This window comes from Triticum dicoccoides, chromosome 7B (genome assembly GCF_002162155.2).
Source record: "Triticum dicoccoides isolate Atlit2015 ecotype Zavitan chromosome 7B, WEW_v2.0, whole genome shotgun sequence".
Classification (NCBI taxonomy): Eukaryota; Viridiplantae; Streptophyta; class Magnoliopsida; order Poales; family Poaceae; genus Triticum; species Triticum dicoccoides.
In genome coordinates, this window is record NC_041393.1 from 137,257,638 (window position 1) to 137,329,726 (window position 72,089).

At 45.6% G+C, this 72,089-nt stretch overlaps 1 protein-coding gene across 4 annotated transcripts; it reads left to right on the forward strand.

Moving 5' to 3' along the window:
- Positions 1-12,916: 12,916 nt before the first annotated feature.
- LOC119337411 lies at positions 12,917-37,610 on the forward strand. 4 transcript variants are annotated; one of them, XM_037609538.1, is made up of 36 exons: positions 12,917-13,183; positions 16,767-16,880; positions 16,959-17,020; positions 19,409-19,614; positions 19,688-20,410; positions 20,499-20,701; positions 21,116-21,315; positions 21,396-21,460; positions 21,540-22,369; positions 22,511-22,608; positions 22,717-22,902; positions 23,396-23,576; positions 23,726-23,890; positions 23,969-24,012; positions 24,249-24,305; positions 24,447-24,543; positions 24,651-24,823; positions 24,900-25,113; positions 25,281-25,406; positions 25,490-25,579; positions 28,252-28,368; positions 28,467-28,547; positions 28,634-28,741; positions 28,890-29,059; positions 29,196-29,274; positions 29,357-29,431; positions 30,810-30,907; positions 30,991-31,098; positions 31,206-31,263; positions 31,347-31,568; positions 31,653-33,849; positions 33,942-35,105; positions 35,235-35,297; positions 35,370-35,435; positions 35,518-36,297; positions 36,400-37,610. In XM_037609538.1, the coding sequence occupies exons 2-36, from the start codon at positions 16,776-16,778 to the stop codon at positions 37,362-37,364; spliced, it is 10,176 nt and encodes a 3,391-aa protein (XP_037465435.1). In that variant the 5' UTR covers positions 12,917-13,183; positions 16,767-16,775; the 3' UTR covers positions 37,365-37,610. The 4 variants fall into 4 exon arrangements, with proteins under 4 accessions (XP_037465435.1, XP_037465436.1, XP_037465433.1 ...); XM_037609539.1 differs by having other exon boundaries at positions 19,697-20,410; positions 35,232-35,297; XM_037609536.1 differs by having other exon boundaries at positions 12,918-13,183; positions 35,232-35,297.
- The last annotated feature ends 34,479 nt before the right edge of the window (positions 37,611-72,089 follow it).

Sequence of the window (72,089 nt, forward strand, 5' to 3'; positions counted from 1 at the left end):
CCATCTTGGATCATAGCACCGAGACACCAAACATATAGCATACTTGGGATAGAGATCATTGCATTTTTGCCTAGTAGGTTGTGCACAAGTTTACGTATCCGCCTATTGTGCAATCGTGCTAGCGTCTCTCTAGTATTGTGCAACAAGAGCATTTTTGTGGTTTCCACATTTTGGCTCACTTTTGGTTTGCACAATCCCACTTATCTATTTGCGTGTGTGTTTCCCTGTACAACAAATTGCTTGGTCTACTTGTTGCATTTGCGAATTTGTGAATCTTTTCCAACATTATTGAAGCTCACTTACAATTGCATCAAATTTTGTGCCACCATCCTAACCAAGCTCCACTATAAGCTTTTACTTGTGTAGGTGTGAGAACCGACAAGAATTGGTACCAAAAGTGCTATTTCATTGTCCGCATTTGAGTGAACTTGATTCATCTTCAACATCGGTCAAGGTACATTTGGTATAAGTTCTTCTCCGTCTACCACTTACATTTTGCTTGGAATGATGGACATGCCAAGTTCTTCTACCAATCCACCACTCATCGAGGACAGCGACGACATGTCATCATTCGTCACCAAGAGCCACCTCTTTGGTGCTCAAAGGGCGTTGCACCAAGAGCAACAAGCAATGAGCGACCGCATCGACAACCTTGCCACCGACTTGCAACTCTCCGAACAACGTACAAGAGACTACTTCGACACAAAGTTCGACGCTCACAAACAAGAGAATGATGCAAGAATGGATGAGATCCGCGCTTTGATGAGGAACCTCCATCCTTCCACTTCTTCATCTTCAAGACGGAGCCCCTCAAGTCGACACACCGACGACACCTTCTCCGACTCAAGTACACCGTCATCAAACACTCTTCGACGAGCCGCACTTCTAGATCGCCATGCAGCTCGCAATCTGCTACATGACAAGAATTCACAAGAGCAAGTCGACGAGCATCTACCTCATCCTCCACCACACCAAGTTGCTTTTGCACAAGCTCAAGAACAACAACGTCTACGTCGCCAAGAGGAAGAACGAGCGCGTCTACACCAAGAGGAACAAGACGTCGAGGCTCAACGTCTTCAACAACAACAACGTGAAGCGCAAGCTCTTGAGGCGCAACGTGCCCTTCAAGAATCGAGCCGAGCCATTGCCAACCACAATCGCGAGCGGCGCAATCAAGAGGAAGCCCTTCGAGAAGAAATCCAAGAGAGGAACTACCAACTGCGAGTGCAACGTCAAGTTCCTCAAGCTCCTCCACAAGCTTGTCAAGCCCCACTTCAACCTCAAGTTCAACAAGAGCAAGTGGATCATGGACTTCCTCCGTGCCAAGAGCAACATGAGGATGACTATCCTCCACGTCAAGGACGTCATCATCACCATCGCCAACAACACAAGGAAGAGCAACGCTATGGCAAGCTCAAGTTCACAATGCCCAAGTTCAATGGAAGCAATGATCCCGAAGAGTACCTCTCATGGGCATTGAAGGTCGACAAAATCTTTCGTTTGCACAACTATGAGGAAGAGAAGAAGATCGCTATGGCATCACTTGAGTTCCAAGACTATGTGCTCATATGGTGGGAACAAGTCCTTGAATGCTGTCAAGCAAGAGGTAAACCTCCAATCACCACTTGGGCTCAAATGAAGGATGTCATGCGAGCACGCTTTGTGCCAACCTACTACAACCGCGATCTCTTCAAGAAGCTACAACTCCTCAAGCAAGGAATAAAGAGTGTTGAAGAATACTACAAGGAAATGGAGATAGCCATGATCCGAGCCAATGTCACGGAAGATGATGAGCAAACAATGGCACGTTTCTTGAATGGACTCAATCATCCCATCAAGAAGATTGCCGACTTCCAACCATACTCCAACCTCATTGAGCTCGTGCATCAAGCTACCAAGGCCGAACGTCAAGTGCAAGATGACTTCAAGTACGCCAAGTACTCATCCAAGACCTACGGTTTCTCCAACAACCAAGCTTCAACGACTCCTCCAACATCTACTTCAACAAAACCATCTACAATCAATGACGACAAGTCAAGTTACAAGAAAACTTCGGCAAGTTCAAGTCGTCTTCCTCCTACTACAAGCAACTTCAAGCCACGTGCTTCATCATCTACTCCGACCGATGAGACCGTCAAAACAAGATCCTTCAAGTGTTTCACTTGCGCCAGCCGAGGCCACAAGTCCTATCAATGCATGAACAAGCGCACCATGATCCTCAACGACGATGGTACATATGACTCCATGAGTGAAGAGGAGATGGAAGCTCTTGAGCAAGTGTCCATGCACCGGCGCGTGAATGAGGATGAAGATGATCAAGTCTTTTGTGATGAAGATTCAAGCCCCGCTCTCGTTGTCTCCAAAGTCTTGACTCTTCAACATCAACAAGAAGAAGACCAAAGATGCCACATATTTCACACAAAGGCAGGCATCAATGGAAGATCCGTCAAGGTCATCATCGATGGAGGTAGTTGTCACAACTTGGCAAGTGAAGAACTATGCTCCAAGCTTCAATTGGTCAAGAGGAAACACCCGCACCCCTACAAGGTCCACTGGCTAAGTGACTCCGGCACTATACGAGTTGAGCATACGGTCCAAGTATCATTCAAAATTGGTGCATATGAGGACACTTTGGAGTGTGATGTGGTCCCAATGTCCGTTTGCCACCTCCTTCTTGGTCGACCATGGCAATTCAACCGCGGTGTCATCCACAATGGGCGTACCAATCACTATAGCTTCAAAATGAAAGGGAAGGAATATGTGCTACGACCTATGTCTCCTAGTCAAGTGATAGCCGACAAGCAAGCCACCCATCATGGAGAGAAAAGTGAGAAAGTGATACACCCAAAAGTGAGCGAGAGCCACAAGCCAAACTTGAGCGACTCTTCGCCTAGAGAGAAAAACCTAGTCCTATTTGCCACAAAAAGTGAGATGAGAGAAGTGTGTGAGAACCCATCGAGTGTTATGCACTTTGTCCTTGTGTGCAAGGATGGAGAGCCACAAACTAACACCTCTCATGAGCTACCTTTAGTGTTTCAATCTCTTTTGCAGGAATTCCAAGATATTTTCCCCGATGAGCTACCTCCGGGTCTACCTCCTCTTCAAGGCATTGAGCATCGAATCGACCTCATCCCCGGAGCGCCTCTCCCAAACAAAGCTCCATACCGTGTCAACCCTGAAGAAACTAAGGAAATACAACGGCAAGTACAACAACTCATCGACAACGGTCATGTACGTGAAAGCTTAAGCCCTTGTGTCATTCCCGTTATACTTGTGCCTAAGCCCGATGGAAGTTTTCGCTTGTGTTTCGATTGTAGACCTATAAATGCTATTACCGTTCGCTATAGGCATCCCATCCCTCGCTTCGATGATATGCTTGATGAGCTTAGCGGAGCCAACTTTTTCTCAAAAATTAATCTTAAAAGTGGCTATTATCAAATCCGCATACAAGAGGGTGATGAATGGAAAACTGCTTTCAAAAGAAAATTTGGCTTATATGAGTGGTTAGTTATGCCTATGGGTTTATCGGAAGCTCCCGGTACTTTCGTGCGTCTTATGCATCATGTGCTTCGACCTTACAATGGAATCTTTGTTGTGGTTTACTTTGATGATATTCTTGTGTTTAGCAAAACCATGAAAGAACATATTAATCATGTTAGGGCTGTTTTGCAAACACTTCTCAAGGAACGTCTTTATGCAAACTTGAAAAAATGCACATTTGGTGTTGACAAAGTGGTTTTCTTGGGTTTTGTTGTCTCTTCCAAGGGTGTCCATGTTGATGAAACTAAGATTGAGGCAATTAAAACTTGGCCCCAACCCACCAATTTGCAACAAGTGCGTAGTTTTCTTGGTCTTGTAGGTTTTTACCATCGCTTTGTGAAAAACTTTAGCACCATTTCCGCTCCTTTGCATGCCTTGAGTAAGAAGAATGCTCTTTTGTTTGGGGATCTTTGCAATCCACCGCTTTTGATGAGCTCAAGTCTTTGCTTACTCATGCACCGATTCTTGCTTTGCCCAACTTTGACAAAACTTTTGAGGTTCATTGTGATGCAAGTGGTACCGGAATTAGCGGAGTTTTGATGCAAGAAAAACGAGCCATTGCTTATTTTAGTGAAAAACTCTCCGGTGCTCAACTTAACTATCCCATCTATGACAAAGAATTATATGCTTTAGTGCATGTGCTACATGTTTGGGAACATTACCTTAGACCTCATGAGTTTGTCATCCATACCGATCATGAAACGCTTAAGTACTTAAAAGGTCAAACTAAGTTGAACAAGCGTCATGCCAAATGGAGTGAATTTATTGAATCTTTCCCCTATGTGATAAAGTACATTAAGGGTAAGGAAAATGTAGTTGCGGATGCACTTTCATGCATATGCACACTTGTCACTCAACTTGAGTTGAATGTTATTGGTTTTGAGCATATAAAAGACTTGTATGAGCATGATCCTTCTTTTGCTACTCCTTATGCTAAATGTTTGACACACACGTCTTGGAACGATACTACATAAAGGATGATTATCTTATGAGAGCTAACAAACTTTGCATTCCCGAGTCTTCTCTTCGTTTGCTCCTTTTGCAAGAGGCTCATGGAGGCGGACTCATGGGACACTTCGGACGCGACAAGACATTCAACACGCTCTCCAAGAACTACTTTTGGCCCAAGATGTTCCGTGACATCTCACGCTTCACCAACTGTTGCTCTACATGTCGCAAAGCTAAGTCTAAAGCTCAATCCCATGGTCTTTACATGCCCCTTCCTATACCTTATCAACCTTGGGAAGACATTAGCATGGATTTTGTACTTGGTTTGCCTAGAACTCAAAACGGCAAGGATTCCGTCTTTGTTGTTGTGGACCGATTTTCTAAGATGGCACATTTCATTCCTTGCAACAAGATAGACGATGCTTCACATATTGCCAATCTCTTTTGTAGGGAAATCTTGCGACTTCATGGAGTGCCAAAGACGATTGTCTCGGACCGCGACGTCAAGTTCTTGAGTTACTTTTGGAAGACGCTATGCACCAAGCTAGGGATCAAGCTCTTGTTCTCTTCGGCATACCATCCTCAAACCGACGGCCAAACGGAGGTGACGAACCATACACTCTCCACTCTACTTCGCGTGTTGATCAAGAAGAACATCAAGGAGTGGGAGGCGTGTCTACCCATCGCCGAGTACGCCTACAACCGTGCAAGACATTCGACAACTGGCAAGTCCCCCTTCGAGGTCGTCTACGGCTTCAACCCGTTGTCCCCATTGGACATTCTACCTCTTCCTCTACAAGAGCGCACCAACCTCGACGCAAGTGCCCGTGCAAGCTACATCAAGAAGATGCATGAAGATACAAGGCACACCATCGAGCGCCAAGTACAACGACTCGCGACAAAGCTCAACGTCAACAAGCATCCCATGATATTCAACATTGGAGACCTTGTGTGGCTACACCTTCGCAAGGACCGCTTCCCCAACGAACGCAAGTCCAAGCTTCTCCCTTGAGCCGACGGACCCTTCAAGGTGCTAGCACGCTACAACAACAATGCTTACAAGATCGATCTCCCACGCGACAAGTACAACGTGAGCGACATCTTCAACGTCTCCGATCTCTCCCTGTACCATGGTGATGAGGATTTCGGTCCGAGGTCGGATCTTTCACAAGGGGGGGGGGGGAGATGATGCGGAGCATCCTTCGGTCATCCCCATGGACCTTCCGTCGTCTCACCAAGCACCAAGAGGACCCATGACTAGAGCACGAGCTCGAGCTCTCGAGACCGAGGTGACTTCTCTCCTTAGTGATATATCATGTGATCCTCTCGAGACATGGCTACTACCTCAATTCGGAATGTTGTGCATGATTAGGTACCAAGAGGACCCTCCCGAGGATGCACATGAAGATGGACAAGACCCCAAGTCCAAGGAAGAAAAGAACCAATGGAAGAAGGCAAAAGCAGCCTCCAGGCACTGGACATCCGGCCGGGACCCCGGACATCCGGCCCCTGGAGATCTACACGGCCAGCCCTCTGCAGAAGAAACTACAGCGACCGGACATCCAGCGTCCTGCCCGAACATCCGCCCCCTCACTAGAAATCCGGCCTCCCGCCCGGATATCCGGACCAGGCGTCCCGAATGCACAGAACTTGGTCCTGATGGCCCGGACATCCGGCCTCTCCACCGGACATCCGGCCCTTCCGGAAGCACCGGACATCCGGCCCCTCCGAGCGGACATCCGGGGCCTCACGAGACACCGGACATCCGGCCCGTCGCGTGGACATCCGGCGCCACCCTGCCTGCATGCAGCTCCTTTGGGCCGTGACCCATGTATCCCTTCGCCCCTTTGACTATATATACCCCTCCTCCCATACGTTTTAGGGTTAGCGTTGATTTAGCTCATTTGTGAGATAGAGCCTCGCTCATCCATCGAATCTCCTCCTCGTGAGAGACCGCGGCCTCTTCGGAGAAGATCCACGTGGATTCAATACCCCTCTAAGGGAAGATCCCCTCGTGGATTCAAGACCTCCTCACGGAGAAGAACGATTCCCTTTGTATCCTCCCTTTGTTGATTTTGGATCATGTGCTACCTTATGTGTTCGGTGATCTAGCACTCGTGTGATTGATTACTTGTCGATTGAGTGTTTCTCTCGTTCCTCCCCGTGATTTCCTTTATGTTCTTCCGCGCGTTCTTCGTGTTTCCCCGTAGGATCCACTCCAAATGTGAAAGATCGTCACCATAGGGTTCCACCCTACATCACACAATGCTCCCCAAGAAGCCACTAGGGCCACCGTATTCTCCTCACACCCTCACACAATGCAAGATGTCATGATTCCACTATTGGTGCCCTTGAAGGCGGCGACCGAACCTTTACAAACAAGGTTGGGGCTATCTCCACAACTTAATTGGAGGCTCCCAAAGACACCACGAAGCTTCAACACAATGGAATATGGCTCCGAGGTGACCTCAACCGTCTAGGGTGCTCAAACACCCAAGAGTAACAAGATCCGCAAGGGATTAGTGGGGGGAATCAAATTTCTCTTGGTGGAAGTGTAGATCGGGGCCTTCTCAACCAATCCCTAGAAAATCAACAAGTTTGATTGGCTAGGGAGAGAGATCGGGCGAAAATGGAGGTTTGAGCAACAATGGAGCTTGGAGAAGGAAGAGGTGGTCTTTTTGGGGAAGAAGACCTCCTTTATATAGTGGGGGAAAAGATCCAACCGTTATCCCCTTTCTCAGCCCACATGGTGCGGTACTACCACACAAGGCTGCGGTGCTACCGCAGAGTGTTGTGGTACTACTGCTGCATGGTGCGGTACTATCGCTTGAGCGGTAGTAACCAGGTGAGGGCCTATTGCATAGGGCAACGAGTGGTAGAACCGCCGGAGCGGTACTACCGCGCGCCCCTACGAGGCTCAATTGGCGCTTGGAAAAGCACAGAAGTAATAAATTATGTCCGTAACTACTTCCGCTGAGGTTGGAGCTGTGCAAAAATCTGGCACAGTACTATCGCTCACAGGGAGCGGTACTACCGCAAAGGGGCGGAAGTAAAAAATTACATCCACGCCTACTACTGTATGCGTCAGCGTCAGGACTGTAGGCAGCAGCACTACCGCTCTCCTGAGCAGTACTACCGCACGCCCCTGCGGTACTACTGCTCCCTTGAGCAGTACTACTGCATGTCACAGAGGCTTTAGCATTTGTCAGCCTTCATATCACAGAGACATGGATAAATGGACGGTGCTCCATCGATGTGAAGGAAAGGTGGTGCAAAGGAACAGATGTGTACGTGTTGATTCCACCCTAACCTTTTCGAAGCGGACCCCCTCTTAATAGTACGACTTTTCTACGACTCAAATCCACCAAAAAGAAACGTAGAGAACAGCCGTCTTCGATAGGCTCCGAGGGGCACCGAATCGTCTTGTGCCTAGACATGAGATATCTAAAATGCTCGATGCACACAATTAGTCCACAAATGCACTGTCATCAATCACCAAAACCATTTAGGGAGAAATATGCCCTTACAGTTACTCTTGGAGCTTGGACTCCTAGGCGGTTAGAGATTCCTCCGGAAGCTTCCTTGCTTGTGTTGTGCTCCGGGGAAGTCTGTAAAGGGGTGGGGGTCGCCTTCAAGACCACCCCCGAGTGATTCGAGGCTCATCCGTAGGGGGTGAATCGAAAGAGATTACGATGAGCCTTCGGTGGCGTTCTGAAAGCTTTGGCTCTGGCACCGCTCTAAACGGAGATTAGCTCTTCCCCAAGGAAGAGTGAACTTCTGGATAAAATCCGCGTCCTCGCCTCACTCGTGGTTAATCCTTTCCCGCACTTTACTTTGCTTTGTATGTTTGTTGGCTTGCTAATTAGTTTGTTGCCTAGCATATTTAGCTTTAAGCTTGCTTGTCATATAGGTTGTGTTCACCTAGCTGCATATTTAGTGAACCCTATTTATCCGCTAAACCTTAAAATTGACAAGAAAGATTAAAATTTGTAGTCTTTTATTCAACCCACTCTAGTGGACCGTATTGATCCTTTCAAAAACCATTTTAACTAAACTATTAATTCTGGTTTTCACCATGGTAACAACCAAGGCATCAATAGCCAAATAAATAATAGAGGTGATAAGGAATCACCTTGCCTCAGGCCCTTGTGGGTTTTAAAATATGTGCTAATTTTATCCTTTACTCTAACCCACACATTACCACCCTCATAATAAGCATGATCTAGTCACACCATTTATCAGGAAATCCCTTCACTTCGAGCATCTGGATTACAAAAGGCCACTTACTTTTGGCATATGCTTTTCAAAATCAACTTTAAACAACAAAACACTCTTTTTCTTAAAATGAATATAGTTCAAAGCTTCATGTAAAATCACTACACCTTTCATCCTGCCCTTAACAAATGTAGTTTGGGAAGAGAAAATAACAGTGAAACAATTCTACTCAATTTATTCATCAACACCGTAGTAATAATTTTAAAGCTCACATTCAGGAGACAAATAGGCCTGAATTTCAGAATTTTCTTAGCATCATTGGTTTTACGAACAAGAGTAATTATACCATAGTTTAAGCTATCAATGTCTAACCTACCACAATTGAAATCATCTAGAAGGCCTTTCAAGTCCCATTTAACAAGATCCTGAAATTCCTGATAACAATCAATAGGGAATCCATTAGGACCAGGGCTTTTATTTTTCTCCATCACGAATTTCTTGCATAGAAAAAGGTTCTATTAATTTGCCAGCCACCTCTCTAGTAATCTGAGGCAAAACTTGGTTTTGGAGAGCAATATCAGAGCAATTAGGTTACCTATTTTTATTTAAAAAATTCAGTTGAACTTCACCCTCTATCACCCCTTCTTCCTATTCCAAGGAAGACATCATATTTTTTTCTTCTCCCCCATTTTACTTTAGCATGATAGTATCTAGTATTGTTGTCTCCATCCACAATTTCTTTATCCTTATATCTCTGCAGCCACTTCAATTATTCCTATTTTTCTAGCCAACTGATCTCTGAGCTCTTTCTGCTCTTGTCTATCATATGCAAAAACATCATATTCTCAATATTTTTATCAATAGCATCTAGCTTACCTAAACCCCCCAACTTAGTCTTGTAAACCAAACATCAACATTTCTATTCCACCCTCTAACTTTCTTCCTTAGATTTCTCAGTCTTTCCCTCCATCTTTCGAAATTGGATCCATAATAATTTTCATTCCAAATTTTAAAGACAAAATCTCTAAAACCCTCTATAAGCATCCATGATTTCTCGGACTGAAAATAGGAGGGGCATGGCAGCGATCTCCATAATCTAAAACCAAAGGAGTATGATCAGAAACCTCCCTAGCAAAGGCTTGCAACATAGACAAAGGACAATGTTCCTCCCATATAGGGCAGAAGAATACTCTATCTAGTGTTTCAAAGGTAGCATCCTCCAAATTATTTCCCCACGTGAATTTCTCCCATTTAAAGGCTTCCCTCTCAACCCGGCGTGTTAAAATGATGTATTAAACACAAAACTCTAGTGATCAACATCATTGGATTTGTTTTTTCACAACTCTTTCCAATTATGTTAAAATCCCCACCTATTAAACATGGTAGAGGATTATCATGATATATTCTAGCCAACTCATGTAGGAAGTTAACTTTTCCTTCCAAGTGCGCATCACCATAAACAGTAATGAGATCCGAATTAAATTTGGCAATCTTATCAAAAAGTAATATCCTAATAAAGTACTCCCCTCCTCCACTTGGATAATATCAAACACAATTTTATTAATACCCACTAAAATCCCACTGGACCTCCACCTAGGATGATTTCAACGCCACTACTTTTTCTACCACTCAAAGAGTGTAGTTCATTGTTTAAAAAATATTTTGTGGTTTCCAAAAGACCAATAAAATCCAATCTATGATCAATTATCATTTCCCTAACATATCTCTTTTGGGAATCTTGTCCCAAACCTCTAACAATTCAATCCAAAAGACCTCTCGTGTTACAACTTGGATGGACCTCACGCATGAGTCCGGTAGAAGGTTTCAAGGAGTCGCATCACAAGCCTGCGACCATCCACCTCCTCCCATGAGGCCTTCCTAACACAAGACTCCGTGCTCTATCGAGACAACTAAACCTATTATTAAAATATTGTTGTATTTGGTTTTGTCCATGTATCTACGCATCCAAGCTAACTCTACTTAAAACCGCATTACAAATAATACCTCTAGTTGGCAATTGTTTTCATAACAACAAGCCTACAATTACACCTTGTTTTATTTCGTTGAGATGGTCCTAGATTTATGGAAATAGAATTTGATCATGAAGTGTTCGTGTCCACGTCAAAAGTATATGTGTAATCTTGAATTGGAATCGTGATTCCACTCTGATTTGAGCATTTGTTTTTCGAGAACAAGACTCTGACCCAATTCTTCTTTTGTCCGATGCTCCTAGAATCTTGAGAATTGGGAGAAAGAACTCGGCCTCCGGCATTTGTTTAGGGAGAACACACCACGACCCTGGCCTAGACGAAGGTGAAAGCCCAGCCCACCGGGTACCCACGGCCCTCGGCCCTCGGCCCTCACCCATTTCCACTAGCTAAGAGCATCTTCAGCCGCGCCCCCGATAGGCACCCAGGCGTTTTTTGAGCGCCGACGCCCAAAAATCGGCCCAGTCGTGCCCCAGGAACATGTTTTTCGCCGGTTTGGGCCGAAATTGGCACCGGTGGACCCAGGCCGAACCCGGCGCGCTGGGGGGCGCCGGGGCAATAGAATTTGGCGCGAAAGAAAGGCGGGCCCGCCGAGTCAGCGACCCACGCGCCTCATCGTCCTCATCGCCTCAGTTTCCTGCGGGGAATCAATGCAAGGCTACCCGCCGGTCATCCTTTCATTGATTCCTCACGGGCGGCGCAGGTGCGGCGTTGCACCACCTCCCGCCACGTGTATACACGACGCCTACCCCCCGACCGCTATATAAGCAACGCCCCCCCTCGCCTGAGGCCGCACCCCACCACCCACAGCCGCCGAGCTCTCTCCCCATGCGCCGCCGCCGCCGCCAACGTTCCTCCCCTTTCTTCTTTCCAAGCCGCGACGATGGGCGAGAGGTTCCCCGACGATGGGGGGGGGGGCGGCCAATGGCTTCGGCCGCCGCTCACTGCATGAGTGGGAGGCGTACCTACTGTTCGAGGCCAACGCGCTGGCGCCTCCGGACATGCGTGCGTCGGGGCGATGGAAGCTCAGCGTCGGTGGCGTACCCATCCCCCCGCTGACCGATGTCAACGTGCGCCCCGACTACTTCGCCGACGACGCTGACGGAGGAGTAGCGGGCCCTCCCACAATACACCGCCGACAACCACGAGGCCTGGGCGACGTACTTCCAGCACCGGCAGGCGCAGCGGTTGGCCTCACCAATGGGGCGCCGGTGGTGCGGGGGTCGAAGAACAGTGAGGGTCGCCGCCTATGGTGGGGCGCCCCAGGCCGCACTCTCCACGCCGTCCTCGCGCACCTCGAGGGCGGCAACAACCCGCCATTGACGTACCCCGCCCGCCCCAGTCCCCCGCAGGAGCGGCGACCAATGGATGCCACACCGGGCCGACTCCTCTTCTTCCTCCCCCCGCTCATCCTCCCGCTCCTCTGGCTCATCCGCGTTGCTCGGCGTCAAGGCCGAGCCCGCGGAGACCACCGAGACGTCGCTCGGCCGGCGCACCCACAATGCCGGCATCGTCATCAACGAGGGCGGGCGCGCCTCCTTCTCAGCTCCTCCCCGCTTCGTCAAGCCGAAGACGGAGCTGGGCCTCGCCGTCGTCAAGACGGAGCCAGGGCTCGCCGACTTGAAGGCGGAGCCAGGGCTAGACGATGAGGCGGCCTTGAAGTGGGCGCGTGAAGACTGGGCGCAGACGAAGCTGGAGCGCCAGCGCCGCACCTTTGAACAGTATGCCGCTCGGCGCCATGGCCGCGACGAGGGAGGCGTCGTCGTCCTCAACGACGACAGCGGCGACGACGCGCCGCGTCCGCCGGTCCGCTAGGGCGACCCGGGCAGGGGTCCAACAGTGGCGTCCGCGTGAAGGAGGAGAAGGACGACTACGACGGCAGCGACCTCGCCTCTCTTAGCGCGTTTTTCGGCCTGTAGTCGCGGCCCTGTTTTGTTTTTTAAGTATTTACCTACGTAAAAAACTATTTTGATTCACCGAGATAATCTAATGTTTCACCGAATATTTGTCTCGTTCGCCGAATTTAACAAAAAAAAGTTCAATTTTTTTTAAAACAGCCGCTTGAGGCCGAACCTCAGGGCATCGGCTGGAAACCGGATCGTCCCAGACCGATTTTAGCGCCGGTTCGCCCACAGACAGCGATTTTTCGAGCCGCTTGGGGGGGCGAACGGCTGGAGATTTTCTAAATACTGGTAAACCCCCCTCCCCTCTCCCCCAACCCACCACACACACAAGACAGCGGCCAGAGAAGAGGAACTGAAAAGAAAAAACGGGGAAGAAAAAGGAGGCAAGCAGTGCACAGGTCTAGTGGAAAATGGCGGAGGCGGCGTGCTCGACCTCGGGCACGTAGCTCACGCGCAGCTCATCGTTCCCCGTCGCGTTCTCCAGAGACCCCGCGCCGCCGCCGGCGACCACCAGCTCCCCCGTGCGGCGGCTCCGCGTCTCCACCCGTCTCGTTCTCCCGCTAGGGTTTCCCCCGATCCCCAATCACTGTAAGCCGCGGAGACTTGTCTCGCTAGTTTCCTTCTGGTTCAAGCTCACGGGAGCGTGCGTGTGGTCCCCGAGTGGGTGGATTTGGGGGTCGCGGTCTCGGATCTTGAGCGATCAGTGTAGCTCTGTTCTCAGCTAGGGTTAGTTCGTAGAAGCATAAGTTGGGAACTGGGATTCGTGGAGCCTTATGTGATTTGGGTCAGCGAGCTGCTTCTGTAGCGAGAACTTATAAGCTCTGAGCGCGCCATGTGGAGTAATTGGCCTATTCTGTGCAATAATCTCATCTTTAAACATTTCGTCTTTTTCCCGGTTCCGATAGGGATTTTTTGGGTGTGACTTGGGTTTATTCCTTGTGTGCATTGCCTAGTTATGACCTGATTGGTTAGCTTTTGGTTGCACTTAATTGGTCTGTGAATTGTGTTATAGGTTGGGATGTCTTGTTAGTGAAGCTTGATCAGTATCACGCATCTGATTGCTTTTCTCAAAGAGTGGCACTATTTTTGTAGACCAAATGAGTGGCGCTATTTCGTTGTTATTCACAGAATTTGTAGCATGTGGAGTGGTCCCACGCTATCATGAAGCAAGAAATACCATTTTTTAACTTTAGCTCAGCATATAGTGATATCTCTGCTACTTTCTTCAGAGCAGCTTGAATGCATGCCATTGTGATGCCTGCTATTAATTTACATAGCATTACATGTATAGCAACTTTTTTGGAAGTTCTGTTATTGGTAGCTATGTAACTATAGAGTATGCCTGTTTGCAATTTACTAAACCTGCTGCTCTGCATTAACAGTTTGCGTCTACAAAGATTAGCTCTGAAATTCATGCTGCTGTATCTGTACTCTCTTTCGAATTGGATCCATAATATTTTTCATTCCAAATTTTAAAGACAAAATCTCTAAAACCCTCTATAAGCATCCATTATTTCTCAGACTAAAAATAGGAGGGGCATGGCAGCGATCCCCATAATCTGAAAACAAAGGAGTATGATCAGAAACCTCCCTAGCAAAGGCTTGCAACATAGACAAAGGACAATGTTCCTCCCATTTAGGGCAGAAGAATACTCTATCTAGTTTTCCAAAGGTAGCATCCTCCAAATTATTTACCCACATGAAATTTCTCCCAATTTAAGGCTTCTCTCTCAACTCGTCGTGTTAAAAATGATGTATTAAACACAAAACTCTAGTGATCAGTATCATTGGATTTGTTTTTTTCACAGCTCTTTCCAATTATGTTAAAATCCCCACCTACTAAACATGGTAGAGGATTATCATGATATATTCTAGCCAACTCATCTAGGAAGTTAGCTTTTCCTTCCAAGTGCGCATTACCATAAACAGTAATGAGATCCGAATTAAATTTGGCAATCTTATCAAAAAGTAATATTCTAATAAAGTACTCTCCCCTCTCCACTTGGATAATATCGAACACATTTTTACTAATACCCACTAAAATCCCACTGGACCTCCACCTAGGATGATTTCAATGCCACTATTTTTTTTCTACCACTCAAAGAGTGTAGTTCATTGTTAGAAAAAAATGTTTTGTGGTTTCCAAAAGACCAAAAAATCCAATCTATGATCAATTATCATTTCCCTAACATATCTCTTTTGGAGATCTTGTCCCAAACCTCTAACAATTCAATCCAAAAGACATCTCACGTTACAACTTGGATGGACCTCAGGCATGAGTCCGGGAGAAGGTTTCGAGGAGTCGCATCACAAGCCTGCGACCATCCACCCCATCCCACCAAGCCTTCCTAACGCAAGACTCCGTGCTTTGTCAAGACGACGAAACCTATTATTAAAATATTGTTGTATTTGTTTTTGTCCATGTACGTATGCACCCAAGCTAACTATACTTAAAACCGAGTTATGAAGAATACCTCTAGTTGGAAGTTGTTTTCATAACAACAAGCCTACAATTACACCTTGTTATATTTCGTTGAGATGGTCCTAGATTTATGAAAAGGAATTTGATCCTGAATTTTTCGTTTCCACGTCAAAAGTGTATGTGTCACCTTGAATTGGAATCGTGATTCCACACCGATTCCAACATTTGCTTTTCGAGAACAAGACTCCGACCCATTTTTTCTTTCGTTCGATTCTCCTAGAATCTTGAGAATCGGGAAAAGAACTTGGCCTCCGATTGTTTAGGGATAACACACCATGGCCCTGGCCCTGGCCCCAACGAAGCTGAAAGCTCAGCCCACTGGGTACCCACGGCCCTCGGCCCTCACCCATTTCCACTAGCTAAATACTGGTAAACCCCCCTCCCTTCTCCCCCACCCCACCACACACACAAGACAGCGGCCAGAGAAGAGGAACTGAAAAGAAAATAAAGGGGAAGAAAAAGGAGGCAAGCAGTGCACAGATCTAGTGGAAAATGGCGGAGGCGGCGTGCTCGACCTCGGGCATGTAGCTCACGTGCAGCTCATCGTTCCCCGTCGCGCTCTCCAGAGACCCCGCGCCGCCGCCGGTGACCACCAGCTTCCCCGTGCGGCGGCTCCGCGTCTCCACCCGTCTCGTTCTCCAGCTAGGGTTTCCCCCGATCCCCAATCACTGTAAGCTGCGAAGACTTGTCTCGCTAGTTTCCTTCTGGTTCAAGCTCACAGGAGCATGCGCGTGGTCCCCGAGTGGGTGGATTTTGGGGTTGGGGTCTCGGATCTTGCGCGATCAGTGTAGCTCTGTTCCCAGCTAGGGTTAATTCATAGAAGCATAAGTTGGGAACTGGAATTCGTGGAGCCTTATGTGATTTGGGTCAGCGAGCTGCTTCTGTAGCGAGAACTTATAAGCTCTGAGCGCGCCATGTGGAGTAATTGGCCTATTCTGTGCAATAATCTCATCTTTAAACATTTCTTCTTTTTCCCGGTTCCGATGGGGATTTTTTGGGTGTGACTTGGGTTTATTCCTTGTGCATTGCCTAGTCATGACCTGATTGGTTAGCTTTTGGTTGCACTTAATTGGTCTGTGAATTGTGTTATAGGGTGGGATGTCTTGTTAGTGAAGCTTGATTAGTATCACACATCTGATTGCTTTTCTCAAAGAGTGGCACTATTTTTTTAGACCAAATGAGTGGCGCTATTTCGTTGTTATTCACATAATTTGTAGGATGTGGAGCGGTCCCATGCTATCATGAAGCAAGAAATACCATTTTTTTAACTTTAGCTCAGCATATAGTGATATCTCTGCTACTTTCTCCAGAGCAGCTTGAATGCATGCCATTGTGATCCCTGCTATTAATTTACATAGCATACATGTGGTGAACATGCAAATTCTATAGCAACTTTTTTGGAAGTTCTGTTATTGGTAGCTATGTAACTGTAGAGTATGCCTGTTTGCAATTTACTAAACCTGCTGCTCTGCATTAACAGTTTGCGTCTACAAAAATTAGCTCTGAAATTCATGCTGCTGTATCTGTACTCAATGTACTGTATTTGATTATCGAAATCTATAACGTTTGTTTTCCTACATTAACTACTGGCGTACTGGTTTGCCTCTTATAACTTATAATTTATAAATGTTAGTTGGATTACGGTTTATTTATCTTCTTTTTGATTGATCTTATTTTGATGGCAAGCAGAGTTTGCGAATGGCTTCATCACAGCATGTTGAAGTGGAGGCTGCGAAGCTACTTCAAAAACTCATTCTGGAATCAAAGGATGAGCCCGCTAAATTAGCAACAAAACTTTACGTGGTATGCAGCGCAACCGATATACAGGACATGAAAAGCCTTAACTCAACCATAACCTTGTTTCTTTGTTCAATGTTCTAGATATGTCAACATATGAAGTTAAGTGGAAAAGAGCAGTCTCTTCCCTATCAGGTCATATCTAGGTAAATATTTCTTTTGTTCTTGGCTATCTTTTCAGAAGTTTTTTTTGCCATCAATTTTACTTTAAATATTAGTCAAATATTCTGTTAGAAAAACACCACTCCCTCCGATCCATATTAATTGATGCTGGTTTAGTTGTATTAACTTTGTACTAAACCAGTGTCAACTAATTTGGATTGGGGGGAGTAGTTAAAGTTCTACCTTGTGTCTTACACATGCTATCTTGTTATTCTTGACTTTCAGATTTGATAATTGTTGATGTGTTGTTCTTATGTTCGAAAGTTCTGCTTATTTAATTATAATTATGCCATCATCAAACTAGATTTCACACATCAGTTAGTACTCATTGTCAATTGTGGAATAGTATACAAGGAGGGGGCCTAACCATCTAAATGCTGTTGCAGCGAGGTTGTAGCTTGGTACTCTCCCTAGGTACTAAATGTTGCTCCAACTAGTTTAGGTGAAGAAAATAGGAACAAGCAGAAAGACCAGAGGCCCCTGGACACAGGCTCAATGAGGGAGACAGGAGGATATTGAAGCTCAGTGATGGACACTTTCCTCATCTATGTAGTGAACTGTTAATACACACTTACACAGTAGTATGATATCCACAACCCCAAGATGCATGGGCAAATTGGAGTTCAACATCCTCCCTCTGAGCAGCCTTTCTCATGGAGATGGAGATTGAGGAGGGAGAGAAGTCGTTGGAGGATGGCAAGAGGGAGTGGCAGAGAAGTGCAAGTAGAAGTAAGATGGGAGTAGCGAGCTGTCATTTGGAGGCTTACCACTGATAATATTTTTCTTTTGGTTGACATGTTAGCCTGTAGTAATAGATCTCGATTCTTGAAATCCTCTATCCTTGATGGAAGTAGCGAGCTTTTAAAGACTATTTGATTGTGTTTGGCTGGGCTGTGGATTTTCTGAAAGCAGATGCAAGAGATGTGCCATGGGAAAGCTGCTGTGGACTGTGTGTTGTGAGAAAGCTGTGAAGCCATTTGGCAAACTAGCTGTCTGAAATGCGGCTGCGGGAATAAATGTCTGAAATACCCTTAAAAGCCGAGACATTGGATACATACTGTTTAATGGTAAAAACATCATTACAGGTTGACCTAGTTCGTAAATATAGCTATTCAACCAGTTACCTAGTTAATTATTTCATGGAGTTTTTGTTTTATTGCATATTAACGAAAATGTATATAGCTCTACATATCACAAAATAGATGCACTAGTGCCATACAAAATTTACATATCAACAGACACATTAATCTGGTTCCAGTGGGGCATAGGCTACTACTGCCATACAACATAAACATATCACCAAAAAATGCAATGGTCGTACATCTCCAGTGGGGCAAATCTGGAGAAAGGAACGACATGTACATGGGCGAGGGAAGCGGCAGTAGCACACCTCGAATGGGGGATGTAGCAGAGGAGGTCAGGCACCCATGGTCGGCGGCGGCCTTGCTCGTCTGAGTAACCTTGGGCACTGGTGGAGGTAGATGAGGGGGTGGGGGTGGAGCGGGGAAGAGGAGGCCAATTGACCGAGGTGGATGAAGGAATGGAAGCATCCACCGGCGGTCTTGCGGCGGCGTGCCGTTAGCGACATGGGAGCGAGCTGGTGACCAGCAGCTGGCCGGCGGTGCTAATGAACCCTAGAATCGCCAGAGGTGGGGGACGAGAAAAGGGCCTTGCTCGATGGGCTTGGTAGAGCTGTCTCTGGTGGACGTACCGGCTGGATTATTTTGGCGGCAAAGGTGAGTAATTTGATCTCAAGTGGATGTAGGTTCGGGCAGCCATGCAGCCAAAGCCAGAAAAGCACCTCTTCGGCCGCTTTCACCCGTACATGTGTTTTGCGATGGCTTTCAAGGGAACCGCGTTCGCTCGTTTTGCCGTTTGGTTGTGATTTCAGCTGTGAAGGAGAGAAATCCACAGCGAAAGCCAAACCGAACGCAGCCTTTGCCTTGGACAATTTAAGAGTGTAGAACCTTGAGCGCACCTTTTGTCTGGAATCAATCATCAGTGTTGTCAACTGAAGCTGTCGTTTTCCATAAATTTGGGGTTGTTTATGCACCAAAAGAATTAAGTATCTTTTGTTTGTTAGAGCTTATACTCCATTATGATATTGAGTGCGCTATGGTTTATACTCTATAGTAGGTGGTGCCAGATGATTTACCAGATGTACTGTTTGCAACGTGTAGTATAAGTATAGTAATACAAATAATCCAGTTTGGTTAGGTCTACTTCACCTGATTGTTTGTAATTTCAAATGAAAGGATTCTGCGTATGTCAGAAAGTTCTATTTTTGTCTACTTCCAATTTTTCTCTAGCTTGACTTCTCTCCTCTTTCTAGTTTCTAAGATGCCCGTAACATCCGCAATTTTTGTCTGCAGGGCCATGGAGACTGTTGTAAGTCAACATGGAATTGATATGGATGCATTGCGATCATCACGAGTTCCATTTGCCGGCGGTCCACAAGCAGTAGATTCTAGTGGCCTTATGTCTAAGGACAAGGAGGTCATTGGTGGTCAGTCTTCCATGGTTGGAAGTGATGCATCCCAGAGCAGCGGTCAAGCTGCATTATGGCATTTGCCACCAGGTAACCAACCAACTTGAAAAGGAAACTGCAGCCACTGTTTTGGAGATGTGATATGATTTTTTTATATTATTAGGTTCGGCAGATATGGCAAGGCCTGGGGTGTATATTCCAGGCAGGGTTCCAGCAGGACAAAATAGGGGTGATGTCACAGGATCTGATATTCATCAAGGCTCCATGTCGCAAAAGAGTGGCCGGTCCTCTGGAGTCGAAAGCCCTGCAAGTCTGCAAATGGAGGACACTAGATCTATGAATTCACATGATTCTTTGAAGTCCGATGAAAAAACAAGCAAGAAAGCTTCCTCTTCCAAGAGAAAAAGGATGGACTCAAAAGCAGCAGGGGATATGCAATCTGAAGAAAATTCAAAATCAGATGGTATCTCAAGTGGACAAAATATTAGAAAAAGGAAACAGGTTGGCAAAGCTGGTGCACAAGGTCAGCCCTCCAGGGGAGCTGAGCCTGAGCAATCACATATACTGCAAGGTGCTACTGCTCAGGTGCCACCCTTACCTGGTGGTGCATCATTTTTCAGGGCTCACCAGGAAGGTCCACCAGCTTCTGCTGGCAGGACTATTGACAATACTAAACCATCAAACCCGTTCGCAATGTCACAAGTTTCAAATTTTGCTGAAGGGCTGGCTTCTGGTAGTATCCCCACTGAGTTGCAGAAAAGTATACTGGGAGGAACAAATATGTTTAACACTGGTTTTGGCTGGAATCAAAGTTCACAAGGTTCAGCTATTAAGAATACTCAAGGTTCTGTTGCCAACTTAATGCGGCCAGGAGTTAATGTTGAAGGTACTTCCATTAAAAAATAATGACATAACAGCATATTTAAAGACTTGAATTACAAATATTTACCTTAATGAGCTTGCTTACACTGCAGGGAAAATTAATGTAGGGTCACAAGGAGCTTTTAACCCTACTCCCACATCGCAGATGGATTTCCCCAAAATCCCTCCTTACATGTCTTCTTCCTTTGGAGGTGGCTCACAGTTTCTGGACAAGGGCAAGGACTCGGCTTCTGGCAATACCGGCACTGAACTTCATTCTGCTGCTAAAGTTGGAGTTAACATGGGGATTGTGCATGTAAGGCCTGTAGTTTAATCCTTAAACGGGGTGTTAACATGCTATTTCGGCTACAGTTTGGCCCTTCTGAAAAACCTTTTAATTGAAAAGCTAATATTTTTTGCTGTGTTCGCCAATGGTAACTTGTTACGGGAATGCCTAGTAGTAATGGTATAATGCAGGGTATTCATTTGCATAAGATTGTAATCGAGCTTCGAACACAAGTGTATTATTGCATGCCAGTTTCGTGTATGTCTATTTGCGTGCCTTGATAGACTTTCTGCCAGGTTTTAGGTTGATCAACCGATAAATAAGCTGTTTCTGCCTGCAAGATTAAGAATTTTGTTGTCTGGTCATTTAATGATATGTTAATTGATTTTTGTATCTCAAGTAGAGGTGCTTTATTTGATGCATCCATGTAATACGACTTTGCAGGGCAGTCCAATTCAAGAAAGGCAAAATATTACCAGAGCACCACAGAGGGCCGAATCATCTTTGCAAGAAGCCAGATTGTCTTCGCTCCCGAATAGAAATGTTGGGCCATATCAAACGTCTCACATCTCTCCAAACACACCTTTCAAAGAACAACAGTTAAAGCAGCTCCGAGCACAGTGCTTAGTATTTCTTGCATTCAGGTACATGCTTAGAGCACTGTAGGATGATTGGTATCCGAAGTTCATCTCTGTTGTACTAATTTAGCTACTCTTTCTTGTAGAAATAATATGCAGCCCAGAAAGGTGCACCTTGAAATTGCCTTAGGTGGAGGCCCCACTGCAGAGGGTAAGAACTAAGAACAGAAAACATTGTGTGAGTTGACAGGGTTTCTGTACTCATGATGAGCTTATAATTAAATAAACAGGTGGCGGCGCAGGTCAGGGAGGTAATGAGAGCAGAGTGGCTGATGGTTCTGTAAGGGAAAACGGAAACAGTCAGGAAAACTCTGCTATTTTCGGCAGCCAAAGTGATATGTCTAGACTCCCGTCCACATCCGCAGGCAGCATTGCAGAGGCTGATTCTTCACTGAAGGACTCGGAAATTAAGAAGAAGATCAATATAGCTGAACATGAGAAGTCATCGATGGAAATAGAAAATATCCAGCAAGCTGTTATGCAGGGAACTGGTTCAAGTTCTGAAATGCGCTCCCAAGAAATAGCATCCCCTGTGCCATCTGGACCACAGCAGTCATACTTTCAGGGAGATAAAAGAAGAAATGCCCCTGAGACCTACAGGACGGATGCAGAAAATTTGAACAGGAATTTAAGTTTCGGAGGCCAGGGACCATCTTCTTTGGGTGGTAATAGACAACATCCAAATTTTGAAGCTGGTGTCTTGACCAAAGATCGATTACAGGATGAAGCATCTAAAGAATCATATCCACCTTCGAGGCTTCATCACATGCCTATCGATGGTTACAACTCCAATTTACCAGGAAAGGATCTAACTCCAGATACAGATAGAAATGAGGTTGAACATTGTACCCAGATGGGGGAGATGTCTGATCGATCAGCTGATGAAGGAGATGACGATCTATTTGAGCATGATGATTTTGCATCAACTCCTCCAAAATACACAATGACTGAAAAATGGATCATGGATTATCAAAAGAGAAAATATGGAGAAAATGAAAAGAAGGTATTAGAGCAGCAGAGCGCACATAAAAGGATGTCAGCATCCTATCAGAAGTTAAAGGTCTCTCTCTGCGAGTTCCTGTTTCATATGTGTACATATTTATGAGTTTTTGCGAGTTCCTGTTTCATATGTTCAGTTTTTCCTCACTGTAGCAGCTGTAATTGTTGGTTGCAAAATTTTAAGTTCTTGTTCATCCTACAGGAAAGTGTTAGTTCATCTGAAGATCTTACTGCAAAGACAAAGAGTGTCATTGAATTGAAAAAGCTTCAACTTCTCTCACTTCAACGTCGTGTGCGCAGGTTTGCTTGCCATTGGAGATCATCAGTCTTCAGTTTCTCTCCTTGTGCTTACCACATGTTTCTATGGCTGTAACTTCCCTATTCTAATTTCTTGCTTATATTTGGCAGTGAATTCTTGTCAGACTTTTTCAAGCCTAATACAGCTGATTTGGAGCGTGTAAAAGCAGTAAAGAAACACCGGCATGGACGCCGTGTGAAACAGCTTGAAAAAATTGAACAGAAAATGAAGGAGGAAAGGCAAAAAAGAATACGCGAGAGGCAAAAAGAGTTCTTTGCTGATATAGAGTCTCACAGGTTGGATGACTATATTTGATTCTTCATTCTGACCCCTTTAGTATGGAGATGTTATTTAAATTTTTTCTTACACAGTATTCTCAAGTATTTGTGGCATCTATGCTCTGTTTGTACAGTACTGATGATTTGGGGTCTATTTGCCAATGCAGTGACTATCAAGCTTTACTTTCATTTTGGTATTGTGTATAGGCTAATATCATCTGCATTAGAGCCACAACAAAAGCAGTTTACATTATTCTTGCAGCTAAATAAAGTCCATGGTGGAGCACAGCAAAAACAAGCTGGCCCTTAAATAATCAAACATAAGTAAGCTAAGCTGAAATAAGTAAATGGTGGTTTCTTAAGTAAATATATTGCTAAAAGAACTGGATCGGAATAGCTGATTCAACCTAGTCAGTAGTCACCTTTGTAAACGCTGTCTGTCTGTGTTTACACCCCATCAACATTTTACCCATGTCATTTGGTAATAATGCCTTGCCTTTGTAACTTGCAGAGAGAGACTGGAGGATAGTTTCAAGGCTAAAAGAGAGCGTCTAAAGGGTTTCAATCGATATATAAAAGAGTTCCACAAGAGGAAAGAGCGAATTCATCGGGAGAAGCTGGATAGGATCCAGCGGGAGAAAATTAACTTGCTTAAGAACAATGATGTCGAAGGGTATCTTAGGATGGTCCAGGTGAGTCTTATTTGCTTTGTTTCTCATCATGTTCTTCTATATTAGCTTAACCCTTCACACGTCAAAAAAAAGAAAAGCTTAACCCTTCATTTTAGTTTCTCAATATTTATTGGACGAAGTCACATCTGCTAAGTGTTGCTGCTTTGCAGGATGCAAAATCTGACCGTGTTAAGCAACTACTACGGGAGACTGAGAAATATCTACAGAAACTTGGGGCCAAATTACGAGGTGACAGCTCAATGGACGGCCGTTCTTATGTTTCTGGTAAGGGCGTCACTGCAAACGATGTTGAAGACGAGAGCTACCAGCCGCAGGTTTTATTATCTCTTTGTTTTAGTCAACGTCTAGGTGCATTTTTGTTGAATATTTACTTAATTTTGTTCTCCTTCCAGAATTATCTTGAGAGCAACGAGAAGTACTATCAGTTGGCCCACAGGTACTACATGGATTAAATAGACTTAAATGCTTCATTTAGTAAATCCTTATCAATGTCTGCCTAGCATAAATTATGTACTACCTAACTTTCTAATCCTCCATCTTCTTCATACTTTTTTTTGAACTTTACCATCTTATTCATACTTCTTTGCCACTGAACTTTCTAATTCTTTTTTTTAGATTACTGAACTTACTAATTCTGCTTTGTATTCATACATATTTGTTTATTTTTTCTAGTGTGAAGGAGATTGTAAATGACCAGCCTACTTATCTTAATGGTGGGAAATTGCGGGAGTAAGTTGTGCTGCTATTTTCCCTGCTTTTACCTTCTCATTTTAAGTGTATTTTTGACATTATTGTTACTGACTTGTCCTGCTACAATCTGTTTAACCATCCAGTACACATTTCCTTGATCTATTACTTGCTGTATTACAGGTACCAGATGAACGGTTTGCGTTGGCTGGTTTCATTGTACAATAATAATTTGAATGGAATTTTAGCTGACGAGATGGGGCTTGGTAAAACAGTTCAAGTAAGATCCAGTACAACGCCATCTCAGCATTTATTGTTCGGCTTGTATGTTATCTGATCTAAACAAGTGTCTGAATTCTGCTTACACTGCCCTTGCTACTTTGTCAGGTAATCTCTTTGTTGTGCTACCTTATGGAAACAAAAAATGACCGGGGCCCATTTCTTGTGGTTGTACCATCCTCTGTTCTTTCTGGATGGGTATCTGAACTCAACTTCTGGGCACCTAGTATAAATAAAATTGCTTATTTTGGTCCTCCAGAAGAAAGGCGCAGACTGTTCAAGTAAATTCTGAATTTATAGTTCGATACTTTATCACAGTTCATGTGAACATTTTATTAACCAAGCTAATTTTTTCAGAGAGATGATTGTTCAACAGAAGTTCAATGTCCTTTTGACAACATATGAGTACTTGATGAACAAACATGATAGGCCAAAACTAAGCAAAATACAGTGGCACTATATAATAATCGATGAAGGGCACCGTATAAAGAATGCGTCTTGTAAGCTCAATGCTGATCTGAAGCTTTATCGGAGTTCTCATCGGCTATTGCTGACAGGAACACCTCTGCAGGTTCTAAAGCTTGCACTTATACTTTCACACTTGATCCTGTATTTGTTGCTTTTCAAGGAATGTATGAACGGCTTGCTCATATATTTATTTAATGGTCTTGGGTCTCTGTATGAAGTATTCTATTATGCATATATTTCAAGTTGCTAACTTCTCGTAACTTCTTGAAGAATAATCTTGAGGAGCTGTGGGCACTTTTGAACTTTCTGTTGCCCAATATATTTAACTCATCCGAAGATTTCTCTCAGTGGTTTAACAAACCATTTGAAAGCAATGGTGATAACTCAGCTGATGAGGTAAAGCTGCCGTTTTTCATGATACAACATTGTTTTCTTGGAAGGAAACTGTGTTTGACTCCAATCATCTTCTTTCTTAAAAGGCCTTACTTTCAGAGGAGGAAAACTTGCTGATCATAAACCGTCTTCACCAAGTTCTTCGGCCCTTTGTACTCCGAAGACTTAAGCATAAGGTATTGATTTTATTCGCTATCTTTATGCTTGTGTTGAAATCACTGGCACTGTAGGAATTCACCATGCAATTTATTTGAAATTCCAAGTTCCAACAGGAGATCTATGCTATGCTTAGCTATTCAACCTCATTATCTCAAACTGAGGGAGTTCCAGCCTTCCAGAATTGCATCCACTGATCACATCGGCAGAACCCTTGCTTCTAACCGAAACCTAGTCATAGTAGGGAGACAGATAAGAAAATAATTGCTTGATGTCTTTATTGATGTGAGGGCCTAGCCTTATATAGCTGGCTACATAGATATATGGAAATAAACTAACAATCTTGGAAGCTTAACTAGTTATTTAAAAGAAATCTAATAACCAGTAACCAACTAGAGGTGAAATTTGTTACGTATTTGCTTAAGGCAGAGCAGGGGGTTAGACTTGAGGCATTGGCTGTATGCCTGACCCCACTTGTCACACATTATAAGCTCATATTATATGAGTAGTAGACATGTTCCTTAAATATGTGTGACCTATCAGGAGTTACTCACAGCATGTAATTCGGCTTTCAGTATGTCAGCTGATTCAGTAGACATTGCTTGATGTTCCTTACTTCTTTTTCCATTTGAAGTCTTTATATGTTGCATTTGTTCGGATGATTCATATTTTTGTATTGTACGAATGCTGAGCTGGGCATTGCAGTGGTGAAGAGCTAAATATTGTCCATAACTAGGTTCAACAGCACAACGCAACACAATATAGCAACGTCAAACTGGTTCTTTTTAGCTTTGTTGCTCTACATGATCTGTAATTTAAAAATTCCATGGACAAGATTTCTCTATGTGCTTGTACACATCCATCTAGCTGCCTGAATGCCAAAAAATGTTGCTTATTCTGTTTCTCAATATATGCCACTTTGGCATATCAGTACAAGCACGGTCACACTTTTCAAGTTTGACCACCAACATATTAAAAACATCTAGATTTTCACATCAGAAAAACACTCGTAGCTCTTCCACTAGAGTTGCTCTACAAATTGTAGATACTTTTATGAATGTGGATTTTCTCAACTAGTTGCCGCTGTACCCTACTCTAGCATCCATCGCGAAAAGTTTTAAAGAGATGGGAATTTCGTAGATGTACAGTTTTGCTATAATATGTGCAGCTGATAAATGAATGACCATTTGTGTATTGTGCAAAAAATTAAAAGATGAGTGTCTAGTATAGCAACTATATGTGCACACATGGTCACACTCACCCTTAAAGCATATGTGCGAGTATTTTGCATATCTATGACTTTTTTTTGCTTTTTGATAAAGAATTACGTGCTTTCCACCTTCACATTTTTGTGAAATGCATAAGATATAATTTTGCCAACTACTATACAAACATATACTCCCTCCGTCCGAAAATACTTGTCATCAAAATGGACAAAAAGGGATGCATCTAGAACTAAAATACATCTAGATACATCCCCTTTTATTCATTTTGATGACAAGTATTTCCGGACGGAGGGAGTAATCATTAAGACCATGAACAGGAAAGCATCTTTCATTTATAAACGGTGAGTGCTCCATATTTCTTAGTTTATGATTACTAGTAAAAGGTACTAACTCTGTTCCTAAATGTAAGACGTTTTTAGAACTGCAAAAACATCTTACATTTATGAACAGAGGGTAGAGTATACGATTCGAACAGAAATCATGGTATTTGGCAATGTTCAAAAAATCATTAACTGGTAGCTGCTTGGTCGGCTGGCGATAAGGGATTTATAGGTGAATCGGCCAGTTTAACGGCAAATATATCAGTTAATTGGCCTATAAGTCAATTAATCGGCTACTCGGTGACCCACTGAGTAGGGATTAATTGGCCAGTTAACTGATTTACCGGCCGATATTCTGACAATACTTAATTATGATAATTTTCGACCATGTGGTGTAGACGTGCAACTTTGTTTTTTAGAGGTTGGTGAACCAATCTTGCAACCGGTTCATTGATTTTTAAAATTTGATATTTGAAGCAAATTTGTTACTCCAAAAGTCAAAATTTTGAATATGAAAACTGACTTTTTTGTGATAAAATTTTCACAAAAGAATAACCGAAAGTATTGAAATTATGCCTGATAATTTCAAATAGTCAAGAAAACTCGATCAAACTACATATTAATTGGTTCTTATGCTAATGACCAGCTGAAAAATTGGTTTTGGCAGGAGCACTGTAGATGGTGTGTAAATCAAGTTCAAAACTGCTGTTTACAAGTACTCCCTCCGTAAAGAAATAAAGAGCGTTTAGATCACTAGATCTAAATGCTCTTATATTTATTTACAGAGGGAGTAGTAGAGATTATGATTACTTTAAGTTGCAACTTAGTTAAAAAGCAACTCATATGTCCATGCCCCCTTTTCTCTTGGTTTTGAATTGATTTTTGTTTAGACTTTAGAACCGTTGATGTCGAATAAATTTGAAAGAAGCACCAATCATTGGAGCTCCAACCATTTGTACTTCTTTCAAACTTACTCAACATCAACGGTTCTAAAGTCTAAACAAAAAGCTACTATTGTGATGCTGTGTGGGAAACTAGCTCGTCAGGTTGGGGACTTGATATTGTTTCCCAATTGTTTCTCGTCTTTGTTTGTATCTAGATCATCTGGATGGTGCAATAGTTTCAATTGTGTTTTACTGTCTTCAGGTTGAAAGTGAATTGCCAGGGAAGATTGAAAGACTTGTAAGATGCGAGGCATCAGCTTATCAGAAACTTCTGATGACAAGGGTGGAAGACAACCTTGGTGGAATTGGAGCAGTTAAGGTGCGTAGCGTGTGACTGTTCGAGTTGTTTATTTTAATGTTTCACTTGTCAGATATTTCACAGGTTCTTATTTGTAATATGTGTCTTAAATTTTTTAGGTCCGCTCGGTGCACAATTCTGTCATGGAATTGAGGAACATATGCAACCATCCATACCTTAGCCAGCTTCATGTTGAGGAGGTAGAGCATGATTCTGCCCTGTCGCCACATTCTGGCTATTTTTGTTTCCTCTTGGGCATTACCAGCCATATGGATTTTCTATGCAGATTGAGGGTCATCTACCTAGGCACTACCTGCCATCTATTGTGAGGCTGTGTGGGAAACTTGAGATGTTGGACAGATTGCTACCCAAACTCAAAGCTACTGGCCATAGGGTAAGTGGATTTTATTGGTAGTGTGGTAGGTTTGTAAAGGCCTCCTACTCGTATGTCGCATGAATTGTATTTTCTTGAACAAGTCACACATCAAACTTGCATTATCTGAGTTGAAGTTGTCGTTCGTTCCTTGTTCCTTGGCATGCAGGTTCTACTTTTTTCTACAATGACAAGATTGCTTGATGTGATGGAGGATTATCTGGTATGGAAAAAGTATCAGTACCTTCGGTTAGATGGACACACTTCTGGGCATGAGAGAGGAGCACTTATTGATAGATTTAATGATCCTGATTCTCCAGCTTTCATTTTTCTGCTAAGGTAAAATATTGGTTCAGTATATTGTGCTGTAGGAGGTATTATATAAATAGAACATAGTGAACTCATGAATCCTTATCGGCCAATTTGATTAATTAATATTTGATATCTAAGGCCTACTTCACCCCTATTTCTGTAGTATCCGAGCAGGAGGCGTTGGTGTCAATCTTCAAGCAGCTGATACTGTCATCATATTTGATACTGATTGGAATCCTCAGGTAGCTAAAGTTCCTTCAGTGTTGTCACTCTATGTTGTAAGATTTGTTTTACATAAATATATCTTTTCCTTGATTATTTCAGGTTGACTTGCAAGCACAGGCTAGAGCCCACAGAATTGGTCAAAAGAAGGAGGTTCTTGTTTTACGTTTAGAAACTGTAAGTGCACACTGACAGTTCGCTTATCACCTGGAGTAAATATGTAGAAACCAAAATGAACAAGGAACATTTGTTTGCTAACAAGGAAATGGTAGTTAACAAATAGAACAAGTCGCCAGTTGAGTCCTTTGTGTTGCATAGGGTTTGTTTGAGCATCTTAGATCAATAGTTAGATATGTGGCTTATGTGGTATTCTAAATGAAGAACTGGTCCAGATTTACTCAATGCCACTCCACCATGGGGATGTGCCCCCATGCATGAACAGCACCCTGCTTGCACTTTCTTCCTCACTTCATGTAAAAGGGTTAATTCGGAGGTGCAATGTTTTGACTCATCATGCATTATATGCTACTATGCCCACACTGGAATCTGGATTCCAAACCCACTAAGGTCACCACTCTAAACAGGCTGGATGTTGGAGCCTAGATACATATCTGTACGTCACAGTATTGTCTTTATTGGTGATGATAAAGTCATCCTAGTATTGTTTTTATCTAAATTTGAGTAATTTTCACGACTGCAACAACAAAGCCTTTATAATTTTCACGACTACGTATAAAGAATTAAGAACCAGCACCATTGCTCGCACAAGTTTCTGGAACACTCATTAATAAACTGTAAGGCTGTAGCTGTCTAATTTTGTCATATAACTCACATTTTTCTTGAAAGCTTCTCAATTATATACCTGAAAGTGTCCTTTGTTTTATGTCATTTTGTGTATTTAGGTATTTTGTTGGTATTTAATATTGCTTGTTTTCAGATTTATTCAAGAAATTAGTGATGTGCCTGGTCTATCTTCATTGTATTATAGCTTGGGTTTTCCTCTCTTTGCGCCAATTTGTGGCTGTTGTGTTGCTGCGCTGCTTTGGAACCTAGCTATAGGGATCTCTACTGTTTTCTTGTATATTTTGGTGATATGACTCCAAAAGAAGTTACTTTCAACTGCCTCCCTCGGAGAATTCGCTTCTGAATATCTGTCCATGGAGAATATCACGAGTGTAGTTATTGCTGTGTTTCCAGTCTATTCTTAAATGCTTTGTATCTGTCAATTAGTAGGGGTACGCATGGTCATTTCTCATTAACTCTCAGATTTAGTGCTCTCTTTGTCCGTTCGCTTGATGAAGTAACTATCCATATGTGGAAAAAGTTACTGCACTAGCTACCAGATCGCGACTGCTCTCTACGGAGCCTTTGTCTTCTTGGCTGTTTATTTTTCTAAGCTTGGACAGAACCCACTAGCGATTTATGACACTGCCACAAATATGATAGGAATAAATGCTGCCTGTTATGTTCTAACCAGAACCAATGCATTGTATTACTTCAACTGAAAATTTCAATACACCTGTTCCTGACTTGGATGTACCTTGTTGAATTTAAGGTCCGAACTGTAGAAGAGCAAGTCAGGGCTTCGGCAGAACATAAATTAGGCGTTGCTAATCAGAGTATAACTGCTGGATTTTTTGACAACAACACAAGGTCAATTCTTCTACTCGGTTAAGATTTTAGCTTTTCTAGCTCTCTTTTTTCCTTTCCTTCATGCTAGATGGTAACAATTGCAGTGCTGAAGATCGGAGGGAGTATCTTGAGTCACTTCTACGTGAGTGTAAAAAGGAAGAATCAGCTCCAGTGTTAGATGATGATGCTCTGAATAATATTCTTGCCCGCAGGTAAGACTGAGTTTGCTGTTAGTATTATTTAAGCATTGTTTTAACAATCTCTGTCACTCCTGATACTTTATCTAATTGCATGACATATCACTTTTCTCTCCTTGCAGCGAAGATGAGATCGACATATTTGAATCTATTGACAAGCAAAGACTAGATGATGAAATGGTATACTAAATTCCTTTACTTTGTACATGCTTATTTCTGCTAATATTTTGTGCATACCAATTTAATTCTTGTATCCCTTGTAGGCTGTATGGCTAAAGGTTGTTCAGGATGGTTCAGTTAGTGGGCTAGACCCCTCAGTATTGCCACCCCGCCTTGTGTCTGATGATGATCTGAAGCCCTTCTGTCATGCTATGAAGATTTACGAGTCTTCAAATGTAAAAAATGTGAAGGTAAATGTGAGGAAGAAGGGCGAGCTTGGTGGCCTTGATACAAAGCATTACGGAAGGGGAAAACGTGCTCGTGAGGTCAGTTGCATTATCATCTTCTATACGTCTCTCTATTATTGGTTGAAGTATTTGTTTGCTAATTTCATTATATATCCTTTGTAGGTCCGGTCTTATGAGGATCAATGGACCGAAGAAGAATTTGAAAAACTTTGTCAGGCTGAATCTCCTGACTCACCTCAACCTGGTGGTGCATTGAAGGATATAGATATCTCTAAAGAGAGTAAGTTGGAGGTACCTGCAGAAAGTTCAATAGACCCAAAAGAAAGTTCAATAGATCCAGTTGAAGCCAAAACGGTACCAGTCCTGGCTGTTCCAGACTCCTCACCACCAGTCCTGTCTGTTCCAGACTCCTCACCAGCTAAGCGGCGAAGAGGTAGACCTAGAAGGTCAGACGTTTCAGTATCTCCTGTTATGTCCCCAGCAAAAGCTGTCCAACAAGAGGCAGGAACTACACTTGGCAGTTCTGCACCAGCAAGTACCATCGATTCTGCAGCACCAACTGCTACCATCCATTCTACTGGTCCAGATGTTACCACCCATTCTGCTGCACCAGTTGCTGCCATCAAACCAGTTATTGGTACAGAAGTTAAGGCTACTGCTTTTGTTGCTGCTGTACCAACTGCTACCATGAAACCCGAGATTGGTACTGAAGTTACGGACCATGTTGTTTTGGAAGGGTCTATAGCAAAGGAAGTTGGTCCGGCGGTAGAGAGCGGTCATGACCCAGTAGCTGCCAGTGCAGCCCCTCATCCACCAGCTCCTGCTACGTCTAGAGGCAGAAAGACCCAAGCAGTTGAAACCCCTCGCAGACGAGGCCGTAAACCAAAAACTCTTTCCTCATCTAGTGCTGGTGATGTTAATACAAACCCTGTGGTTGCAATTGGTAGTGGACCTGCTTCTGTGGGTTCTCCATACCCTCAAGGGGATATGCCCTCATCACATGCAAGTCTCATGTCAAGATTTCAGAAGGATTTGGTTACAGGTAGGCCTGTTACGTCATTGCCAGAGGGAGTTAAGGGCATCTCCGCCCCTGAAGGTACGACACCTGTTGCCGAAGGTAAACGCACTGGAACTGCAATAAGCTTGGACAATGCCAGCTCACTAATGCCAAAGATCATTCACAACGAAAAAGTTGGATTTGTTCAAGCGAGCTCTGAGCAAGTTTTTTCTGCATCAGTACCTACTTTAACTGCCGTCTCAGGTGGAATATTGAAAGCATCACATGTTCTCTTGGCAGATAAGCCTGCAGAGAAGCAAAGTGCTTCACGCCGTCGCAGAAAGAAAGCGCCTGGTGGTGAGGATACTGGAGTAAGTACTAGGCAAAGAGCAGCTATGAAGAAATCTGATGGTATTCCTGGTACCACTGACAATGTTGGTGCGGACATGAGCACAGCTGAGAAGCTAGGAGCAGTGAATGTAAAAGATGGCAGTTCACTTCAAGATACTCCCAAGGAATTACCAAATATAAACTCTCCTCCATATGACAAGTCTGGGTATGACTCTCAACCAAGAACACCAATAGCAGTTCCCATTAGTGAAGCTGCAGCTCCTAGTGGTTCCGGTAATGCCCATGTTGCTTATTCTGATATAACTCCTAGGATACCTACCAATCCTGATGTTCAAGATAAACCAGTAAATCTGCACACAGGAGCACCTCTAGCCGCAGCCTCACAACCTCAAGTGCCATGTAAGACAGGGAATGACCATGTTGCAGTGTGTTCTGTGGTCACTACCACACATTCTGAAACGGTTACTGAAAAACCATTGCTAAATCCTGTTAGTGAACTAGCAAATGTCCAGGTCGAACCACCTAGTTCTTCACTTCATAATTCAGGTAAGAACATCAGTACAGTGCCTTCAGAGGTCAATAGTGTCGCTCCCAGTAAGGCATCAGGTAGGAGGAGGAAAGGTCCTGCCTCTGAACCACGCACCAGAAGTAAAGCCGCAACAGCTGCATGTGAACGTCGTGCTCGATTAGCTGGACCAAAGCAGACAAGTGATGCGAGAAAATTAGAAATATCGGCAAGCCCAAGCACGGTGGTTTGTGTTTCTTCAGTTGAGCAACAGGAAACCGCCCTGGCAGAGCCTCTCACTGCTTATGTCTGCGAACCGCAGAAGAATGCTGAGAGTCATGTACGTGGTGGAATGTCTACTCCGATGGGGATACTAGATGCCCCAAAGCAAATTGCTACCCAGTCAATTACAGCATGTACTGAAGAAACAAATAGCAGTTTAAGCACTCAGACTCCTGCACTTCCCATATCCAGAAAAAGTAATCTTTCCATGGGTGACAAGCAAGGTTCTCTCTCTCTCTCTCTCTCTCTCTGCTGTTATTATTCATTGTTTGGTAGTAACAATGGCTCATGCTGATGCTCATGATGCCTTTTTCAGGTGTTGGAGTTGATACCATACATGGACAAACAAATATGGTTTTGGCTGCAGAACTGGCATCTGCAAATGATGAACATAAGCTGCATGAAGTACATGATAAGACTGCTGATGGTAATATACTCCAACACAGTGCGGCGCATGACACACTCCAGGATAAAACTGATAGCATTGCTGGTTTGAACCTAGCTTCTCGTCATAGAATTAGTGATTTGGAAATGGAAAAGGATGATTCTAATACAGTGATGTTACCAGACTGCCAAACCCCTTTTGATGCCTCAGTTAAGGATAGTAAGGATACTCTTGCCCCCACAGAAGCTGATGTCAGTGATCTGCAAAATGAGGCTGCTGCTATTGATGTGACTAGTCCTAAGCAAGATACTATGGTAGTTGAAGCACTGCACACTAATTCTGGAGGTTCTGCTAGTCATCTGCCTGCTGCTTTACGATCAACGGACTCAAACCAGCATGCAGAAGGGAAAGGAAGTTCAAAGAACAGTGGCTCTAAATTTTTTGCATCTGGGAAGAAAACAGAGGAAATGGAAGGAACTTTGGATAAGAATACGGATCACAATCTTATTCAGGCAAATGCCAATATAGCTTTAGGAAGACATTCTCCTTCAGATGACAAAAGAGAGGACAGTTGTGCCCATGTAGTTGATGGTGGCCTGTCGGGAAGCAAACAAACTCTTCCTGAAGTCGTTTCTGCAGTAAACACTGATGGCTCTGAGGAAGCACTCAATGCTTCATCTACCCATTCGAATAAAGATGCCACCTTGGTTTGTGAAGTAACAAAGGATCCTGAGAGCCATGTATCAGTGTCTGTACTGGCCTCTGCTGCTATGAACGCTGGTGATGACTGTGCGGAAGTTCACAATGTTCCATCCACCCATTCTGAAAGAGGGGGCAGCATGGTAGAAGTTGATGCGTCTAGAGATGATGCTACCTCTATTTGTGAAGTACGCAAGGATCCTGAGAGTAATGTATCTGGTGAGTTGTCGATGCCAGTAGGGTTAGCGGAGCTCGAGTTAGAACTGCCAAACCAATCCAAATCTTCTAGCCAGTCTAGCGCAGTAAAGGCTGATGAAACAAAGGCCAGTATCAACATTCAGACTACTTCATTGGTAGAATCAGGAGAACAAAAATCACCCAGAAATGGTGCACATGGTACTCCCTATCTCTATCCCCTCTTTCCCCCTCCCTCTCTCACCAACCATGATCCTGTACACATTCCCCGGTGTATGCTGATTGTTATTCTTATCCAGCTAGTGTATCTTTTTTATGTTTTGCCAGAAGAGATGGAGTTGGCTGGGCCTAAGATTGAGTGCACAATACAAATGCTGAGTCCTGATGATAAGAGTATGCTCTGTTATTACTTTCTGTTGTAGTAGAGACGGGCCAGGGGGCTCATGCACATCTGCACCTTTTCAGGTTCTGAGGCTCATAGTTTGGCACAACGCGAGATGGTTTCGGGTGCAGAACAAGCATCTATGAAAGGTATAATCTGGTTTTAAATTTCTGAATTAATTAACGCATGGTCAATAGTTACTCATGGGTAGTTTATCTAACATATGTACAGATGATAGAGAAAACAAGATGGTTGATGTTATATTTTCGTCTGGTGGGGAACAAGAAACACAGCGAGCTGATGTAGACTTGCCCACTAGTCCAAGATATGCAGATTGTGAGGGTGAAAAGGACCATTCCCCTAAAACTATTTTGGCAGGCAGCCAATCTTTTTGTGAAGCCTCAGATAAGGACGTTGCCCCAGTGAAAGATGATCACACTGATCCGCAAAGTGAAGTTAATGTTGTTGATATGAATGGTACCAACCAAGACTCAGCTGAAACCGAAGATATGCAGATTGATGGTGTCTCCAAAGGATCTTCAAGTGATTTGCCTGCTGCTTTACGATCGACCAATTCAAATCAGCCGGCAGAACAAGATGGATTAGAGAATAGTCCCTCTATATCTGCTTGTCCGAAAGAAAATGAGAAATTGGAAGAAACTTCTGATGAAATTGGTGGTGGCAATTCCAATCGTAGTCGGACTGATGGTGATTCTCATATTATGAATCTAGTTGGTTATTCGGAAGACTCAGATGAGGACGATTCTATCCAGGTAGCTGATGTTGGTGATGTGGGATGTAAAGAAACTACTCATGATGACATCTCAGCTGTCGCTAGAGGAGCAGAACCAGGAGATGGACCCTGCACAGAGCCTACTTGTGAAACTGCTGTTCATGTGCCTGAAGCTATTTCTGAGGATGGTCATGGCACAACGGCCCTTGGCAGTGTCCAAGTGTCTACGACGGAAATAAAGGATTTGGAGAGTGGAAGATGTCTAGAACATGGAACAGGTATTTCTTTATCTGCTTGCAATGTTCATCAAAGCCCACTGAACAAAGAACTTAGTTATGCTATTTCAGTAATTCCTGACCCTGTTGAGCATGATGGCACAGGAACCCCTGTGGTTCTTCAAGAGGGAACTGCTGTCGCTACAGAACCAGAAGCAAAGAAAGAGGTCGACGAACCTACTCAAAATGAAGATGTTGAGCCGGCTGCCATAAAGCCAGAGGCGGTGGAGCATGCTGGTACAGAAGCCGATCCAAGTAAAGAAGCATCTATACCTCCACAAGAGGAAACCGCTGCTGTAGCCTTGGTTACAGGACCGGAACAAAATGAAGAAGCAGATGCACCTACTCAAGTCGAACCCGTTGCCATAGTGCCAGATTCCATGGAGCATGCTAGTACCCAAGTTGATCAAAGTATAGAAACAGCTGTGCGTCTCCCAGACGAAACTTCTGTTATACCTGGTACGGAACCAGAAGAGAAGAAAGTAGAGGCATCCCCCCAAGAGGATAATGTTGGAGCAGTTGCCACAGAGCCAGAACCTGCTGGAACCCAGGAAAATGCAGAAGTTTCTACTCAGCCTAGTCCTATGGAGATAGAGTTGGCTCAGGAAACAGCTATGCTGGGAGAAGCTGAAACCAGGCAGCAACTGCCACTTCCGTCTGCCGAGGGCGTGATAGCCGAGGCTAGTGAACCTCCAAGCACAGAGGTGACTGCTATGAAGGAACCAGAGTTGCTGAGCACTGAACCAGCACCCGATGGTGAAAACGCGAAGCTTGGAGAAGCCGAAGCTGAACAGCTGTCGCAGCAACCTTCATCCTGCGAGGCTATGGCAGTCACAGGAGAGCTTCCTAGCACAGCGGGAGCGAAAACGGATGGAACTTCAGACGTGGTGGCGTCTCCTGCTGTCGTGGGAGAGGAGGTGCTCAACACTGAAACTGCACCTGATGGTAAAAATCCAAGGCCGAGCGAGGCTGATACGGCGCAGTCCCCACCTTTGCCGGAGGAGGGCAAGGCCGTGGCAGCTACTGAGCCTGCCAACCTTGAGGAGGCGGAGGCTAATGATGGAAAGTAGTTAGCGTGCAAGGATGGAAGCAGATGTTGCGTTGAAGAACCTTTGCCGTTAGATCAGACAGAGCATGCTTGGGATCAAGAGAGAGGATCTAGGGGCTGTTGAAACTGAGAAGTACCGTAGATTTTATGCAAATGTTGTATGTAAAACATAATTAAGAAACCTGTTGTATTCGAAGGAGTGGAGTTGTTGGTACATAAGTTATAACTACCTAGTCGCTTTGCAATACTAGTACCTTGTTGCACCTGATGCATTTGGTTGAGATCCTCTAGGGCAGTACTACTGCCGATGACACGTCGGGTCTGCACCCTGATGCAGCAACTGCAGTGCCAAAACGGCGTGGTTTTACGCTGTTTTGCCTGCCATCAGCAGCTGTTGAAAGGTCAGCCTGAACGCCATCGAGACCTATGCAATGCAAGGTGCTGGACGACGATAGTTTTGTAGCCGCACTTTATTTTTGGGGTTCGGATCCAGCGCGAACGTTCGCGCGACATGACTTTGGTTGATCCGGCGCGCAGCACATCGGGTTGGCTCCATCCAGCCCCTTGCCGGATCAGACGGTTATCTGCCCTTCCGCTGTAGATTTACCGTTGCCCCTGCGCCCCCCGTTGGCTTCCGACACTCAGTTCTGTTGGCTTCCGACACTGAGTTCTGTCTAATGTTGGATTTTGGCTTTTTTTTTTCTGAGAAAACTTTCAGTGTATTCATCTTTAACCATGGTAGTACAACGAGCATCAGAAATAATAAAAGTTACATCCAGATTTATAGACTGTCTAGCGACGAGTACAAGTACTAAAGTAAGCCGAAGGCATGCCGCCGTTGTTGCCCATCGCCAAAGCCAGTCAAAACTTATTATAGTAGACAGTCAAAAAGTCGTCGTGCTAAGGCCCATAGGACCAGCGCAATAGAATAATAACCACCGGCGATGAATAATAGGGTAGAGGATGATCTAACCTGAAGACACACGAATGTGGATGAATTATGACTAGATCCGAGCAAACCCACCAAAAACAGATCCGTCGGAGACACATCTTCACACACCCACCGACAAATGCTAGACATACCGCCAGGACGAGGGCTACGCAGGGAGAGCTTTATTCCATTCTTGTCTTCCTGAGCATATACAAACTCTAAGAAAACTCGAAGAAACATCTAAAAACGAAGCCCTCCCGTCAACAAGGACCGGGATCCACCGCATCACCACGTCCCTAAAGCCACCGGAGACGAGGTGGACCGGCGCCGGTGGGAGGCAGATCAACCCTAGGCTCAGCTGCGCTAGGGACTTCTACCATGGACTTTGTATGGATCTAAGAAATTCGAGAGCGATGTAGCAGAAATCGCACGCTGTTTGGTTTGGACTACTGATGGTCAAATCAAGCTGACCTTTGCCTTTGCATTCATCCCGATGTCCACCAGCTTCGTGAGCCCTAATTAAGCTCAGCATTTTATGTTTACTGGGAAGTTCAGTCCTAATCAACTGCGCACTTTGGCGTTCATAGTTGGATCAAACTGACCTTTACCTTCTGCACTTGCGGTTGATTGACAGAGGTTTCACACCAACAACAACCAATCTGCACTGTGTTATCTGTCTATTCTGCTCTACCAGTTACTTGCAATGGGGTAAATAAAATACGATATCCATAAAATACACACGCTTCCGAATCATTCACCACCCCCACGCGAACGTGAGAAATAAACATCGCCACGTGATGCACGGTTTTGTTTACCCCAGGCAAGTCGTAGCAATGATACGACAAGGGACCCGTGCGCGGTTGTCTCCGAGCGCCAGGTCGGACTGAAATTGTGACATAAAGAACATGCGGTGTCGTCGTTGAAGGACCGAAAGACATATCGCCTAGAAATTGGCCCATCTTTACTGTTCACATGATGCTTGTTGTTCTTATGTGTAAGTAGTCCATAGTTCTTGGGATATAGACGAACCTTGGTATGTGGATCTCAAATGTATAATGTGGATACGAGATCACCTGTTGAATGCTTAGTTTGATAACTTCGTGAATGTTGTGAAGGGGCCTCACTCAGCATTTCTGCCTTTATAGGCCATGAAATACATCACTGTCAGTTTGGAAAACAACACTCCTGCAGGTGCATCAAGCTCCGGAAATGCTGCTGGGAATAGGAGTATCTGGGATGTTATATGGAAACTGAATATGCCAGAGAGAATTAAGATTTTCGGATGGCGCATTGCAACGAACACTTTGGCTACAAAACAAAATAAATTCAGACATACTATTGCTCATGATAGTGTGTGCGAAATCTGTGGAAATGGGGATGAAGATGAATACCATGCTGTTATTTCGTGCACAAAAAGCAAGGCACTGAGATTCGCCATGAGGAAAGAGTGGACACTCCCGGAAGAGAAAGAATTCTGGTATACGGGATCAGACTGGTTACAGATCCTGCTTGATAGATATGACATGGAGATGAGGCGGAAAATACTGCTGTTATTGTGGAGAGCTTGGTTCCTGAGGGAGGATTGTGTTCATAATACGGGCAAAGAAACTGTGTCAAGGTCGGTGCTTTTCCTAGTCCAGTACGAAGAGGAAATCAAGAACCTGTCATTGTCAAATGATGGGCACAAGGGCAAAAACTGCTGGACTTTGTCTGCTACTTGCCCCTCCAATACTAAGAATCTCTCGGAGGATGGTACGTCGGCCCAATGGAAGCTCCCACCATCAGGAGTGGTAAAACTGAACACTGATGCTGCCTACTTGGCGGAGACGGGACAAGCGTGGGCTGGCGGGGTTGCTCGAGACCACAGGGGCCTAGCCCTCTTCTCGTCGAGCACCCAAATGAGAACTTGCAGATCAGTTGAAGAGGCAGAGGGACAAGCTATTTTGACAGGCCTAGTGGCGTTAGCGGGGCTGTACCGGGGTCCAATCATCGTTGAAACAGACTGCGCTATGATTGCCAATGAACTGGGAGAAGGCAATACTAACCGGTCAGAGTGCTTCGGTACTGTCAGTGAGACAAAAAATGCTCTTCAGCTTTTCAGTTCAGCCAAAATTTTAGCTGTTAAGAGGAAGCAAAACTGCCTAGCTCATGAACTTGCGGCTAGAGCAAGACGACATGGAGATCTCCTGACAACTGCGAACGTGCCGGAGGAGCTCCGGTCACTGATGCTATCTGAAAGTACCAAGTGATTTTGGTACCTGTTTCTAGGTAGTCATCCTCAAAAAAAGAAAAAAAAAGAAATACATCACTGTCTTTGCATAGGTTTAGGATGTGGAGGTAATTCGAGGTGACAGTAAAAGCCTACTGCTCCTAACCTTTACAAGTGACAGGGAATCACGGAGAACCCTTAGTGAGTTCGCGTCCACGAGATAAACCCTTAATTGTCATGAGATGTAACCCTATGGGGGAGGCTATGACGATGGCGTGCGTGGCATGAAGTCTACCACGAGTAGAACGTGTTCTGTACCTGGCTCCGCCCAGCATAATCGTCAACAGTGGCACACATATCGGTTTCATGCTATGCTCATGGATATTAGTATAAGAAACATACCAATGGGGATTCCAGATTCACTAAGAATGCCTTTTTAATTCTTTTGTTTCGATGTCCTCTATTGTTCTTGCCTTTATTTTATTTTCATGCTATTTAGTTACATGTCACCATTTTGCTCAACCCTTATTTAAATCCTCCCTCACTCTGCTTCAAGTCCAAATTATCTGCAGGCACAAAGCCATATAATTCTTTACAAAGGGGTAAAAGTCTAATTCATGTGCTCCCTGTGGGATCGATACTCTTATTTCAAAAAGGCTACAACTAAACCCTATGCACTTGTAGGCTATCAAGCTTTTTTCTGGTGCCGTTTTCAAGGAGCTGAGCGCTTTTGGGCCTTGCCTTTAGTTTTGAGTTATTTTGTGATCTAATGGTTTTTGCAGACAAAGAGCAGCCATGGTCTTTTAAGAACAAGTTTATCAGGTAGGTGCTGAGTTAGTATCAGGACCGACTCAAGGAGAGAACTACATTATAACCGGTCCTGACCTACCGGGTAAAGTATATGAGATAAACCCTCAGTTAAATGCTATGATAAAAGAAAATGTATTCTGAGGTGATGCAACTGAATGTCCTTATGAGCATATTAACAATTTTAACCCTGCATGTGAAACCCTTCAGGAGTTAACTAATGACGAGCTTAAAGCGAAAGTATTTCCCCATTCTCTCCAGAGAGCAGCTAAAATATGGCTAAGATGTCAAGATATAAACACCTTGAGTAGTTGGCCAAAATTAAGGGCTGCTTTTCCCTCTCATTACTGTCCTCAAGGGAAGTTATATACAGTTAGGAGGAAGATAAGCAGCTTTGGACAGCGGGAAGGAGATAAACTAGTAGAAGCATATATAAGGTATCATGACATACTTCTCGCTTGCCCTGAACATCATTATCCACACTTTGTAGTAGTCGACTTATTTTATGGTGGTCCACAAAGTAAACGAGCTTTAGATCTTGCCTCTAAAGGTTCCTTTTTGGGAACCAAGATATCAGATGCTTGGAACTTACTTGACAGGATGAGGTACAACGCTGAGAATTGGTACTTTTGTTCGAAGGAAAAGAGTAAAGCTGACCCTGTTTATGATAGCATTAAATCTTTCCTTATAACTTCCAAAGTAAAATGTTTACGTCGTGAGCTAAATATTGGAACTAACCCCATGCTACATGTTCTTAAAGATTTTTCTAAGTTCTTAAACTTGCCAGAGGAGAAGTCTTGCCAGAGAAGCCTATTGCATGCCCAATGGTAAAAAGCCGGTAGGTGCACCCTCAAAAAAGGAGAAGAAATTTGAGATGGAACAATGTGGGATTCCCCCTTATGTCAATGTAATAAAAGAGCTTGCCACACCTATACTGATGGTGAATAAAGAGATCTATTTGGATAGGGACACTACTTCTTATCTCAAAGGGTGTACCAAAGGTAAAAATGTAGGTAAGCAAATGTTATCATGTTCCTTTGGACGTAAGGCATATTTTGGATTATGTGACCCCGGTTCACCGGTTAATATTATTCCTTATAGTCTTTATGCTAATATTTATGATGAGATTGATCCTTGTATCCTTGAGCCTACTGACGTTATTATCAAGCTTGCAAATAAAACCGAAAGGAAATCCTGTGGTATCCTCAAAGACGTGATAGGCGTCAATATAATAATAGGGTCTCTCATTTAACCCATTGATATTTATGTACTAATGATCTTCGAGGATAAAGATTGTCCTATTGTGTTTGGAACCTCTTTTTTGAATGTTGCAGGAGCTTACATAAAGAAGAAGTCTATCTCCATGAAGTGGGGGATGAAATGATAAAGTTCCCATTCTCCTTTATGTTAAGTAAGCCATATGACGAGGAGGCTTGGGATGATGAGGAGCAGGAATTAAATAAACTAGCTGAAATCCATCTCCAAACACCAAAGGATGAAGTTGAGCGGATATTGGTAAGTCTAGGATCTTTATATGAAGATGAAGAGAAAGAGGAGATTGAGATGATAATGGATGCTACACCAATAGTGTGCCCGAGCCTTAATAAAGTTTATGAAGCACTCGAGACAAAGAGAGACGAGGATTTACCTCGTCCGATTTTAAAACCACTACCCAAGGGGTTGAGGTATGAGTTTATGGATAATACAGAGAGATTTCCTATTATTGTTAATGTTGACCTTTCAGGTAAAGAGAAATAAAAGCTCTTAGCAGTACCGAGTAAGCACCGAAAAGCTTTGGGTTATTCAATCTGGGATGTAAAATGAATACATCCTTCTATATATGCTCATGCAATATCTATTGAAGAAGGGGCTAAGCGAGTTATCGAGAGCCAAAGGAGACATTATCTCGCGTCCAAGAACGTGGTAAGAAAAGAAGTAATATGTCTCCTTGATGCAGGGGGTAATATATCCCATATCAGATAGCAAATGGGTAAGTCTGGTCCATTGCATTCCAAAGAAAGGAGGGTTTTCCGTAGTAACTAACCAAAACAATGACCTAGTCCCAACTAGGGTAGTTATTGGATATGGAATGTGTGTCGATTTCAAGAAATTAAATAAATATACGAAGAAGGATCACTACCCGTTGCCATCTATAAATGAGATATTGGAGAGGTTGGCTAACAATTCTTATTTTTGTTACCTTGATGGATATTCTGGGTTCTCTCAGATACCAACCCAACACGAAGATCAAGAAAAGACCACTTTCACTTGCCCGTACGGTACATATGCATATCGTAGAATGCCATTTGGTCTATGCAATGGACCACCCTTTTTTCAAAAATGAATATCTAAAATCTTTCCTAATTACATTGAAAAGATTGTTGAAGTGTTCATGGACAATTTTTCTATTCAAGGCACATCCTTTGATAATTGTCTCTATAATCTAACAAAGGTTTTGCAGAGATGTGAGGAAATAGGTTTGGTGCCAAACTGGGAGAAGAGTCACTTCATGGTCACTGAAGGTGTTGTGCTAGGACATAGAGTCTTAGGAAAGGGTATTGAGATAGACCAAGATAGAATTGAGGTAATAGAAAATTTACCTTACCCTCAATATGCGAAAGGTATGCAAACTTTTATGGGACATGCTACTTTCTATAAAAGATTTATCAAGGACTTCTCCAATATTTCTAAACCTCTGATTGACCTGTTGCACAAAGACGTGCCTTATTGTTTTGATAAGATCTGTGTGCAGGCTTATGGGAAATTAAGAGATGCCTTGGTCACAGCCGCCATCATCCAACCTCGAAACTGGGATGCGCCCTTCGAGATCATGTGTGACGCTAGCAATCATGCTGTTGGTGCTGTTCTAGGATAGTGAGCTGATTAAAAACTTAAAGTGATCTTTATGCTAGCAGGAGTTTGGATGAAGACCAAGTACACTTGGTAACCATTGAAAAGGAATTGCTAGCTATTGTTTTTGCTTGTGACAAATTTCGTCCTTATATTATTAACTCAAAAGTGATAGTCCACACCGATCACCGTGCTTTAGTTACCTCCTTAAAAAGAAGGACACTAAACCTAGGTTGATCAGGTGGATATTACTATTTCAGGAATTTGATTTGTAGATAGTAGACCGCAAAGGGGAGGACAACCCAGTAGCAGACCACCTATCATGCATGGAAAGAATACCTTTCGATACAGTACCTATAAATGAATCCTTTCCAGGTGAGTGTTTGGCTATGGTTAAAATGATAGAACCTTGATTTGCAGATTATGCTAAATTTATTGTAGGAAAGTACATGCCGCCCGATATGAGTTATCATCAAAAGAAAAAGTTCTTCAGTGAGCTGAAGTATTACTTTTGGGATGACCGATTCCTCTATTGGCATGGACCAGATGACATGATAATGCGTTGTGTTCCAGAACATGAAATGGATACTATATTGGAGGGGTGCCATAGCAACCCTTATGTAGGAGACCATGTTGGAGATAGAACCGCCACCAAGGTACTTCAATTAGGATTTTACTGGCCCACACACTTCAGAGATGCTCACAGGTTTGTTAAAAATTGTGACACATGTCAATGTACAGGTAATATTGAAAGGAGACAAGAAATGCCTATGAACTATAGTCTAGTTTGTGAACCTTTCGATGTTTGGGGATTGGACTATTTATGACCTTTTCCTGTCTCACATGGGTACACTCATATTCTTGTGGCTGTAGATTATGTCACAAAGTGGGTTGAAGCTCTTCCTACAAAGCATGTAGATGTGGCTACTTCATTGAAGAAGATAAAGGATTTCATTTTACCCAGGTTTGGAGTTCCAAAATTCTTATCACTGATGGTGGATCTCATTTTATATAGGGAATATTCGGAAGAGTACTTTGTAAGTATGGGGTGACTCACCGAATAGCTTCACCATATCATCGACAAACTAGTGGGTAGGTGGAACTTTCTAATAGGAAAATGAAGACAATTATGCAAAAGATGGTGCAAGAAAAGATTGGGCAATGAAGCTGAATGAGACACTCTGGGCTTATTGCACCGCCTACAAGAATCCTATGGGGATGTCACCATACAAAATGGTGTATGGTAAGACTTGTCATCTACCTTTAGAATGAGAGCATAAAGCTTGTTGGGTGATCAAAAATATCAATCCCAATCTTAAAGAAGCTGGAAAAAGGTTGTTGGATATGCATGCTCTAGGTGAACTTCACAATAGTGATTACGAGAGTGCGGGGCTGTTAAAAGAAAAGGTTAAAATGTGGCATGATCGTAAGATACTGAAACAAACTTTCACTACAGGGACAAGTTCCTCCTATTTAACTCTCATCTCAAGTTGTTTCCAGGGAAGCTTAGGTCTCGCTGGGAAGGACCTTAGGAGATAGAAGAGGTGTACAAATCCGGAGTTTTTCGTCTTAAAGAAGGAAAGAATGGTCCTTGCATCATGAATGGACAATGCTTAAAGATATACCTTGCTGACGAACAAAAGAAAGAGCAGGATATAAACACTAGTGCAGCGACCTGTTATACAAACGGTTTCTAACCCCTTTCTGCAAAGACATTTTAAATTGTCGCCTTGCTTGTGTGTGCGATAGGGGAGGGGGTCCTTCCCACACGACCCATAAACCGTCGGCGATAGGTCCTCCAGTCACACACGCGGGGCAAAAAGAGCTTGTGTGCAATCGGGCGAGCCTTCACATACAATTATACATGCCCAATCATTTCCGTTCGTAAATACATCCCACATAGTGAATCCCAGACAAACGTTTCTATTCGTATGTACATCACACACAGTGAATCCCAGACAAACGTTTCTGTTCATACGTACATCACACACGATTTCCCCCATCACATCGTTTGTGATAGCGTTGCCATTGCAGACGATATTAATAATTTTATCATTTGTGTTATTGAATGCCTCATGCATGGTACCTACAAGAAACTGTGTGGCATATGATATCCATCACACACACTTTTTATGTGGAAAACGTTTGTGCAAGGTGGCCTAACGCAAACAGTTGTCCAGACAAAGTCATGTGTGATTGTTGAGTGATCCAACATGTTTACTTCCTAGAAACTGTGTGGGTTGTCTGAGGTCATCACCCACGGTGTTGTATCAATAACCGCTTGCAATAGAAAACCCCAATTAGCACTCTAATTGGCCTATTATTTTTAATCCATTTAGTAATCAAATTGACATTTCAGATTAAACACACAATATATTTCATTTTCGTATTACGGAACCAGGATTTCATAATTGAAATACATCAAAGTACAACATCATATAGCTTCAGCACTCAGTTACACCATATAGGCATATAACTAGCTACCAAGTTTCACATGCAACATCTAAAACCTTTGGAAATTTGCAACATAGACGGTAGATACACAAATGAATCTCATCTGGAAAACTGTTGAAACGGAAGGTGAATATTGAGCCTTCAATAATGTTGAAGGTCCTTGCAACTTTAGGCCAGTGCCCATGGATGATTGACCGCCCATCCTTCTTCCTCCTGAGGAAGACTTCAGTATTGTACCATGGGTGTTGTATGAACACCTTCCTCGCCTCTTGACCATATAGGTGGTTTGCGAGGTAATCATCAGTAAGCTGCTTTGGAAAGGCCTGAAAACAAATATATGCATAAATATCCTCTCTAAATTTTGAAATGGCGCAAAGGAATTAAAAAAATAAGGTATAAGACTTAGTACCATCCTGTAGTTCACTAATGTCTTATTCATTGTGCAGACAAAGATCTTGTTGTTTTTCGTCGCTAATTTCTTTATCCTAACAATCTTTCTGAGTTTATTGACTTGACTGATATTCATGGACATCTCATTTCCCCATATGCAAAATGGGTCGAATAGTGGTTCAAACCCTCTGATAGCAGGGCCTACGTGTGCAAGACCAAATTGTTAAAAAACTAAATATTAGAATGGTTCCCGCAATTGGACAATAATGTGCTATTAGACAAAGGACCATGCATGTGCACCTCGATGGTAAAGCTCAGTGCCTCCCATTGTTTCCATGCAAATGCATATAAGGTCATTATTGATCAGGTTAAGTGAGGGTTGGCTTACTATCAATAAAATATGTTGATGAAAAATAAACACGTTGCACATTCAGCACATTAATTCGATCCACATGGAAAAGCCATTTATCCAAACCAAGCATGCTTAAGAACTAAGAGACATAGCAATTGTGTATGTTTCTCATGTATTTAGTACAACCAAATTCATTTTATTTCTTCTATGCATAACAATACAGAATTGTATCCACAACAGTTGAACATCACATTGCAGAATTGAACCAAACAGTTAAGTAAGCACCACAACAAGTGAACCAAACAATTAACTGATCACCACATTGCACAATAGAACATACTAGAAGATTGGTCAGTTAACCAAACCTAGTATGCTTAACAACTTGGAAATATAGCAACTTTATTTGTTTCTCATGTATTTTGTATAGCCAAATTTGATTTATTTATCACATGCAAGAGGATACAAAATTGCATCCACAAGAATTGAGCATCATATTGTAGAACTGAAACAAATAGTTAACTGAACATGACAACAAATTAACCAAACAGTTAACTGAGCACCACATTGCACAATAAATAGGACATATATACCAGAGGATCAGATTGCATAGTAACAATATATAGGACAATTCACTAGAATTTATACAAGAAAGGTAGGAGCAGCACATGCAACAGGTAGACCGAACATGGTTAACCAACATATCTAGCTAGCTGAACATAGGTCCTTATAGTGAGCTAAAAAGACAAGCTACTCCTTGTTGTCGAAGATATCGATGACGACAGGCTCCTTAGACTAGGAAGATGGCGAGGCCTCCACATCGTGGGTGCTCTCCTCATAGTGGTGAGTCGCCTAAGCCGCTCCGAGCACCAACCTACTGGCTCTGGAGTTGATGTAAGCACGGGCACGCTGAGAAAACACCTCGTAGTCTTCATCGAAGGCACCGATGGTGGCCTCAAGAAAATGCCACGAACTATCGTTTAAAGTAGCCAACCGCGTGGCGGCGTCCGCGCGCGAGATGGAGACGGTGGCCTTGACGTCGAGGTGCTTCTCCAAGATCTGGGGTTCGGCACCAATGGCAGCCATCACGACCTCATCCACGCGTGCGGCCGCGATTTGCTTCTCCACTGCCAAATGCTCCTTGAGCTCCTTGCTATACTACGTGCACCATGGCCTAGGGTGGCACTTATTTGGGAGATGGGTCAGTGATTTGGGAGGAAGGCGTCGCGCTAGCGGTCGGGGCATGTGGGATGTAGAAGGAGGAAGATGATGGGGTCATGTGTGGATTACCTGACTAGATCGACGAGGCCGAGCAGCGGGAAGGAGCAGCGCCAGCGAGGAGGCGACCCTGCAAGCAAGCAGTGAAGGTTTACACTTGGAAAGAAGGCGGAAATATAGGAAATGTGGCTTTTGTTTAGGAGGAGAGGGGGTGGGGGGGGTAGATATTTCTGCGGAAGCCAAAATTTTTCACTCAGTGCAGCAAAAAACTGGCGCGCAAAGTGTCGTCAGACATAGTCCCTTATTCAACACTGTGTATGATATGTGAACATCACAAATGATTCATATAGCTTACCCCGTGTGTGATGAGTTTGCACGTGCAAATTTTGGTCCGAATTTCCTTGGTTACAGTGGCCATCCATGTCATTGCATAATCTGGGTACACAAAAGAGCCTACAACACACCACACTTCTTACTCAAGCAAGTTCAGCAATTAAATAGAGCTAGCTGACCTAAACATTACTCTAACAAAAGACCGACACTCTAAACAAAGACTACTACTCCGATTGGCGCAAGTCGATCTCCACCGCCTCCTCCATGTCCAGTTCGCGCCCAACGATCTCCTGGGGAAGGGGCTCCATGGCATCGATCGCACCATACTCGACAATCATTTCGCCATCCGCGTCCGCCATATCTTTGGAAAAGGCCACCGCGAGATGGGCGTGGGCGGCCGTGGTCTGGGCTTGGACGGGCTCAATCGTGACAAGGTATGCCGCAAATGAACAAATGACTGCTTGAATGCTCTCGGCGATTGCCAACCTTCGGCCCTGGGTTGCCGCCCATTGTCGGAGAAGCTTCGCGCAATTTGTGCGGTGACCACGAGGAACTGGGCATGGGCGGCCTCGACATGGGCGTGGGCGGCCTCCATCAGGGCTAAGGCGACCGTGGCGAAACAGACAACTATTGTGCCATCCTCGCCATTTGCTATCCTCGTCATAGATGTTGTTGCCGCCATCTAAGCTGCAATGGCGGCCGAGACGCCCAGTCATAGATTGCGGCCGCTCTCATGCAGGTTGTTAGCACGCTCGTGGTAGCTGCGGCCGCGCTCTCGCCGGAGTGGGCCGCCGAAGTTGCCCTCACAATGCGGGTCCACGTCCTTTGACTGACGATGATTGAACAGTTAAATGATATTTTGGGAGCTAGTGTGCTTGACACGCCGGTTGTGGACTATAGCTGACGAACCTTCTTGCGTAAGCCATGTACTATGACGATGCTCAAAGATATTTTGTATCGCATCTCACACGGTTGGTGATAATGAACTGTGTGTGATGTACTTGATTTTTCGTCTTGAATTGAAATATAGAATGGGGTCACCGCAGCAAAGGACGGTATTTTAATTGCTAGAACATTTATCTGCAGTGAACATGCAACTTGGAGTGTCGTATTTTTTTTTAAATTATTCAAGGTTTGTTTGGACATTTTTATACATTAACTGAGTTTTCTAGGTATTTAAGGTGTATAATTCCAAATTGAGCTACATGCAGATGCTTTGATGCACCAAATGGATTGTACAATCATATATGTGTCCATGGGTGCATGCTTAGGTCCTATGGAAGAAATGGGAATGAATTTCAAACACCTCGGTATCGTAGCTCGACCGCAAACATTGAGATACTTGGTTTTAAAATTTTAGTTAATACAAAACTCGTCTGAAATTAATGAAATGACACAAACATGTTGTGGTAATTTTTTTATCTAATTTGGGGCAGGTTTTGGTATAAGCTTCTCACAAGAAGCCTTGTGGTTCCGGTAGAGAACGTGTCACCTTTGTGGACGAAATGACATTCGTTGCATCTTCTTGCCTTGAATCTTTTTTCTAGATGCAACATAGACCAATAAGAGGGTCGTGTTAATATTTGGAATTATTCAGGGTTCATTTAGACATTTTTATACATTAATTGAGTTTTCTAGGCATTTAAGGTGCATAATCCAAAATTGAACTACATGCATATGCTCCCGTGCACCAAAATGGGTTGTAAAATCATATATGTGTCCATGGTGCATGCTTAGGTCCCATGCAAGAAATGATAATGAATTTCAGACACCTCAGCATTGTGGCTCAGCCGCAAACATTGAGATACTTGGTTTTGATATTCTAGTAAATCCAATACTCGTCTGAAGTTCATGAAACTTGGCATGGTATCATGAAATGGCAGCATCATGTTGTGGTAAATTTTGTATCCCATTTGGGACAGGTTTTGGTATGAGATTCTCACAAACCAGAGCTTCTCACAAGAAGCATTGTGGTTCTAGTTGGGAACATGTCACCTTTGTGGACGAAACAACGTTCTTTGCCTCTTCTCGCCTTGAATTTTTTTCTACATGCAAAATAGACCAGTAGGAGTGTCGTGTTAAAATTTGGAATTATGCAGGGTATGTTTGGACATTGTTATACATTAACTGAGTTTTTAGGCATTTCATGTGCATAATTCAAAATTCAACTACATGCACATGCTTCGGTGCACCAAAATGGGTTGAAAAATCATATATGTGTCCTTGTGTGCATGTTTAGGTCCCATGCAAGAAATGCGAATGAATTTCAAACACTTAAGCTTCGTGGCTTGCTAGTTATGAGCTGCGATGGGATTTCCTCGAAGAGGAGAGGATGATGCAGTAGAATAGAGATAAGGATTTCCCTCAGTTAAGAACCAAGGTTATCAATCCTATAGGAGAACCACGCAACACTATGTAAGCAGTACCTGCACACTCGATAACAAATCCTTGCACCCAACGCGAACAGGGGATGTCAATCCCTTGGCGGTTAATTGCAAGATTAAATTGTATAGTGATAGATAGATAGATTGCACTAAATATAAAATGAAATAAATAAAGAAAAAAGTAGGAAGGTATTTTTGGATCTTAATATATGATAAAAGTATACCCCGGGGCCATAGTTTTCACTAGAGGCTTCTCTCGAGAAAATAGCCTAAGGTGGGTAAAAAAATTCCTGTTGAGAAATTGATAGAAACACAAATAATCATGATGATATCCACGGCAATGATTATATATAGGCATCACGTCCAAGATAAGTAGACCGACTCCTGCCTGCATCTACTAATATCACTCCACACATTGACCGCTATCCAACATGCATCTAGAGTATTAAGTTCATAAAGAACGGAGTAACGCCTTAAGCGAGATGCCATGATGTAGACAAGATAAACTCACATATGAATAAACCCCATCTTTTTACCCTTAATAGCAACAATACATACATGTCATGCCCCCTACTGTCACTGGGATGGAGCACCGTAAGATCGAACCCATTACAAAGCACCACTTCCCATTGCAAGATAAATCAATCAAGTTGGCCAAACCAAACCAACAAATTAGAGAAGAAATACAAAGCTATAGCGATCATGCATAAAAGAGTTCAGAAAAACTCAAATAATATTCATGGATAATCTGATCATAAACTCACAATTCATCGGATCCCAACAAACACACCGCAAAAAGTCATTACATCAGATAGAACTCCAAGAACATCAAGGAGAACATTGTATTGGAGAACATCGAGAGAGAATAAGCCATCTAGCTACTAACCACGGACCCGTAGGTTTGTGATAAACTAATAACGCATCATCGGAAGGGCAGCAAGGTTGATGTAGAGCCCCTCCATGATCAATTACCCTTCGGTGGAGTGCCGACAGAGGCCTCCAGATGGGATATCACGAGAACAGAAACTTGCGATGGTGGAAAACGTATTTCGGGAGGCTCTCTGTTCTGAGGGGAATAGTTGAGTATTTATAGAGGTGGAATTAGGGTTTGGAGGTGCCACAAGGGGCCCACAAGCCCGGGGGGCGTGCCCCCCGGGCCGCGCCCTAGGGCTTGTCGCTCCCTCGTGGATCTTCTGGCCTTCTCCCGAACCTTCTAGGGCCTCTTCTGGTCCAGGAAAAATTAATCCAAAGTTTTTTCTCCGTTTGGACTTCGTTTGATATTGATTTCTGAAAAGGCAAAAACATGCAGAAAACAGCAACTGGCACTAGGCACTAAGTTAATAGGTTAGTCCCAAAAAATGATATAAAGTTTCTTGTAGATGAATATAAATCATCCAAGATTGATACTATAATAGCATGGAACAATAAAAAATCATGGATATGTTGGAGACATATCAAGCATCCCCAAGCTTAATTCCTGCTCGTCCTCGAGTAGGTAAATGATAAAAACAGATTTTTTGATGTGGAATGCTACCTATCATATTCATCATGTAATATATCTTTTGTTGCATTGACATTAGAATTTGAGTGATTCAAAGAAATAGTCTATAATTTGACATGAAAGCATCAATACTCAAGCATATCAACAAGCAACCATGTCTTTAAAAATATCAACGCTAAAGAAAGCTATCCCTAGCCCATTATGCTCAGTCATTGATCCAACCATGAAGCACACCCGAATATTAGCTACATCCAATACACAAGCATGACAATAGTGTTCCCTTGTTGCTGCTTTATAAGAGAAGATGGAGACTAAAAAATAAAAATAAAATTTGCATAAAATTAAATAAATAGGCCCTTCACAGAGGGAAGTAGAGATTTACAAAGGTGCGAGAGCTCAGATCTTAAAATGAGAGATTACAATTATTTTGAGAGGCATGCTTTTCCTATCAAGGCTACGATCGAGAGTTCCCAACATCTTCCATGCTAGACAAATCATAGGCGGTTCCCAAACAAAAAATAAAATTTATTTCTTTTCCACCTTTCTTTTCACAAGCCATGGCTAGCCGTATCCATGGGTGCCTTCCATACCATCACTTTCCAATGAATTTACTATTATCATATTAATTCTTTCTTTTTTTCATTTCAGGACTAGGCCTCCCCATTACCTGCCACACTCTCGTGCAATGACAAATGAATGAACACTCATCATGAGAATAACCCACCTAACATGGAAGATATCGGCCACCCCCTACCGCCACATGAGCCGTACTGGCACACTAAACAGAAATTTATTTTGAATAATAGAATTAGCACATGCAAATTTACTTAGGACGACATGGAAATACCACATATAGGTAGGTATGGTGGCTCATTTGGCAAAACTTTGGGTTTAAGAGTTTGGATGCACAAGTAGTATTCCCGTTTAGTACAAATGAAGTCTAGCAAATAGGTTGAGAAGTGACCAATCAAAAAATGAAAACGGTCATACACATGCATTGAACATAAGTAACATTGAATAATGCACCAAAAGAAGGATGCAACTTCATTGCATAACTATTGACTTTCATGCATAATCACTCCCCAACATGACTCACATATTATCATCTTCATATTGCAAAACTATTGCAAGGAATCAAACTTATCACATCCAATGATCTTCATGAAAGTTTTTATTATATCCTTCTTGGATATTCATCATATTGGGACTAAATTCATATCTTTTGCAAATTACCATTACTTTTATCAACTCTCAAAAAGATATAAGTGAAGCATAAGAGTGCAAATATTTCTTCAAAATATAATCATATCAACTCTCAAAAGAATTTAAGTGAAGCATGAGAGTGCATTTCTTGAAAATGTAGCCACCACCATGCTAAAAAAGATTTTAGTGAAGCACTAGAGAAACTGCCTAGCTAATTTTTTTAAGTGAATCATATAAAGCATTCTACCAAATCATGATAAACATGTGGCTCTCTCAAATAGGTGTGTCGAACAACGATGATTGTGACAAACAAAAAATCAAAACAAGCAAAGACTCATATAATACATGACGCTCCAAGCAAAACTCATGACACGTGACGAATAAAAATATATCTCCAAGTAAAATTACCGATGGTCGTTAGAAGAAAGAGGGGATGCCTTCCAGGGCATCCCCGAGCTTAGTTGCTTGGGAGTCCTTGAATATTACCTTTGGGTGCCTCGGCTATCCCCAAGATTAGGCTCTTGCCACCCCTTATTCCTTCATCCATCGTGATCTCACCCAAAACATGAAAACTTCAGTCACACAAAACTTAACAAAACCTTCATGAGATCTGTTAGTATAATAAAGCAAATCACCACTTTAATTACTGTTGAAAACCCATTCATATTTTTATTGCATTATACCTATTTTATTCTAACTTTAGCATGACTTATACCCCCCGATAAAATCCATAGATTCATCAAAATAAGCACACAATGCAACAAAAATAGAATCTGTCAAAAACAGAATAATCCGTAGTAATCTGAACATTGACCATACTTCTGTAACAATAAAAGTTCTAAAAAATTAGGACAACATGGACAATTTGTATCTAAATTATGTGTAAACCATTCTGAGCAAAAGCACATTTCTGTGAATTTACAAAATTCCAGAGCTAGGCGAAAAAGTTTCTGCCTTTTACCAGAATCAAGTCAACTATCATCCAAACCATCCTAAAGGCTTTAATTGGCACAAACACTAATTAAAACATAAAAATCACAATCATAACAGTAGCATAATTGTGTGCTTACTGAAAAACATAAAAATAAACAAGAAAATTAAGATAAGTATTGGGTTGCCTCCCAACAAGCGCCATTGTTTTATGCCCCTAGCTAGGCATAATGCATAGTTTCAAGTGTTGACATCTTTGGTTCCCAACTCCTCAATCACACATCCAAAATCGCTAGGATTTCTAGCATGCATATTTTAATGATTACGCTCCTAGGAACAAAGTTAAGAAATTCATTCTTGTAAGTAGGTTTCTTTATTAATTCCACAAAGTTGGGGTGAAAACTAATCATTTTAAGACCTTCATTGTTGTTGCTAGAAGTGACAACTTTGTTTTTAGGAACATAAGTAAACTTGCATTTCTTACTAGGAGGAGTTTTTTCAATAGTTTTGACGGAGGAAAAAAGCGGAACCCAAATTATTAATAATTTATTCCAACTTATCAATCCTAACGGGACTTTGTTCCACTCTTTTATTAATTATTGGTTCTTTCTCCTTTAGCATCTTAAGAATAATCCCTACCTTTGATCCAATTTGAGTGACATGGTTATGAATCATTTTGTTGAAATTTTCAATATGCTCTATGGTAGGCATTTTCTTCTCAATAGCACCTAACCTTTCCATAACATGTTCCGAAGTTAAGATTGTTTCATTAATAGCGAGAGGTGGTGATGCCACTAAATTTCCCATAGCATTGAAAGCATCCATAGGGTGACTACTCAAGTAATTCCCTCCGGTAATAGTATCAAGCACAAATCTATACCAAGTAGTGATTCCCACATAAAAGTTGTGAAGAAGAACGGTAGTGAATTGTTTACGAGCTGATGTATTAAGAGCATCACAAATCCTATACCAAGCATCCTTTAAAGTATCTCCTCCCCTTTTCTTAAAATTCAGAACTTCATTTTTAGGGGTACACGTAAGAAGAGAAGAACTAGCCATAACGATAAAGCAACCAAACATGCAAATAAGAAAAGGGCAAACGAAAAATATTTTTGTAATTTTTGTAAAACCTTTTTGGAAGTGGGTGAGATGAAAACGAGAGGCAAATGGCAAATAAATTAAATGCAAGGAGATGAAATTTTATGCGTAGGTACTTGATAGATGTTGATGATGTCTCCCCAGCAACAGCGTGAGAGATTCTTCCTGCTACTTATGAGTTGCTTGGGATTTCCTCGAAGAGGATAGGATGATGCAGTACAGTAATTATTCCCTCAGTTAAGAACCAAAGTTATCAATCCAGTAGGAGAACCATGCAACACTATGTAAGCAGTACATGCACAAAAGATAACAAATCCTTGCACCCAACACGAAGAAGGGGTTGTCAATCCCTTGGCGGTTAATAACAAGATTAAATTGTATGGTGATAGATAGATATATCACACCAAATATAAAATAAAATAAAGAAAGGAAAATTGCAGCAAGGTATTTTTGGATTTTAATATATGATAAAAGTAGACCCGGGGGCCATAGTTTTCACTAGAGGCTTCTCTCGAGAAAACAACATAAGGTGGGTAAACAAATTACCGTTGGGCAATTGATAGAAAAGAAAATAATCATGACAATATCCAAGGCAATGATCATATATATGCATCACGTCTGAGATAAGTAGACCGACTCCTGCCTGCATCTACTACTATTACTCCACACATCGACCGCTATCCAGTATGCATGTAGAGTATTAGGTTCATAAGGAATAGAGTAACGCCTTAATAAAGATGACATGATGTAGACAAGATAAACTCATGTATGAATAAACCCCATCCTTTTACCCTTAATAGCAACGATACATACGTGCCATTTCCCCTACTATCACTGGGATTGAGCATCGTTAGATCGAACCCATTACAAAGCACCTCTTCCCATTGCAAGATACATCAATCTAGTTGGCCAAACCAAACCAATAAATCAACGAAGAAATATAAAGCTATAGCAATCATGCATAAAAGAGTTCAGAAAAACTCAAATAATATTCCCAACAAACACACCACAAAAGGTCATTACATCGAATAGAACTCCAAGAACATCAAGGAGAACATTGTATTGAAGAACATCGAGAGAGAAGAAGCCATCTAGCTACTAACTATGGACCCGCAAGTCTGTGGTAATATACTCACGGATCACTGGAAGGGCAGCAAGGTTGATGTAGAGCCCCTCCGTGATCAATCCCTCCTCTGATGGAGTGCTGACAAAGGCCTCCAGATGGTATCTCACGAGACAGAAACTTGTGGCAGCGGAAAAAGTATTTCGGGTGAGTCTCTGATCTGAGGGGAATATTTGAGTATTTATAGAGGTGTAATTGGGGTTAGAGGTGCCACGAGGGGCTGACAAGCCTGGGGGGGGGGGGGTGCCCTCCTAGGGCTTGTCGCTCTCTTGTGGCTCTTTTGGCCTTCTCCCGAACCTTCTAGGGTCTTTTCTAGCCCAGAAAAAATTAATGCAATGTTTTTCTCCATTTGGACTTCGTTTGATATTGATTTTCTGGAAACCCAAAAACATGCAGAAAATAGCTACTGGCACTGGGCACTAAGTTAATAGGTTAGTCCCAAAAAATGATATAAAGTTGCTTGTAATGAATATAAAACATCCAAGATTGATACTATAATAGCATGGAATGATAAAAAATCATAGATAAGTTGGAGACGTATCATGGCTCGGCCGCAAACATTGAGAAACTTGGTTTTTAAATTCCTACAATTCCAAAACTCATCTGAAATTCATGAAACTTGGCATGGTATCATGAAATGGCACCGACATGATGTGGTATTTTTTGTGACCAATTTGAGAGAAGGCACACGAATTAAAATCCAACACATGCATTTTGAAACAAATAGCTGCCACGTTATCATCTCCAGCATTTGCACAATTAAATCGTGGGCATTCGGTAACCATTCATGGGACCCACATGTCACACTTTTATTGTCTCGGAGTTGCCGTGCAGGCAACTGCTTGAGTAGACGGGAGGCGTTCGAGCGAAAGTCCACAGCGCATGCTGACCGGGAGGCATGCGAGCAGTCCTTCGGTGCACAGACTCACCGGGAAGCGTGCGAGCAGTACATTGTGCAGGCTCACGGGAAACGAGCCCTTTGACCTTTGACACCGCCAGCCTCACTCCCTACCTCTCCATTAATGATGCCCGAGCTGTTGTTTAATAAAGGCGGCTTTACTCTTCACCTCCCATTCCCCGCTTGTCCGAATCCTATCTCCCATACCTTCACCAACGCCATGGTGCACAAGGATCATCTGCCACTAGTCTTCCTGTTTAGTGAAGTCGACTCTGAGCCGGAGGACATATAAAATAAGGAGGAATGGGGCCACATGGACATGGCCGTGGCGGATGCTGCCCCCGCGCCCGTCCCAACTCCCATCCTCGCGCCCTGGCCAGCGACCATCCTGGTGGCATTGATAGGCTGGTCGTCGAGCACCATCACAACATTGGAAGCCGCGGGCGTCAACGAGTTCCTTGCGGACCCGTGCAAGCTCATGTACGTGCGAGTGCCACCACCCCTGCCTGTCCTCGTGCGCGCCCCAGCACCCATCGCGACACTGGTCCTCGTGCGCTTGCCAACACGGCAACACCCGCCGTGCCCGTGCCCATGTGCGCGCCAGGTATACCCGCCCCCCTCAGCGTCATGTGACGTCGCCGTCGACCGCCACCTCGCAACACCGTGAGTCGCTGCCCCCTGCCATGCGGCCGTCGATCACGCGATGAACGACTCTTGGATTTGCTAGTCCAGAATATTCTGGGCTGGCTTGAAGACTTGAACAACGGCGTCCCGGAGGACGACAACGCCGGCGCAGCACTCCACCGCCACCACAATTAGTTTTTATATTTAATAACGTATCTCAATCGTTTGGATGTAAAATCACAGTTTGACTGAATGTAATCTATGGTTTTGATCAACTTAGCATTTTTATCTGAATGTACAAACTTATCAAATAAAATAATAATAAAAACATCAATGTTTTTCTCTGAATAAAACACTCATCACAAACGTTTCACATTGAACACCCGTATGCAAATCGAGAGCTAGGTATCTTCACCACTAAGCCAAGGAAAAATGTGGCATGCAGGTTTTTTGAATCTCTTCATCGCAAATGATTTTTGCATGATGACCCGTGTGCAACCACGTACAAACAATTTTGTAAGATTTGCATCTGTCATGTTGGGTATATTGCCATTTGTCAAATTCAAAAAATTGGCATTTGTCGATCTACTAACATTGCCATTTGCCAACCTTGTAACACTACCATTTGTGATCCTCGAAAAAAACACTACCAATTATCAAATTGGGCAGCTAAAAATCACTAGTATTGTCTTATTTTTACAAATGAAATTCAGTAAACATATATTTCATTCATAGATTAAGTAGTCGTCCTTTATTAAAACAGTTCAACTCGACAATTGAACCTAAGAAACTTTTCCCCAATTGTTGCCAACCATGTACTAAAATTGCTTGTTCAACTATATATACTAGCTAATTTTAAGTACGTAGTATAGTTCGACCATATCTATAGTCAGATGAACTGAACAAAATAGCCACTAAATACGACTACTACGGAGGAGCTTTGTACTACTTCCAACAACCTCTCCTTTGCCAACGCGCTCAGTAAGAGATAGAGGAGGAGGGGCCTACCGACTTGCTGGGGAAGTGGAATCCGGCGCCTGCCGCTACTGCACCTTTAGCGATGGCCAACTCGACTGCCTTCTGCCGCTCCTGACGATCCCTCTTGAAGCAGCGGGACTCCTTGTAGATCTCTGGATCCCGTGCCTCTGCGGCGGCGTGTGCTGCGGCCACGAAGGCAGAAATACTCTTTGCATGCTCGACCAGGCGCTCCTCATCCTCCCGCAGGAACTCCATGTAGCAAGCAAGGTCTCTAACACACATGCGTGCTTCCACCTCCCGGCTTCGGGCTGCGACGGTGGAGCGATTGACGACCCCAGAAGTCGATGGAGGGGTAGCAGCCACGGCGGCCACGATGGCCACCTCCCGCCTTCGGGCCGTGGTGGTGGAACGGGTGATGACCACGAAGGCTGATGGTGGGGCGGCGGCCATGACAGCCACCTCCCGCCTTCAGGCCGCGGTGGTGGAGTGGGCGATGGCCCGGGCGGCTGACGGTGGGGCAGCAAAAACGGTGGCCGGTGTCACGGGAAACCACGAGCACCTATGGGACCAAGATGGCCCCTTGCTGGTTCGACAGGGGGGAGTCGCCTTGCACAAAGAGCAGACAGACGTGAGGCAGCACGACAGAGATCACACGGGCAGTTTGACCCAGGTTTGGGCCGCCGCGAGGCGTAAAACCCTACTCCTGCTTTGGTGGATTGATGGTGGAAAATGTGGTGATGGAGCGTAGTACACTTGGCCGACAAGGGTTGCCTCAGGGCGACAGTGACTATGCGCGTATGGGGGCGTGAGTTATCCAACCCTCTAAACTCGCGAACCCCTTCTACCGTTGCCATGGGCCTCCTTTTATATGTTAAGGGGTCACCAAAGTGGCAAATTAGTCATTAGACACTGATAAGATAGCAAATAGTGCTATCATACCTAATTCTGCAGGCTGACAGAGTGTTAATGCGTCGCTTAACGTCACGTTGTTGGTTGCCCGGCAAGGCTTGCCGGGCTATCTTGCCAGCGCCACGCCTGCTCGTCTGACACGTCATAGGACGAGTGTCATCTGTGGGTTTTCTTGGTAGAAAGGGGCTGCCATGTGGCGAATGGCTGCCACTTAATCACTCTGCATCTTGACAGCACCTGATCGACGACGTGAGTCGTGGTGGGGTGGTCGATGAGGTGATTTGGCCTCCGCAAGTCCCGGCAGTCCCTGTCGAGACACCTTGGTTGCCTTCTTCTAGGGGTGGCCTCGCCCCTTGGCATGCTCACCTACCCAGCAAGGGAGGAATCTCTCTTGATGATGTCTTGCTTCTCTGGCTTAGTCTTGGTCCCTCTGATCTGCTTGTTGGTCCTTTGAATCTCTTGGCTTCTTGTACTCCGTCTTGGGTTGGTGCTTCAATCTTGATCCCATGCCCGTGCATAGTCAGGGCAACAGACCCAAGGTTTGTTGCATGGACAGAAGCCCTCGGGCCTGCCCCGAACGTGCTGCTGAGCATCGTCGGGGTAGGGCCTAATAAGTGCACATGCAGGGTTGCTGAAGAGACTGGGCTCTTGAGGTCTCCTTGCTTCTTCATTAGTCTTGATTTCGGGCCAGTTTTCAGTTTTCCCGCGCATCGTGTAAAGCCAATAGTGGTGGGGCTGCTTCAGTAATGGTCCGAGAATGACTTTAGCGCGGGGGTAGAAACTGCCAATGCACTCTTCCCACCACGCCCTTTTCCTTAGCCACATATGCTGCATGCATCGCGCGAGGTAGGTAACGGAGGTGCATGTTGCGGGAGAGCATAATGGCGAGGGCCCGGTTTCCTTGAATTGTGGAGGAGGGCGGTGGTTACTCATGGCGGAATCAGCCCCCAGCCCCCTTCATGCCTATAAAAGGAAGAGCAGGGGAGGAGTGGAGGCATTCATCCGCATTCTTCTTCTCCTCTGCCTTGCTCCATCTTGGATAGGTTGGAAGGGAGAGCCTGGGACTGGCCCTCTGGCTTTAGTTTAGAACTTTTTGTGGTCGAAAGGATGCTCGGGCGGCACGACGGTAACACTGGAGGTGGCAAATCTAGCGCGCTTGTCGTCGTGCCGCCGTAGCCTTGATTCTGGTGGGAGGGGATGCGAAAGACACCACGCCGAGGCCCGCAGCGGGTGCGGGGCGTGGTAGTCGGTCGCTCCCCATTCTTCGCTCATGCATGACGTAGAGTGTGAGCCTTGGGGAGTTTTGCCATTGGATTTGGCTCTTCCGGGCGTCTCCTTATGTTTGTGGAGGAGGGCTTCTCGTCTTCATACACGTCTTCGAAACGTGCGGTGATTTCTGACGTCAGGGCCATTGGGGACGACCATGCTCTCTATGGGGTAAGCCAGAGAGCATGGCGTTCGGTTTTGCTGACGATCTGAGGTCTTCGGGTGGTAGTGATGTGGATGGCGGCGGCAACCCACGACGCGTCAAGAACATGGGCGACCGTTCCGACGAGTCGTGTTTGCCGGTGACTCAGTGTCTTCCATATGGTCCTCTGGAAGCGTCACCATCCGTGTCCACCCCCCGGTTTCTTCTTCCTTGCCGAGAAGCGGCGCCATCCTGATCCTGGGGAGGCACCGAATCACGGCTGGGTTCGCCTCCTGCCTCTTCGACCTCGTCTTGTAGGAGATGGACATGGGAAAAGGCATTACAGGCACTATCGGATTACGGGTTCCGCAAACCCTTGAGAGGTTCGAACTCTGGGGTGCGTGCGGAGATCTCAATGTACCCACCCTGCCTACTCGCGATCCTCCTAAGCCTAGCGCGTCAAGCTCAAAGAGACAAAGAGACACAACAATTTATCTTGGTTCAGGCCACCTCGCGGTGTAATACCCTACTCCAGCGTTTTGGTGGATTGCCTCGGAGGGCAGAGGATGAACTAGTACAGTGGATGAACTAGCCTCAGGAGGAGAGGTGTTCTTGAGCTCAAGGGAGCTGGTGTGGTGTGAGCTAGTTCGGCTTGTTTTCTTATCAGATGCCCCTCTACGGTGGTGGCTAGTCCTATTATAGTGGCCTTGGTCCTCTTCCCAAATGTTGGCGGGAAGGGATCCCACAACGGTCGTATTTGAAAGGGGACAAGTAGTACATCTTATCCTGAGAAAAGTAATCTTTGCTTGCGAAAAGCTTCTGGTCGTGACGCTGCGGTGGGCTCGTCGATGACCTCCGTCCTGGCGGTCTTGGTCCAGTTGCACCAGAATGGAAACCTTTGGCTGATTCCTCGGGACTCCACGCCTGCTGCTTGCCTCCTTTGCACCGAAGAGGAAACCTGCGCTCTGCGCCCGCCTGGCGCCTGCCTGGCCTTGGTCGTCATGGCTCATGTCAGCTGAGCCTCGTGAGGTAAACCTTGCATAGAACTCTCCGCCCCCCGGGAGCTAGCCTGAGGAGGCCGATCCCTTCGGGGGTCTTGGCATCGTCCGCCTCGCGAGGCTTGGCCCCTCGCGAGGGTCTTGAGTTGTTGATGTTGAAGCTGGGCCATACCAGGCCGTCGATGGAGCCACGTGGTGGGCCGTAGGCAGGCAGGGCTGGATACCCCCATATCCAGGACGCCGACAGTAGCCCCCGGGTCCAAGGCGCGCTCGGACTTGGCTTCCAGGAGAAGCCAAAGGGCAAGTGCGGAGCGCTGCGGGACCTAACCACCTGCAGCCTTGATGACGCATGGAGATTGATGGGATGTGGGAAACTCCGCTTCCCCATGCTGCCTCGGTAACCGTTTGACTTGAAGGGACGATGCGGCATGCAGACGGTCATGATGGCGTGAGGTAATGGAGGCCAGCGGTTGGCCTCCCTTGGCTATAAATGCGAGGGAGGGGCAGAGCCCCTCGCCCATCTTTTCTTTGTCTTGCTTCCGCCTGCTTCTCTCTTCTTCGTCTTGCCTCCATGGCGCCGATCAGGAGGTATTCTGCGGCCGAGAAGGGGAAGGCCCCTAGGGAGGGGCCCGACCCTCTCCCGCCGAAGAAGCGGCTCCGCTTCCTTCACAACACCAGCGCGGGGCGAGAGGTGACCAGGCCTTGGCTGTCGAGGCTTCCACCTGGCTTCCCTCTCCCCATATACGCTCGCGCTCAGGACGAAGGTGTGCACCATCGGGTGGCGCCCGACGATGATGGCAGGGCCGCCATTGCCCTGCCGACCATGTCACGGACCCACGCTGAGGGTAGCTCGCGCGAGTTTGTGGTGTGGGCGACGAGCCCCTCGATACCTGGATCCGGCTCCCGTGGTTCTTCGCCAGCGATCTGCCTCCGAAGGGGCCCTGCAGCTCGGCCACCAGAGCTGAAGTCGAGGTGGTGCCCCCCTGAGATGTTTTGATGATGCGCGAATGGGGTGAGGTCGCCCGGGCTTGCCGCGCGGAGGGAGCCCTGGCGACCCACTTCGAGTATGACGACGCGGCTACCTTGTTCTTCAAGGTCTTAAATGAGGAGGGGCGAACGGCTGGAATGCTGCCCCGGAGGAAGCGGCCCACGGGACGCTGCAGTGGGTGCTGGGCCCGCCGCTATCCCCCTTGGTGCATCGTCCAGCAGCAGCGGCGACTCCTGGGAATCCAGCGACTCTCCTGAGCCCAGTGAGTCTCCAGAGTCGAGTGACGACAGCTATGTGCCGCCCAGCTCCCGCCGGCGTTGGAGTGCGGCAGTGGTTGCCGCTCGGCGTCGCCAGCGATACCATAGGGCTTAGTAGATGCTTTCCTTGTGCAGAATGAAGATCAGCCCCCATGGGGTTTGTAAGGATCGGAATGTACTCAATATCAGGGTTGCTTCTTTTGATTTTGTGATGAACTTGCGTATCCCAGTTTGGCATGGTTCCTCCCTTTTCTTTTTCCTTGGTAGTGTGGCGCTCTACACCGACAAGTCCTAGTCCCTAGGTAGGGCTTCAGCCATTGCTAGTATGCCAGGTTGCAATGCCGTGGCCAAGGCTAGGAGGTGAGCAGCCCGAGGTCCGGTAGAGCTCATGAGACGCGATGCTCACGAGGTCCCCTTTGGCATGCAAGCAGCTTCCCAGAGAATTGAAAAGGGGGTGGAACTGCCAAAATGGGACTGCGAGGCGGGGTGTGCGGGGAGTGAAGCTAGTGCCGCAGCGAACCGAGACTTATCTTTTGGTGTCTTGGTCCGTTAGGATGATGGTGCTTGCTCCCGCGGCTGCGGCGGTACCATTGGGCGCAGCCTGCACCGGCCACCTTACTGCCTCGCTTGCCTAGGTGCTCTACACCCTCGGGACACGGCCCTCGAGCGAGCTCAGCCGTCGCTGGGGTATGCCAGGTCGCGATGCCGTGGTCAATGCCAGGGGGTGAGGGCTGGAGAGCCAATATGAACTCCTGAGACACGATGCTCGAGAGGCCCCCCTCTAGCATGTAAGTGACTCGCGAGGCCAGATGGTGGTCGACCAAGCCGACCCGTGGCCCATTGCTAGATGAACCTGCAGGTTAGATGACAGGAAAGACCGGGAACCCCTGCGGAGCGGGAATGCAGCCCAGGGCGTAGGACAGAGGTACCGGGGACCTCGCGAGGTGGTGTGTGCGAGGCGGGTCGCGAACCAGAGCTTGGTCCCCGGGTTTGTCAGTGTTGCAGGGATGGACCCGAGCACAAGCGCCGTGCCTATGTGATGCAGCGATGCAGGAGTGGTACTAGCCAGCGAACACATGGGGGGCCGCGATGGCGGCGGTCATAGGGTGACAACCATAGGTAAACTCACATAAATAGTTAGATAGTCCTGGTGAATGCAAATGATACACGCCTTAGGGACGGACCCACACGGACTGGGGATGATGCAGCCCGAGGGGCGCTCCCAGACTGAATGAACTAGGGAGATGTCACCTGGTACCGTCGCTGAAGAGGTGTTGAAGTAGCCAAAAAACGCGCGCTGCTAGAGTCGTTCCTCACAGGCCGCTCTAGTGTCGAGCCTCGGGAGACTCAGAGGGCCCGGGAGGCTTCTAAAGGTGCTCCTCCATCTCCACCAGGATCTTCTGATGCCTGGCCTCGCGAGCCGCCAGGGCGTCCTTCATGCAGCGCTGGAACACCACAGTCGCGCCAGGCAGGCCAAAGGGCATGCAGATGTAGCTGTGAGGTGTACCCTTGCATCGGCCGACACGAGTCGGCCAGATGAGCTGCCGAGACGTGGCCCTGGTGAGCCTAGGGATGTCGATGCAGACGCGGAACTCCTTACCCTCGCTAGGGCAATGAGCCGCGCCACGCGGCAGGCAACGATCGCCTTGCAGAACGCTTGCTTCTTGTATCTCCTTGATTGCCTTGCTGATGAACTCCTGACCACCTGGTGCCTCACGCCTGCTGCCTTCTTCTGGGAAGCGCGTTTTGAAGAGCACCTCCACATGGTGCCCGAGCGCCTCCCTCATGACCCTGGCTAGGTCTGAGGCCCTCCAAAGTAGAGCCCCCGAGCCCAGCTGAGAGGGGCGCCGGGCGCGCCTTCCTATGCGATGGGTGAAGGTGCCGCGTCTGGGGACGCGAGGCTCAACGCGACGTCCTCGAGCGGTGCTCCTTCACGACATCCTTGTCCCTACTGCAGCTTCTTTGTCTTGGGAGCAACCTCAGGAGGGAGGACGCCGCCCTTGTCTTCAGGGTTCTCAGCCGCTGCAGCCTGGAAGGCGTGCTCGAGGGAGCACACTGCATCCTTCTCTTGGCACACGACCGTGATGACGCCGCCACTTCCTGGCATCTTGAGGACTTTGTAGCCGTGGTGCGTAGCTTCCATGAACTTGGCCAGTGCTGGGTACCCTAGGATGGTGTTGTAGGGCAGGAGGATGTCGGCGACGTCGAAGTCGATGAGCTCAGTGTGGTAGTTGTTGCGCTTGCCGAAGGTGACAGGGAGGCGGACCTGCCCTATCGGGTGTGTAGAACCGTCGACAACTCCTAAAAATGGCTTGGTTAGGTGAAGCTGGTAGTATGGCACTTGGAGCCTATTGAACGTCTGAACAGACAACACATTGAGCCTATCTCCGCCATCAATGAGAGTCTTGGTGATGACCACGTTGTTGATGACGGGGGAGCAGAGCATAGGGAGCGTGCCAGTAGTGGCCGCGCACTTGAGCTATCTAAGGAGTTGAAGATGATGGCGCACTTGGACCACCTGAGAGGGCGAGTTGCTTCGGGCTTGGGGAGCGCTGCATTCACCTCGTGCGTGAACTGCTTGAAGATGCGGTGGGAAGCCGGGGCCTGTGAGCCGCCCAAGATGCAGGTGATGGCTCGAGGCTCCTGGAAGCCCTCAGCCCCCTCGTCCTGGTGGTGATCGTCGTTCCTTCTTGGTGGTGGAGGCAGAGGAGGCATAGCTACATTTCCCTGAGGACGCTCCTCACGAGGCTGGTCCCTCCAGGCGCCCTCACGAGGCTGGCCTTGCCAGCGGTCCTCGCGAGGCTGGTCACGCCACTCCTGACGGCGGTCGCGTTCGTTCCAGCGTCCTATACCTCGGCCGCCTCCACGACTGTAGCCTCGATCGTTGCGCTCGGGACGTCGACCAAGGCACCCGTCGCGGAGGGCTCTGAGCTCCTGACAGCCGTTGGTGTTGTGGCTGTGAAGATTGTGGAAGGCGCAGAAGGGTCGGTTGCCCTTGGATGACTCGGGATGGTCGCAACCGGTCTTCGTCTCTGGTTCGGCCGCAAGCATGGCTGGCCCCTTGCGCTTCACGTCCTTGGTCTTGGTCTTCTTGTCTTCTGGGACAACATCTGGGAGCTCGAGGAGGGAGAGGTGCCCCTGCTCAGCTCTCGCGCACTTGTTCGCCATGTTGAACATATCCAGAGCCGTGCAAAGATCCTCATGGATTGCTAGCTCCTCCTTCATTTTGACATCGCGGACGTCGTCAGAAAACGCTGAGATGATGGACTCTTCCGACACCTTGGGAATCTTGAGGCGAACATTGTTGAAGCGTTGGATGTACTTCTGTAGGGTCTCTCCAGGTAGCTTCTTGATGCGTCGCAGGTCAGCCACGGCTGACGGACGGTCGCGAGTGCCCAGGAAGTTGGCGATGAAGCGGCCGCGTATCTCCCCCCAAGAAGAAACCGACCCCTCGGGTAGGTTCAGGAGCCAAGAACATGCGCCATCCTTGAGGGCCACCGGGAACCAGTTTGCCATGATCTTCTCATCGCCGCTGGCCGCCTCAATGCTCAGCTCATAGAGCTGCATGAACTCAGCGGGGTCGGTGGTGTCGTCGTAGCGCGGAGGCAGGTCAGGTTTGAACTTGCTTGGCCAAACGACGTTGCGGAGCTCCGGAGTGAACGCGGCATCCTGCTGTGGCCACCGGAGGTCGTCGAGGGGGTGGATACTGGTCTTGGTGCACGCGCATCATCGCCTCCTGCGGCGGCACGCGGGCCTAGTGCTGGGGTACTGGAAGCGCGCGCGCTTCTCCTTGTGGTCGCTGCACCACCTGACAGCTCACGTCCTCCCGAGCTGGCGCCGAGCGCAGCGGGTCGTGCCGTGGTGCTGCATGCCTTGGGCCACCGCCGATGCCCTGGGCCGAAGGTGGTGGAGGAGCCCCGTGTGCCACGTCGCCCGCTGCAGGTGGCTGCTGAGGCAGCGAGCGAGTCAGCTCGGCGGAGCCCCCATGCGCAACGCTAACGAGCTCAGCGATCCGCTCGAGCCACTCCTTGTAGAGGTCACCCACCGAGTGGTAGCGAAGGAGCTCTCACGCCATGAGCAGAGCGGTCTGCGCGTCCTCCTGGCCGCGACGCGCGTGGGATGACGAAGCTGCTGGGGTCAGTGATGGAGTAGCGGTGCGCCCATCGTGACACACTGATGGGTGCAGCGATGAAGCTTGCTGCTCGTGGACAGCAGGGCCCGTGGCGGCGTTGGCCACCGCAGACGGAGCGCGACGGGCACAACCATCACCCGCCGGAGCCGTCTGAGCGACGCAGGCGGCGACTGCGACCTGATGCTCGGTGCGAGCTCGGCGCGTCGGCCGTGGAGGTGTCGGAGTGGCAGGAGACCGGTCGACGGAAGAGAAGATCCGACGCACCCAACCTGGTGCACCAAATGTCGGATTACGGGTTCCACAAACCGTTGAGAGGTTCAAACTCTAGGGTGCGTGCGGAGATCTCAACCTACTCAGCCTGCCTACTCACGATCCTCCTAAGCCTAGCGCGTCAAGCTCAAAGAGACAAAGAGAAATAACAGTTTATCCTGGTTCGGGCCACCTCACGGTGTAATACCCTACTCCAGCGTTTTGGTGGATTGCCTCGGAGGGCAGAGGATGAACTAGTACAGTGGATGAACTGGCCTCGGGAGGAGAGGTGTTCTTGAGCTGAGCTGGTGTGGTGTGAGCTAGTTCGACTTGTTTTCTTATCAGATGCCCCTCTACGGTGGTGGCTAGTCTTATTATAGTGGCCTTGGTCCTCTTCCCAAATGTTGGCGGGAAGGGATCCCACAACGGCCGGATTTGAAAGGGGACAAGTAGTACAACTTATCCTGACAAAAGTAGTCCTCTCCTGCAAAAAGCTTCTGGTCGTGACGCTGCGGTGGGCTCGTCGATGACCTCCGTCCTGCCATCCTGGCGGTCTTGGTCTCGTTGCACCAGAATGGAAACCTTTGGCTGATTCCTCGGGACTCCGCGCCTGCTGCTTGCCTCCTTTGCACCGAAGAGGAAACCTGTGCTCTGCGCCCGCCTGGCGCCTGCCTGGCGCCCGCCTGGCGTTGGTCTTCATGGCTCACGTCAGTTGAGCCTCGTGCGGTAAACCTTGCATTGAATTCTCTGCCCCTTGGGAGCCATCCTGAGGAGGCCGATCCCTTCGGGGGTCTTGGCGTCATCTGCCTCGCGAGGCTTGGCCCCTCGCGAGGGTCTTGAGTTGTTGATGTTGAAGATGGGCCATACCAGGCCGTCGATGGAGCCACGTGGTGGGCCGCAGGCAGGCAGGGCTGGATACCTTCACATCCAGGACGCCTACATGCACATCTTTTTTCAATCTTAAACCTGTAGGCAGTTGCCAAATTTTAATTCAAATAATGCAATCTCTCGAGTCCATGTTTGTGTTCTGTAATGCTTGTACTTGTATCAGCATGTTAATGAAAAAGATAAACCTTGTCGGGAACCCGTGCATGTGTATGCCCATGTAGAGGTGAGATGCCTCCTTAGTGTAGATAAATGAGTTTTCCCGGCAGGCTACCTTGTCGGCACCCTTTTTGTCTACCGGAGAGCGACATCTGCCGGTTTATAGACAAAGGGACCAACCCCCCGCCAACTTCTTTTTTACCAAAGGCCACTGCGACCATTCTAACCGAAGCAACGTTCGAGTCAGGGATGGGAGCACCTAAGTTTAAAAAGAGCGGCGAGGTTTTCTAATGCATAAGTTATAGCTTTACAGAACACAAATGGGAAAGAGGTAGAACTTATCTGTCTGGCTTGCCGGGGATCGCAGTGTCGGGCAATCTTCTCAACTCCTTGTTGAAGCCAAGTTCATGACAAGAAACTACAACTTCATGCAGATGAGAATGAATGCATGACGATCCTATCTATATGCATATGCAAATGCTCATGAAATGCTTGTGCAGTGGTCTGGAATGCTCATGCTCATGCATGCATGCAGTCTAGGTTGGGGCCCCCCTCTACAACGCTTCTTTATTTTCTCTTGCACGGGGCCATCGCCCTGGCTTTGTACAAGGGGTTACATGCAGCTGAGGCAAGGCCTGTACAAATGGGTGGCTTCCAAGCAGGGCCCGGCAGCCTCGCGCCTTACGGGTAGAACTTGCGGAGATGCTCAATATTCCATGAGTTTTGCAACCGAGTGCCATCTCTGGTCTCCGGACGGACTGCGCCAGGTCTGGTGACTCGTACTACCCGGTAAGGGCCTTCCCACTTTGGTGAGAACTTGTGTGTACCCTTGGTGGATTGAACGCACCTAATGACAAGGTCACCTTCCTCAAAACACCATGCATGAACCCCGCGGCTATGATAGCGACGTAGGGCTTGCTGATAGCGTAGAACGCGCGTAGCATCCCAGAGATGGTTCTCCTCGAGTAGCACAGCGTCGTCATGTCGGTGCTGATCTTGCACGACTTCATCATAGGCAAGCACTCGAGGCGACCCGTAAATGAGTTCTGTGGGGATAACTGCTTCTACCCCGTAGACCAGGGAGAAGGGAGTCTGCCCGGTAGCTCAGTTTGGTGTCGTTCTGAGGGACCAGAGAACCACCGGCAGCTCCTCGATCCACCGCCTACCATGCTTCTGCAGTGTATCAAAGGTTCTTCTCTTGAGCCCATGCAGCACTTCAGCGTTTGCCCTCTCAGCTTGTCCATTGCTCTAGGGGTGTGCCATAGAGGCGAATGAGATCTTGCATCCGAGGGCATGAACATATTGCATGAAGGCGTGGCTTGTGAACTGGGTTCCGTTATCGGTGAAGATCCTTGTCGGAACCCCAAAACGACACACCAAATCTTTCAAGAACTTGATAGCTAACTGGGCAGTCACCTTTCTCATGGCAGTCACTTTCGGCCACTTTGTAAACTTGTCGACGGCAATGAACAAGAATTCAAAGCCCCCGATTGCTTTGGGGAAGGGGCCAAGGATATCGAGCCCCCAGACCAAAAATGGCCATGATAGAGGGATTGTCTGAAGAGCTTGGGCAGGCATGTGGGTTTTCTTGGAATGGAACTGGCAGGCTTCACACTTAGTGACTAGCTCGACCGCATCTTAGAGGGCCGTGGGCCAAAAGAATCCTTGCCAGAATGCTTTCCCAACTAATGCCCTTGATCCAATGTGGTAGCCACACATTCCTTCATGTATCTCAGCCAACAGTTCCTTTCCTTCTTCCCGGCAGACGCACTTCAATTTCACACCATTGGGCCTCCTTCTGAATAGAGTGTCATTGACAAACAGATACATACTGGCCCTCAGGGCTACTTTTTCAGCCTCGTCTTGGTCGCCGGGAAGCTCTCCGGTTTGGAGGAAGCGGACAATGTGCCTTGCCCAAGTTGGAGCCCGTGGCTCGGCAACGAGGACTAATAGAACCTCCTCCGCTGCGGGAGCACCAGCCTCGTATGTGGGGTCCATGGGCATGACTGGAGGGGGTGGTCCGGCAGGCTGCGAGGAGTTGTTTCCGGCAGGGTCTCTGCCGGGAGCGAACGGCTCTACCGGGAGAGGCTTACCGGTGTCCAACTTTCTCCTATTCTGGGCCATTGTTGATGGGGATATGGAGGGTTGAGTAAGACGGAGAACAAAAGTTCCTGGTTCCACAGGAAGCTTCCGCGCATCACACTTTGACAGATGATCAACTATGATGTTTTTCGCATGGAGTACATGCTCTGTTTGCAATCTGTCAAAGTGCTCCTCCAATCTTCTCACTTCCTTGACGTATGCCTCCATCAATGTACTTTGATAATCCTTGTTGACTTGTCTCACCACCAGTTGTGAATCTCCTCGAATGATCAACTTCTTAATTCCCAATTCTAGTGCAATCCTGAGCCTGAGAAGGAGCCCCTCATACTCTGCTGTATTGTTGGTTGCTTCTTCCCGGGCAAAATGCATTTGGACGGCG

What these genes read in the sequence shown, in the direction of transcription:
- LOC119337411 (XM_037609536.1), top strand. Translation starts at nt 16,776, where the DNA reads ATGGCTTCATCACAGCATGTTGAAGTGGAGGCTGCGAAGCTACTTCAA. An exon ending in TCAAAGCTACTGGCCATAGG is followed by an intron (nt 28,742 to 28,889) that starts GTAAGTGGATTT and finishes CTTGGCATGCAG; the next exon opens with GTTCTACTTTTTTCTACAAT. An exon ending in ATACTGATTGGAATCCTCAG is followed by an intron (nt 29,275 to 29,356) that starts GTAGCTAAAGTT and finishes TGATTATTTCAG; the next exon opens with GTTGACTTGCAAGCACAGGC.